This window comes from Trematomus bernacchii, unplaced genomic scaffold (assembly GCF_902827165.1).
Source record: "Trematomus bernacchii unplaced genomic scaffold, fTreBer1.1, whole genome shotgun sequence".
NCBI classification, from domain to species: Eukaryota; Metazoa; Chordata; class Actinopteri; order Perciformes; family Nototheniidae; genus Trematomus; species Trematomus bernacchii.
Genome location: NW_022987751.1, coordinates 1 through 68,829, shown reverse-complemented (window position 1 = coordinate 68,829; position 68,829 = coordinate 1). Strand labels below are relative to the sequence as shown.

Sequence of the window (68,829 nt, the reverse complement as noted above, 5' to 3'; positions counted from 1 at the left end):
ATGGGGTTCATCACATACCACCACATCATGGGGTTCATCACATACCACCACACCATGGGGTGGGGTTCATCACGTACCACCACACCATGGGGTTCATCACGTACCACCACACCATGGGGTTCATCACATACCACCACACCATGGGGTTCATCACATACCACCACACCATGGGGTTCATCACGTACCACCACACCATGGGGTTCATCACATACCACCACACCATGGGGTTCATCACATACCACCACACCATGGGGTTCATCACCCAAAGAAGGGCACGGTGCGTGTAGTGTTCGATTGTTCTGCATCTTATCCAGGATAATGAAAGAGATTAAATATATCAATTATATACACTGATGATGATGATGATGATGATGATGATGATGATAAGAGAGAGAGAGACAGGAACTGGTTTCAGATTTTATTTACTTCAGAATAATTATCATAAAAAACTACAAACTGAATCTCTTCTGGTTTTCATCATAAAGTCTGTTTTCATATAAAAAAAGAAAGGAGTCCACACAGAGATGCTAAGCTAGGCTCGTCTCCTCAGCGGTGCTTCTTTGGCTGCAGCTCGTCTCCTCGTCTCCTCAGCGGTGCTTCTTTGGCTGCAGCTCCTCTCCTCGTCTCCTCAGCAGTGCTTCTTCGGCTGCAGCTCGTCTCCTCGTCTCCTCAGCGGTGCTTCTTCGGCTGCAGCTCGTCTCCTCGTCTCCTCAGCGGTGCTTCTTCGGCTGCAGCTCGTCTCCTCGTCTCCTCAGCAGTGCTTCTTCAGCTGCAGCTCGTCTCCTCGTTTCCTCAGCGGTGCTTCTTCAGCTGCAGCTCGTCTCCTCAGCGGTGCTTCTTCGGCTGCAGCTCGTCTCCTCGGCTCCTCGTCTCCTCAGCGGTGCTTCTTTGGCTGCAGCTCGTCTCCTCAGCGGTGCTTCTTCGGCTGCAGCTCGTCTCCCTCGTCTCCTCAGCGGTGCTTCTTCGGCTGCAGCTCGTCTCTCGGTCTCCTCAGCAGTGCTTCTTCAGCTGCAGCTCGTCTCCTCGTGTTCCTCAGCGGTGCTTCTTCAGCTGCCAGCGCGTCTCCTCAGCGGTGCTTCTTCGGCTGCAGCTCGTCTCCTCGGCTCCTCATCTCCTCAGCGGTGCTTCTTCGGCTGCAGCTCGTCTCCTCGTCTCCTCAGCGGTGCTTCTTCGGCTGCAGCTCGTCTCCTCGGCTCCTCGTCTCCTCAGCGGTGCTTCTTCGGCTGCAGCTCGTCTCCTCAGCGGTGCTTCTTCGGCTGCAGCTCGTCTCCTCGTCTCCTCAGCGGTGCTTCTTCGGCTGCAGCTCGTCTCCTCGTCTCCTCAGCGGTGCTTCTTCGGCTGCAGCTCGTCTCCTCGTCTCCTCAGCGGTGCTTCTTCGGCTGCAGCTCGTCTCCTCGTCTCCTCAGCGGTGCTTCTTCGGCTGCAGCTCGTCTCCTCGTCTACTCAGCGGTGCTTCTTCGGCTGCAGCTCGTCTCCTCGTCTACTCAGCGGTGCTTCTTCGGCTGCAGCTCGTCTCCTCGTCTCCTCAGCGGTGCTTCTTCGGCTGCAGCTCGTCTCCTCGTCTCCTCAGCGGTGCTTCTTCGGCTGCAGCTCGTCTCCGCAGCGGTGCTTCTTCAGCTGTCTGGAGTCGGAGAAGCCGTGGTTGCAGCGCTGGCAGGAGTACAGCTTGACGCCGGTGTGGATCTGCATGTGAGACTTCAGCTGGTTGGACTGCCTGAACTTGCGGCTGCAGACGGAGCAGGCGTAGGGCTTCTCTCCGCTGTGGACCAGCAGGTGGCGGTGGTAGTTCTGCGGCGTCCTGAACTCCTTCCCGCAGGTCTGGCAGCGGTGCGGCTTCTCTCCGGTGTGCAGCAGCTCGTGCTGCTTCAGCTGCGACTGCAACAGGAAGCCTTTGCTGCAGACGGCGCAGACGTGCGGCCGCTCCCCGCTGTGCGTCCTCAGGTGGTACAGGTACAGGTGTCTCAGGTGGAAGGTCTTCCCGCAGGAGTCGCAGCTGAACTCCTTGTTCTCGGCGTGGCTCTTCTCGTGCGTCCTGAGCGTGGCGGAGCTGCTGAAGCTCTTCAGACAGACTTTACAGCCGAACGGTTTCTCTACGGTTTCTCTCCGCCTCCCCGCCGCGCCACCCCCCCGACGCTCCTTCTCCCCGTGGACCAGCTGCTGGTGCTTCTGCAGCTGGCAGTTATAGAAGAAGGTCTTTCCACACAGGTCACACATGAAGGGCTTCTCCACACCGTGGACCAGCATGTGGCTCTTCAGGGCCCACGTTCCAGAAAAACCTTCTCCACACTTCTCACACCTGAGACAGGAGACAGACAGGTAGAGATGGACAGGTAGTCAGGAGACAGACAGGTAGACAGGAGACAGACAGGTAGAGATGGACAGGTAGACAGGAGACAGACAGGTAGAGATGGACAGGTAGTCAGGAGACAGACAAGTAGTCAGGAGACAGACAGGTAGAGATGGACAGGTAGACAGGAGACAGACAGGTAGAGATGGACAGGTAGTCAGGAGACAGACAAGTAGTCAGGAGACAGACAGGTAGACAGGAGACAGACAGGTAGAGATGGACAGGTACTCAGGAGACAGACAGGTAGAGACAGACAGGTAGAGATGGACAGGTAGTCAGGAGACAGACAGGTAGAGATGGACAGGTAGTCAGGAGACAGACAGGTAGACAGGAGACAGACAGGTAGAGATGGACAGGTAGTCAGGAGACAGACAAGTAGTCAGGAGACAGACAGGTAGAGATGGACAGGTAGTCAGGAGACAGACAAGTAGTCAGGAGACAGACAGGTAGAGATGGACAGGTAGTCAGGAGACAGACAGGTAGAGATGGACAGGTAGACAGGAGACAGACAGGTAGAGATGGACAGGTAGTCAGGAGACAGACAGGTAGAGACAGACAGGTAGAGACGGACAGGTAGTCAGGAGACAGACAGGTAGTCAGGAGACAGACAGGTAGAGATGGACAGGTGGACAGGAGACAGACAAGTAGTCAGGAGACAGACAGGTAGTCAGGAGACAGACAGGTAGTCAGGAGACAGACAAGTAGTCAGGAGACAGACAGGTAGTCAGGAGACAGACAGGTAGTCAGGAGACAGACAAGTAGTCAGGAGACAGACAGGTAGAGATGGACAGGTAGTCAGGAGACAGACAGGTAGTCAGGAGACAGACAGGTAGTCGGGAGACAGGTAGTCGGGAGACAGACAGGAAGTCAGGAGACAGACAGGAAGTAGTATACCTGAAGGGTTTCTCCCCGTTGTGCAGCCGCACGTGTCTCTGGAAGTTGTACTTGAGTCCGAAGCTGAGTCCGCAGGTGGGACAGGTGAAGGGTTTCTCCCCGGAGTGAACCAGGCGGTGCTGCAGCAGGCCCATCCTGCTCTTGAAGGCTTTGTCGCACTGGAGGCACTTGTGCGGCCGCTCGTCTGAATGCGACCTCTTGTGGACGCGCAGGTTGCTGGCGGTGGAGAAGCTCTTCCCGCAGGCAGCGCAGGGGTAGGGTCGCGCGCCGCTGTGCACCGTCTGATGCTCGCGCAGACTCTTCTTCCTGGTGAAGCCTTTTCCACAGACGTCGCACATGAAGGGCTTGACGGCGGCGTGCGACACCTGGTGGTATCGCAGCGCTGCGGCTGAGGTGAAGCTGCGGGGGCAGACGCTGCAGTGCAGCTGCTGCTCTCGGTGCTGCGCAGCCTGGTGAGAGCGCAGCTGCCTCTGCAGCCGGAAGGTCCTGCTGCAGGCGTCGCAGCGCAGCAGCTTCTCCGGGTCGCTCTCCTGCGCCGCCTGCAGCTTGTGGCTCTGCTCGTGTTTCTGCAGACTGCGGGCTTTATAGAAGCCTTTATCGCAGGAGCTACAAGGGAACGGCTTCAGGTGGCAGGAAACATGTTTCTTCAGCTGATGCTGCTGGTGGAAGCCTTTGTTACACAACTCACAGAAAAACCTCTTCTCCTTGTACAGCTCCCGCCTCCTCCTCCTGTCCGTCTCCTTCTGCTGCTCCGGGCTCAGCGCTGCAACGAAACACGTTAAAGTCAGCCGCAACACAACGCGTTAAAGTCAGCCGCAACACGTTAAAGTCAGCCGCAACACAACGCTTTAAAGTCAGCCGCAACACGTTAAAGTCAGCCGCAACACGTTAAAGTCAGCCGCAACACGTTAATGTCAGCCGCAACACGTTGAAGTCAGCCGCAACACAACACGTTAAAGTCAGCCGCAACACGTTAAAGTCAGCCGCAACACAACACGTTAAAGTCAGCCGCAACACAACACGTTAAAGTCAGCCGCAACACAACACGTTAAAGTCAGCCGCAACACAACACGTTAAAGTCAGCCGCAACACGTTAAAGTCAGCCGCAACACGTTAAAGTCAGCTGCAACACAACGCGTTAAAGTCAGCCGCAACACGTTAATGTCAGCCACAACACAACGCTTTAAAGTCAGCCGCAACACGTTAAAGTCAGCCACAACACGTTAAAGTCAGCCGCAACACGTTAAAGTCAGCTGCAACACAACACGTTAAAGTCAGCTGCAACACAACACGTTAAAGTCAGCTGCAACACAACACGTTAAAGTCAGCTGCAACACAACACGTTAAAGTCAGCTGCAACACAACATGTTAAAGTCAGCCGCAACACGTTAAAGTCAGCCGCAACACGTTAAAGTCAGCTGCAACACAACACGTTAAAGTCAGCCGCAACACAACACGTTAAAGTCAGCCGCAACACGTTAAAGTCAGCCGCAACACAACACGTTAAAGTCAGCCGCAACACAACACGTTAAAGTCAGCCGCAACACAACACGTTAAAGTCAGCTGCAACACAACACGTTAAAGTCAGCTGCAACACAACACGTTAAAGTCAGCCGCAACACGTTAAAGTCAGCCGCAACACGTTAAAGTCAGCTGCAACACAACACGTTAAAGTCAGCTGCAACACGTTAAAGTCAGCTGCAACACAACACGTTAAAGTCAGCCGCAACACGTTAAAGTCAGCCGCAACACGTTAAAGTCAGCTGCAACACAACACGTTAAAGTCAGCTGCAACACAACACGTTAAAGTCAGCTGCAACACAACACGTTAAAGTCAGCTGCAACACGTTAAAGTCAGCTGCAACACAACACGTTAAAGTCAGCTGCAACACAACACGTTAAAGTCAGCTGCAACACAACATGTTAAAGTCAGCCGCAACACAACACGTTAAAGTCAGCTGCAACACGTTAAAGTCAGCTGCAACACAACACGTTAAAGTCAGCTGCAACACAACACGTTAAAGTCAGCTGCAACACGTTAAAGTCAGCTGCAACACAACACGTTAAAGTCAGCTGCAACACAACACGTTAAAGTCAGCCACAACACGTTAAAGTCAGCCGCAACACGTTAAAGTCAGCTGCAACACAACATGTTAAAGTCAGCTGCAACACAACATGTTAAAGTCAGCTGCAACACAACATGTTAAAGTCAGCTGCAACACAACATGTTAAAGTCAGCTGCAACACAACACGTTAAAGTCAGCTGCAACACAACACGTTAAAGTCAGCCGCAACACAACACGTTAAAGTCAGCCGCAACACAACACGTTAAAGTCAGCTGCAACACAACATGTTAAAGTCAGCCGCAACACAACACGTTAAAGTCAGCTGCAACACAACATGTTAAAGTCAGCCGCAACACAACATGTTAAAGTCAGCTGCAAACACAACACGTTAAAGTCAGCTGCAACACGTTAAAGTCAGCTGCAACACAACACGTTAAAGTCAGCTGCAACACAACACGTTAAAGTCAGCTGCAACACGTTAAAGTCAGCTGCAACACAACACGTTAAAGTCAGCTGCAACACAACACGTTAAAGTCAGCTGCAACATGTTAAAGTCAGCTGCAACACGTTAAAGTCAGCTGCAACACAACACGTTAAAGTCAGCTGCAACACAACACGTTAAAGTCAGCTGCAACACGTTAAAGTCAGCTGCAACACGTTAAAGTCAGCTGCAACACAACACGTTAAAGTCAGCCGCAACACGTTAAAGTCAGCTGCAACACAACACGTTAAAGTCAGCTGCAACACAACATGTTAAAGTCAGCTGCAACACAACACGTTAAAGTCAGCTGCAACACAACATGTTAAAGTCAGCCGCAACACAACACGTTAAAGTCAGCTGCAACACAACATGTTAAAGTCAGCCGCAACACAACATGTTAAAGTCAGCTGCAACACAACACGTTAAAGTCAGCTGCAACACGTTAAAGTCAGCTGCAACACAACACGTTAAAGTCAGCTGCAACACAACACGTTAAAGTCAGCCACAACACGTTAAAGTCAGCTGCAACATGTTAAAGTCAGCTGCAACACGTTAAAGTCAGCTGCAACACGTTAAAGTCAGCTGCAACACAACACGTTAAAGTCAGCTGCAACACGTTAAAGTCAGCTGCAACACGTTAAAGTCAGCTGCAACACAACACGTTAAAGTCAGCCGCAACACGTTAAAGTCAGCTGCAACACAACACGTTAAAGTCAGCTGCAACACAACATGTTAAAGTCAGCCGCAACACAACATGTTAAAGTCAGCTGCAACACAACATGTTAAAGTCAGCTGCAACACGTTAAAGTCAGCCGCAACACAACATGTTAAAGTCAGCCGCAACACAACATGTTAAAGTCAGCCGCAACACAACACGTTAAAGTCAGCTGCAACACAACACGTTAAAGTCAGCTGCAACACAACACGTTAAAGTCAGCTGCAACACGTTAAAGTCAGCCGCAACACAACATGTTAAAGTCAGCTGCAACACAACACGTTAAAGTCAGCTGCAACACAACACGTTAAAGTCAGCTGCAACACAACACGTTAAAGTCAGCTGCAACACAACACGTTAAAGTCAGCTGCAACACGTTAAAGTCAGCTGCAACACAACACGTTAAAGTCAGCTGCAACACAACACGTTAAAGTCAGCTGCAACACAACACGTTAAAGTCAGCTGCAACACAACACGTTAAAGTCAGCTGCAACACGTTAAAGTCAGCCGCAACACATTAAAGTCAGCCGCAACACGTTAAAGTCAGCTGCAACGCAACACGTTAAAGTCGGCCGCAACGCATTAAAGTCGGTGTTGATAGGATTAAAACTGTAGGAAGAGTTTGATAAAGTGCGGCACAGTCAAATGGTCACAAAGTAAAAGGTGACTTCCTGTTGGGTTCACGCTACAATATATAAGGACATTCAAAATGTAGGAGCTGCGTCCAGGCGGTGTATTTTATATAAGTATTATATTTAATAAACCATATTATAAGGTGTCTCCTGGTTCTTATTTGATCTAATTATGTAATAATTATAATATTGAATAACTCTGAAGTCTCACCTGGTTGACTGTCAGCCTCCACTGCTGTTTCCTGGAAAACAAACAGCAGTGATTTATTTATTTAGTCTTGTGTATTTTAAAATATGATGCATTATTAATCCTCAGCATCAGTGAAAACAGACATTAAAGAAATGATAATGAGTTAAAAAATGTATTTATGTTGTTGACCTGGTTTTCGCATTAAAAGCCTCAGGAAGGGGAGGGCCACCCACTGGAGGCTTTTATTGTGAAAGTTCTTATAAACAGTTCTTTCTAAATGTGGACAGTGTCAGACTTACAACAACATCCTGGTCCTCAGGTGTCAGGTGTGTCACTGGTTCAACTGAGGGATCACTGATTGGCTGACCATCAGACATAGGAAGTGATGTCATGCCTGCAGGTGATTCTTCAGGATGTGTGGAGAACATTTCTAACACCACCTCCATCTGCAGGTCCGTCTGCAGGTCTGTCTGCAGGTCCGTCTGCAGGTCTGACTGCAGGTCAGTCTGCAGGTTTGACTGCGTCTGCAGGTCTGACTGCAGGTCAGTCTGCAGGTTTGACTGCGTCTGCAGGCCCGTCTGCAGGTCCGTCTGCAGGTCTGAATGCGTCTGCAGGCCCGTCTGCAGGCCCGTCTGCAGGTCCGTCTGCAGGTCTGAATGCGTCTGCAGGTCTGACTGCGTCTGCAGGCCCGTCTGCAGGTCTGTCTGCGTCTGCAGACCGGTCTGCAGGTCTGTCTGCATCTGCAGGTCCGTCTGCAGGTCTGTCTGTGTCTGCAGACCGGTCTGCAGACCGGTCTGCGTCTGCAGGTCCGTCTGCAAGTCTGTCTGCATCTGTAGGTCCTGGGGGGCGGGGCTTTGGCCTGTGATTGGTTGAGGCAGCGGCTGGCTGACGATGACCAGAGGAACCTGAGAACTGCTGTTAGCTCGCTGTTTGGAGGAGGAGAGGATCGCCATGGCGAGCGCTGTAGGGTTCACTGCTGATTGGTTGATGTCCAGTGAGAGGGCGGGTCCATCTGTAAGAACAGCGAGACAGAAAACATGTTGCAACGGGTCCTTTACTGACGTCAATCATTTATATTAATATAAATTACATTTTCTCATAGACTTCTATACAATCTGAGGTAATAAATCAAGAGGAACCTTTTCTCATAGATTTCTATATAATATGTGTGTCTCCTCACCTGATGGTTGGATCTTATAAACAGTCTTCTCGCCCTCTGACTCCAGATGGAGCACTTTGTCCTTCAGAGATCTGTTTTCTGTCTCCAGGCGGACGTAGAGCTCTCTGAAGACTCGGCTGATTTTACGCAGCGCCTCTCTGGTCATCATCCGGAGGACGGCAGTCAGCTGATCCTGCAGGAAACACAGGGTGCACAGGGGGTATGAGTACTTTAACTTGTAGTATGTTTAGACTGTGGTACGAGTACTTTCACTTGCAGTATCTAGACTGTGGTATTAGTACTTTAACTTTCAGTATCTAGACTGTGGTATTAGTACTTTAACTTGCAGTATCTAGACTGTGGTATTAGTACTTTAACTTGCAGTATCTAGACTGTGGTATTAGTACTTTCACTTGCAGTATCTAGACTGTGGTATTAGTACTTTAACTTGCAGTATCTAGACTGTGGTATTAGTACTTTAACTTGCAGTATCTAGACTGTGGTATTAGTACTTTAACTTGCAGTATGTCTAACCATACTATTTACTGTGGTAATAGTATGGTTAGACTGTAGTAATAGTATGTTTAGACTGTGGTAATAGTATGTTTAGACTGTAGTATTAGTATTTTTGGACTGTAGTATGTTTAAACTGTGGTAATAGTATGTTCAGACTGTAGTATTAGTATGTTTAGACTGTAGTATTAGTATGTTTAGACTGTGGTAATAGTATGTTTCGACTATAGTAATAGTATGTTTCGACTGTAGTATTAGTATGTTTCGACTGTAGTAATAGTATGTTTAGACTGTAGTAATAGTATGTTTCGACTGTAGTATGTTTCGACTGTGGTAATAGTATGTTTCGACTGTAGTAATAGTATGTTTCGACTGTAGTATGTTTCGACTGTGGTAATAGTATGTTTAGACTGTGATATTAGTATGTTTAGACTGTAGTATTAGTATGTTTAGACTGTATTAGTATGTTTAGACTGTAGTATTAGTATGTTTAGACTGCATCTTAATCACGTTGCTGTCGTCTCGCGTGATTACAAGCCTAAAGCAAAGCCGGAAGTGACGGAGGGATTTCTCTCTCTATCCTCTCAGATAAACCCGTATTTCCACGTATAAACACATTTATATGAATATATAATAAGATGTAAGAGTACAGGATATAGTTGAGTGTGCCCTCACCCTGTCAGGAGCTCGCGACCCCCCGGGATGGAGCTCACACACCGCGGACTGAAGTCCCGCCTGTAGGATCACATCCGCCTGAACAACAAACACCTCCATCTCGGTCCGGTTCCGGTCCCGTTAGGGTTAGGGTTAGGTACGGTCCGGCTGGTTCTGTCCGGTCCGGCTCGGCTGGTTCTGAACTTCTGTCTCTTCGGGACAAAGAGTCCAAAAGCTCGGATGGTGATCGGCTCTTCGTGTGCAAAATGGCGCTCTGGTTACATCCGGTCTGCACACCCTTTCAGAGTAAAAGCAGAACCCCTTTATTAATCCAAGCGCGGGACAAAAGGGCTCGACAGGAAAACAATGAGAGTAAACAATGAGAATAAACAATGAGAGTAAACAATAGAGGCTTCTCAATACTCTAATTTCCCCTCCTCGACTCCTATCCTTGAGGAGATGCGAGTGTATGGAGCTAATTTCCTGCCATAACTCCACAAATAAACTAAACAGGTTTTACAAATGCCTCATGATTCACTAACAAACACAATGTGGTTTGCAAACACAAAACACCATCTACAAACTAATGCATTTAGTTTTGCAAAGAAAAAACGTATCTATCAAATAAACACATAACATTTCTCTAATAAATCATGTTTCAGAGACAAATTCAGCTTAGGCTTTACAAGTACACAACTTTGTATTACAACTACAACACTTTTTCTTCTCACGGCGGAATATTACTGCCAAAAGTCACGTGACTCACTCACGTGACTCACTCACGTGACTTTTGGCAGTAATATTCCGCCGTGGTTGGCTCATAGACTGTATATATAAATGGACGTAGGGTCCGTGACGTCACCCATAGGATTCTGCAGAGTTGCCGAGAAGCCCTTAGTAGGCGGAGTCGGCCACTAACGGCTCGACAGTGACGTTTGAGTCTAACTCCCGCCTGCTCCAGCCTGCTCCAAATAAGGGCAAAGAGGCGGAGCCGAGGCGGGACCTTCTGCCTCCAGCTGGGAAGTAACAGAGCTAGCTCAAGCTAAGAAGCTAAGCTAACATGCTTCCCCATCAGCACACTGCCGTCACATTTTACGTTTCTAATGCCGCGTTTCCACTACACAGCCTCGCTCGGCCCCGCTCGGCCTCCTTTGGCCGTGCCCGGCCTCGTTAGGACCAGCTCACTTTGTGGCGCGTTTCCATTACAGTTTAGGAACCGGGTCAGTATCTATAGTAACACAGTGTAGGCGGAGCGACGCTGCTTAAAACTGCCGTGACGTCATCTTCAATGCGACACAACAATGGAGATGTGAAAGCGATCGTTTGCTTGTTTTTTGCTGTGTGGTTTATTATCACAAGAAATAGACAAGAGTTGTTTCGAAAGAGGCGACGTATAGCAAGACGAGGTATAGAAGAAGCTGACGCGAGAGTTCGGGCAGTCCTCCTACGCCGCAGAGACTACAGGACGACTCGAATCACTACTAACTACAATGCTACTTGGTAAGCTAACGTTCGCTAACTAGCAATGTGTTTAGGCTCACTCTCCCTATACGACCAAAGTATTTCAAGTATTTAATTAATTGTAGCTACCACTTTTACGTATTAAAATATGTATGCTTTTGTTTGTGTATTTCAGAAGTTACCGACCGAGCTACCGAGTGGTGGAATGTGATTGTTCCATCTTTCACACACTCAGTGGGTGGAGAACTTCAGGATGCCTGAGGAAAACCTACGTGTAATACCTAAATATTCATTGTATTGTATTGAACATAAATACATCTTTTCTTTTTCACATACATGTGTTTGTCAAATTATTTAAACCAAAAAAATGTTATCAGAATTGACTATTTAGTAAATATTTGAATTTCAAGCACCAGTACTGCCCCCATAATAATAATCTAATAAATTAAGCAAATATCAAAGCAAACTATAAACATAAATACAAAAGTGTAAAACACAACAGAACTATATTCATAAATGCAAGTGTAAAAAATTGTTAACATGGATGGAGGCTAAAGTATCCACAGCATAAAATAATATGATTATGATGGTTTGTCTGAAAGACACAGCCTCAAGGTTCAAGGTTTTTTATTTTGTCATACGAACATAGCTAGTGTAGTTATGACAATGAACATCTTAGGTCACAGGCTCCTCCAACAGTTGTAGGAGTAGAATACCTCTGCTACGCGCCGTTCGTTGGATGAGGCTGGATCTCTATTAAATTAAGAAAGGAATTGAAAACACCGGAATCAAAGTTATAACAAATTATCTGAGTTTACTTCTAGTAGGAAACCAAACACATATACAAGTTATACAGAGTACTCCGGGTACCCCGGGCTTTTAGATTTGTGATGCGATTCGGATAAATGCATCGGGATCAAACCAACTCATCAAACCAAAAAGAAATTGGACTTCAGGTCTGTGATGCGATTCGGACACAGATATCGGGATCAAACCAACTCATCAAACCAAAAAGAAATTGGACTTCAGGTCTGTGATGCGATTCGGACACAGATATCGGGATCAAACCAACTCACCAAACCCAAAAGCAATTTTACACACACAAACGTCAGTATTTCTATCTGTCTTTGGGGCGGAGATTTGTCGATTCTTCCTTCCCACTTTTCTCCCAAGCGAATCAGAGAAGCCCTGGGGAGGAGCTGTTTAAACTGACCACCTCCTCCAAGTGTCCTGATTGGCTGGATTCGCTTCTGGCCGAGGTCAATCAGAGTTTCGAACAGAGTGAGACCCCAAACCACACTAGGTCAAAAGTCAATGTTATCTCCGTCCCGATCTCCCCTCCCTACCTTTTCCAGGGGATCTTTTCTTATTTTACGATGTCTTTAACGACTTAGAAACAGCATCTGGCTCTTAGTGGTGATAAGGATCAATGTTGGTGTGTGAAACACAGAATCTCTAAGTCAGTGAGTTTGAAAGTGAGAATAACATTCCTATTCTATATATAATTACCCAAACCGTTGTGATTACATAAAACAGTTCAAACAATACATGTTTACTTCAATACAGTGTAGAATCATATCTTCTTACTTCAATCCCTCTTTTGATCTCACCTCACGAGATCAACATATAGCATTTGAAACATTACCACTGTCAATTTTCTTCTTACTGTGTCTGTCCCAACATTTATATAAACCCATCAGAAGTTGGGATATAGAGCACTTTAAACCTTTAGGAACAGTCCACAACAACAACTTATTATGACAGTGGAGGGAGAATAAAATATGTCTAAAAAGCAAAGTCCTTGTCAGCTGAGTCATCTTTACTCTTCCCTCAATGGTGGAACTGATGAGTCTAACACACAGTGAGCAGATACAAGGCACACAACAACAACAACCACATGTCACTAAAATGGCAATAGAAGTAGCCACAGAAATCAGAAAAGACATTATCATACTTTTCCCTCTTTTGGTAACACATAGTTCTGTAGAATAAAAAATACAAATCCCTTACATTATGGGATATAAAAATAAAGTTGAAAGTTCCTCAAAAAAAATGGATTGTTCAGACAAAGTTCCACACCGGCTATATCAACCTGTTTCAGCGGGAAATGGAGTTCCCTGTGCCGTCTTGGTTTGCCATGTCTTCGTCCCCCCAGCCCGCTGACGGCGGCTTCTGGGGTGCTTGCTAGAGAGATGTGGCCTGATTGTCCTCCCCCGGCCCGCTGATGGCGGCTTCCGGGTCGACTGTTGGAGAGATGTCCTCCCGATCCTCCTCCTCCGGACTGCTGATGGCGCCTCCTGGGTCGACTGCTGGAGAGATGTCCTGATCCTCCTCCTCCGGCCCGCTGATGGCGCCTCCTGGGTCGACTGCCTTGACGAGAGCCAGATCTGTTCTGATGTCGTCCAGGGTCCTCGCGACGAGGGCCAACTCTGTCCTGATGTCGTCCAGGGTCCTCGCAGGTGTTTTTCCCGACCGCACACTGGCTCCAGTGGTACCAGTTGTCTCCCTTTCCATCTAGGCGAACGGCATGGGAGGTCCCCTCCAACCAGACGTAATCTGCTGTGTTGGCCTTGTGTTTCTCGGGTCCCCCTTTTAACGTCAGCAGCCTGTGTGGAGAAGTCTCATACCAAGCCCTTAAGTTGCTTTTGTATATGGTTTTGAAATCATCTCAAAAAATCAAAATCAAAAATCAAAATCAAAAATCAAAATAAAAATAAAAATAAAAAATAGAACAAAAATAAAAATAAAACAAAAAAGGAACAAACTAACAAAACAAAAAATAACCAAAGCTAGATTATTTTAAATGTATCAATTTCTCTTAAAAGCAACAAATAAAACAAAACAAAAAATACCATAACTAGTATTTTAAATTGATAAATTTCTCCTAAAAACGTAATAATCTCACATACATATTGTCTGATGTATATCCTATCCTTTTCCCCCTTTTACTGAAATAGAACGCCGTTAACGGTGTTCCTATTTTCAGAAATATCGAGCCTTATACATCAGTTATTTAATATCAGCTATATATTTATTATTACTATTACTTATATATCAGGCATGAAATGTCAGCCTTCTTCCATGATTGACCTCGTCTATATTATCTGACTTATATTGATACGTGTCTGTTTGTATTTATTTAATATACTGGGCAATTTATTGATAACTTTTTGAATCTCCCTCTTTTCTTAACAACTTGAGGTATGGCTATTTTGAAATCTGACTTGGTTAAGAGATGATTTGTGTATTGGTGAAAGGAACACTCTTCCCCTCAATGGTGTGGGGGTGGATATTCAGGGAGAGTTCCTTACAATCTCCAGATCTTCCTCTCAGTGTAGAGGCCATAAAACCTTTTAATGGGCTCTGTGGTCTGTTCAGATTTAGATTTTCTTCCTCTCCAGAGGTCACGCCTGTCTTTGACCCTGTATGCTGCTTTGAGTCAGCAGCACCTCAGGACCGAGAAAGGGAGATCTCTTCTCAAAAGTGTAAGTTCCCTTTTGAGCAACATAGCAACACATTTAACACTCCCTGACTTGTTTGTAAAGCGTTCTTTAAGGCCTGAATCGAGTCTTCCGTTATGTAACGGAAAATCCCATTTCCAAAAAGGGTCAGTTTAATAGCCCTTATCATATTATCGCTCTGTGCTTGCATGCTAGGACCTATTGTCTTTGCCAGAGCTGCTGCTATTCTTTCTACATGTATTAGCTCCATATTAGCAGGGTTCACTAACATGGTTGGTTGATCCAGTTTAAGATTTTTCAATATCTTCCATTACTATTTCCAACATTCCTTATCCCTGAATATCAGGTCTAACAATGTGTTTTCCTTTAGGAGTATTAGATGGGATACTCATAAGTGGCATTTGTGAGCCCTTATCTCCATAGGGTGGAGGTAGGGTCTCAGACATTATACCACCTTCTCGTTGCTCTCTGTCTCTCAAGTATTACACAGATTTGACTTTAAAAAATCACACAGAGCTTCTCATACCTTATCATATCACATTCAGGCACATTTTTATTGTGCGATGTTTATTTCAACAGATAGCGTGACTTCCAGAAGTAGGCTTCTACAATCTCCTCACGGTGATTGCGACTTCAGGTCAAGAGTTAAAAACTCAGTCAACAAAATCTCTTTATCGTCACGTTTAATGAGCCTGATTATCCCCACAACAGTTTTGTGATGAGATACGGTCGTTCCAAATAATTAGTTGGAGGTCGCGTCTCTCTCCTCCTCTATCACCCACCATATAACAATTACAGACATTTTATACATTTAAAGCACCACGAAAGGTAACCGCATTAATCAATCTTATCATGATCTGCGGGGAATGCAACCCTTTTTTACACCTTTTGTAGTCTTTAATAGAAGCGCTGCAAGGTAACCGCATTAATCAATCTTATCATGATCTGCGGGGAATTTAACCCTCTTTTTCTAGCCTTGCAGCCTTCGTATTTAGTGAGTGAAGGGCTGGGATCTACCCGCCACACTCAAACACTATTTTTGCTCTAGATCCAGGACTGAATACCCTTCTCTAAGCACTAATAATCTAATTTAACTAGAATATGTATTGTATTTCCCACCGTGACTAAAAACACTGAGAACGCTGCTGACAACTCTAAATTTTTTAGTATAATCAATCACAGATTTTTGATAATCAAAACAGGTGTCTGCTCACCTTTTGTATATGGCGCCTTGGTGTAGTTGTCAACAGTATCTCTGTGTCCTCCCCCTGGACTGGATTCTGTCCCCTGGCTATCGGTGTTCCTTTCTAGAGATCAGCTCACAAACGTCGGGAGTCACCACTTGTAGGAGTAGAATACCTCTGCTACGCGCCGTTCGTTGGATGAGGCTGGATCTCTATTAAATTAAGAAAGGAATTGAAAACACCGGAATCAAAGTTATAACAAATTATCTGAGTTTACTTCTAGTAGGAAACCAAACACATATACAAGTTATACAGAGTACTCCGGGTACCCCGGGCTTTTAGATTTGTGATGCGATTCGGATAAATGCATCGGGATCAAACCAACTCATCAAACCAAAAAGAAATTGGACTTCAGGTCTGTGATGCGATTCGGACACAGATATCGGGATCAAACCAACTCACCAAACCCAAAAGCAATTTTACACACACAAACGTCAGTATTTCTATCTGTCTTTGGGGCGGAGATTTGTCGATTCTTCCTTCCCACTTTTCTCCCAAGCGAATCAGAGAAGCCCTGGGGAGGAGCTGTTTAAACTGACCACCTCCTCCAAGTGTCCTGATTGGCTGGATTCGCTTCTGGCCGAGGTCAATCAGAGTTTCGAACAGAGTGAGACCCCAAACCACACTAGGTCAAAAGTCAATGTTATCTCCGTCCCGATCTCCCCTCCCTACCTTTTCCAGGGGATCTTTTCTTATTTTACGATGTCTTTAACGACTTAGAAACAGCATCTGGCTCTTAGTGGTGATAAGGATCAATGTTGGTGTGTGAAACACAGAATCTCTAAGTCAGTGAGTTTGAAAGTGAGAATAACATTCCTATTCTATATATAATTACCCAAACCGTTGTGATTACATAAAACAGTTCAAACAATACATGTTTACTTCAATACAGTGTAGAATCATATCTTCTTACTTCACAGTGCAACACAATAACCCAGATCAACAGAAATATAGTGCAAGTAAATATTAAGCGCTGTGCACCGCTCTCTTTGTATAGGTGTTTTCTTTTGTTCTCTTCTCTTTGAAATATATAAGCAATGTGTTTGAGTCTAGCACAACGAGGGTATTACAATTGAGTAATTTTTCTACATGTATTTATCATGTATTCTTAATACCATTATGTAATGTTATGTTTTAGAGGAGGACCTCAAGCTAGCAAACTCAATTTCAAACAGTATGCAGAGTTGTCCTGCTAAAGAGTTAAAATGTATTATTTAACCAAGTATTTATTCTCTTATTTGCTTTAATTGCAACAGATGATAAAGGTTTCACTGTGATAAATATTCTCTTAAATCCATAAACCCCTGTACAGTGCTTTGTGGACGATGGTGTTTATGATATTTCTGACTGCAGAGGGACGCCTAGATGATGCCATCTTTCTGTGCGATCGCTGGTGGGTGCAATTATTTATCAACAAGCAATAAGATAAGACATGGCATTGATTCTGCTGGGCCAGATCCTCTCCTCCTCGGTTTGTGCTGTTGATGCAGAGGACGTTGTTCGGAACTGTTCCTCCTCGCTAGTCCCAATGTAATCATCTAGAACAGAAACATGACTTGTAAATTCCACAAACTACTGCAGCACAATACTATAAATAGCAACAACAACTATAGAAAAGACAAACTGAACGTAAACAATGGCACATATGGTGTTAGCAAACAATAGCTCTCGCTAATGCTATCTGCCTAGCTAGCCTTCGGGGCTCCATCGGGGTTGTCGAACATAAATGTAAGGATAAAATAGACTGATTTGTTAGAAGTGAGCTTTAAAACAGATAGGGACACAAAGCAGGGACACAAAGCAGGGACACAAAGCTTTCAAGCAGAGCGTTAGCAAAAACGTACCATGCAGACTCCAGTAACGCCGTTGGAGAGTCCAGTGTCTGTGTAGAGACCTCCTGAAAGACTTTGATATTGCGAGTTGTCCCGTCGAGCACCCGCTGGACCTTATCATCTGCAATATAATGGACGTCGTCACTTCCTCGACCGACCATTGTGTGCTTTTCTTTGCCATTGTTGTAGCTCCTCCGTTAACAAAAATGCTGTTTGTAAAAATGGATTATCTCGCGCGCAGATTGTGACGATTCTCTCCGACCAATCAGCAGCCGAGAGCGTTGACGTCACAAACACAGCCCGGTTGTGTTTGGCCCTGGCCCCACGATTTTATGAGGCCAGAAAAACTGAGAATTAGGACCAGCCGGCCGGTACTAGGCCAAGTGGAAACGCAACCACAAACGGGCCGCTGACGTCACAGCCCTCTTAAACCGGGCTGCGCGCTGTAGTGGAAACGCGCCATTAGGTAAGCGGACATGAAACTATTCAGCAAAACTATAAATAATAATCTAAGTTATTGAGTTTTTAGCATAATACTTCAGAATCTTAAAATCCCTTAACGTTTGTATGCAATGTGCTAAATGCAACACTGGAATCAAGCAAATATTAATATGTTTGCATGACATTAGTTATTTATATTTTGCTATCACTTAATTATACGTTTAATACATTTAAGTTAAGCTAAGGTGCATGTGATGGTTGCTAGTTAGTGCTCTTACCTGTGAGGCCTCCTCCAAACCGCATTATAACCAGACTGTATCATTAAAACTATAAGTACCAGTTCTAGATCCTTGACTTTAGACAAACAATTCAAAAGACAAAATGTATTTAAAGACCAATCTTTATTTGAAGGTGCCTCTTAACCTGAGATATTAGTTATACAGTAATAGTATTGACAATCTAAAAAAACTGAGCAACTCAACGGTTCACTTTTATATTTCTTATTGTCTAAAGCATTTATTATTTTCATTTTCCCCTCTCATATTCAGTGTGGACGGATTGAGACAGCGTGGTGTCCAGAGAGCTGCAGAGACTTCAGAGAGAAACCTCCGTGTGATGGACGGATTGAGACAGCGTGGTGTCCAGAGAGCTGCAGAGACTTCAGGGAGAAACCTCCGTGTGATGGACGTCCTGTCTGTTGGTTTGGAGAGGACTGAGGGTCTTTCCTCTGTGAGGAGGACCAGGCCTGATGGAGGAGCCCATGCATAGCTGATACCACCTGATCAGGCCTAGACTGTCACTTTATTTGACTAAATGTGTTTACTTATACATTTAATAGGTTTACACCTTCTGTCCATATGTGCTTTTTTATTTAAAACATGTTTGATTAACTTTTGGTTCAGATTTCAATAAATTGAATTTGTATTTGCACTCCTTTTGTCCATTATTCTTACTGAAAATGTTAGATTACACATTCACATCTGACTGAAGATTGGCCCCATTTATTTGCGTTGCAAACTCTGCGGTACAAGGTACATGTTGTGAAGCTCATAAAGTGAGGCAAATAGAAATAATCAGCTGATGGAGTGTAGATGTGGAAATAGGTGCATTCGATCAGCTGACTGTGTTTTCACAATAAAAGTAGTTTCTTAGTGAATGTCCTGTACTGGTCTTAACATCTCATAACATCAGCTTTTAATTTTCCTCTTGGATGTTCTTCTTGACCCTCAGAGAAGGAGAACATGTTGAGTCGTGTCTTTCAGGCATGTCCTTTCCTAACAAAGATTACAGGAAACATAAAACATATTATTGCAGAACAAGTGTGTTATTTATGAAAGAGGTGTGCTTGTGTTTAGGGGCTGTAGATATAATTATTTTGTAATTGTAATGTTTTATTTTATTTCAACAGTGAGCTACAAAGACAATCAGATTATGAATGAACAGTATGACATTCATCAACATTGAAATGTATTTTATTATCAAAATAATATTTAACTGTTATCAAAACGTAGTGCAACTGTAGAAGCTTGCTATGTTGTCTCACTGAAAGAATCACTTTTACCACGTTTTTTACAGACAATATTGAGAGATAAATAGCAGTTCTCACTATGCGTTAAATATCTTTGCCTTCAATACATTAAATTAGAAAGCTGACAGTCATATTGCTTGTTAACATCTAAATGTAACCCTTTGCATGGAAAAAACCCTCAACTTCACTGATGTGTAGGTGATCTAGTATTTAGTATTGTTTAATGGAATGTATATCAGTGTATTAAAGTCAATACTTCATTTATTTAAACCAATATCTTTCTTGATTCTTTGTACAGTATGAAAAAAGAGTATTTGTACCTGTGCTGAAGTTCACTGCTGTGAGGAGTCCAGTTCTGTCTCTCACTCTCTGGTCCAGCCTGTCTGCATCACCTGGACACGTTAAACAAACAGATATATATGTAAAGAACCATGTGTACAAACAATATAACTTATTCTCTTCTGTTGAACATGTTGGATTGTGTATTGCCCGAGTCAGGGTCCTTTTTATTTTACTGTAACTTTGGAAGTTGTGTTACCAATGCTGTTGTGTTACTGTTTATTTGATACCAATTTGGTAATGCAATTAATAAAAACAACAACGTTTGGGTTCGTTCTTCAGATGACTGTGACGTTAACGTGTAAGCTCAATAATGAACTCCAGCTCAACCAACCATATTGTAATATCTAAGTAATCATCTTGAAATATGACATTAATAATTGTAATATACACACATCTTATTGTGAGGTTGATTTCACATACACTACTTCGACGTTAGCTTGTCTACATACTTCAGCATAGCCAATTTAAATTAACTTTAGCGATGCATACAGTTCCTACCTACATAATAAAATATCTCTCTAAGTTACAAGGATGACCTTATTTTATCAACCTCAAACAGAAGCCTTTTGTTCTACAGTACTATCTCACTTAACGCTTAACACTTGTCTATTTCATTTTAACCTTTATATATACAGTCTATGGTTTTAAGTTAACTTGGAGGATACGATTAGCATCGTTAGCACCGATGTAGCTACCACTCGCTTACACGCTAACACATTCATTACGTAGCTGATTAAAATCATAAACACATAAATAAAGTACTCGAATTTCACTTACCGCAAAACGGCATTCATGCACCGTCTGTTTTAACCGCAGAGCGAGTCACAATAGTCCGATATATAAGCATGAAGAACAAACAAACACGGCCGGGATCAAGTTGTGTTCCCTGGATGAACTGAGCAGGCAGAGTCCCTGTAGCTTCACGGACGGAGCAGCTAGCAGAGAGACAAAAAGCTAACAGCAGCAGTCACCTGACAGAGCTGTCACTCAATGTGACCACGCCCTAATTTATGCAAAAACTTTAAGACCTAATATAAATAAAAGGGTCGTGTTAGAAAACAATTCACTCACAGATCCATAATCATGAAGGTGGAATCTAACTATATTCATAATAATATTTATTGGATCCATAGGTAGAAACATGTTTTTTTAGGCTGTGAAATTGGGCATTTTAACATGGGGCTCTATGGAAATTGCTCCTTTCTGCAGTCAGCGCCTATCGGCCAATATATGAACTGCAGTTTGTGGCACTTCCGCATTGGCGTCCCGGCTCTTCCCCAGAGTTTGCCGCTTGGGTTGGCTCATACCGCTCACTCACTCATGCTCCACGGCAGCAGGGGGCGCTACTGAGTCCATTGGGAAGGCGGGAGGTTGAGCAGAGCATGGAACAGCCCTTGCCAGTCTGATGGCAGGTGTTTCTAGCGATCCAGCGATCTGCGTCAGTGTTATAGGCCCTTTCTCATGTCTTCAAATGTTCCTCCTCGACTCCCCTCCTCGACTCCTATCCTCGAGACTTAGTCCCGCCCACAGGAGATGCGAGCGGAGGAGCCGAGGAGGGGAGCCGAGGAGAGAGGAGGGGAAGCAGCAGGCGGTTAGAGAAATGAGAACTCCTCTCCTCTGAGCGGTCATTTTAAAGAGACGTCCATTAATGATGACAGGAGGCACAGCAGCCCTCTGTCTGATGGACAGATGTGTTCATGATGACTTCTATATTTACTTTCATTCATTCACAGTGCGGTATAATGAGACAATAACAGGCTACAGATGCGGACATACACACAGACACACAGACACACAGACACACACACACACACACACACACACACAGACACACACACACACACACACACACACACACACACACACACACACACACACACACACACACACATATATGTATATGTATATATTTATTTAGAATCAAACAGAGCACTCTCATAATAACGTAACACTATCAGAGACTGGATATATCCCCCCCCCCTCTCCCCTCTCTGGTCGCTACAATGAGGGAAATAAATGACGGGCCAAAAGTTTTATTTACAAGTATTACAAGTAAGCAGAGGACACCAAACCAACTGAGACCTGTCTGTCCGCTGCATCTACGCACACACTGCACCACACGCACCTACACCACACACTGTACCACACACACCTACACCACACACACGCACCTACACACTGTACCCCACACACCTACACCACACACACACACCTACACACTGTACCCCACACACCTACACCACACACTGTACCCCACACACCTACACCACACACACACCAGCTCCTAAAGCATAATCAGGCTACAGCCGTTGTGTATTTTATTTTGTGAAGCACTAAATGGTTTTAGAAAAATATCGACTTTGTTTGTAGATATCTACTAAACTAAAGCAAAGAGAGTAGGCCTGTTATACTGAGTGATATATATGATACACACTGCTCTGCTTTCTGCACGGACCTCACAGCTGTTCTCACTGTAAACATCGCGTCGCGATGAAAGCAGTTAATAAAATAATATCCAGGGGATGCATGCAGAGCTGTGATTGGCTGAGATAAGTCCGGCCGTGCGTCTCGACTCTTTGAAACATCTCTGTTCCCGGAAATGCATCCACGAAGGAGCCGTGGAGGACCGTGGAGGACCCATCAGTGTCTCCTCGGTTAGAGCTCCTCCAGAGAGCCTCCTCGACGCTCGATGCTCGGTCCTCGATGTGCATTTCGAGAAATGAGATGTCCTTCAACATGGCGCGCTAAAATTCATTTCCGGGTCACTACCGGAGGACCGAGGAGTCGAGGAGTCGAGGAGTCGAGGAGTCGAGGAGTCGAGGAGTCGAGGAGTCGAGGATGGGACATTTGATGACATGAGAAAGGGCCATAGTGATAATATTATAAACAAGGTGAATTTAGCGATCACAACGAAAACAGCCAAGACACATATTGAGCCCAGAAAATGAATCTTCTTAGGGCTGTAAATATAACAGGGTTGCCGACTTTGGGTACCTGGCTGGAGTGAGATTTTGATATCATGGGTTTAATTACCAGCGACGTGGAGGCAGAGCCTCACCTGTCATACTCCAATGTAACGGAAAAACAACTAATGAAAAACTAAATAGTAATAATAATAAAATGTCTCCACTGATCTTGTGTAAGTGTGATTTCTGTATGATTCTAATCGCTTTTTATAGTCAAAATCAGCAAATTTTGCCGAGCTCCGCTACGGGAGCGATGAGAAGTGAGGCAGGCACGTGCTCTGCCTCTCGTAAGCCCACAGTAACTTGCTGGAGCGCGGGCACTAATTTAGCGCGGGCACTTATTTTGTGAGCGCGCTCAAGCCAGTTACTGTGGGGTAGGTGAGGCACAGATGAGCTCTGCCTCACCTCAGAATGCGTCACCCCACAGAAACTGGCTGGAAAGCGGGCCCTAAGCGCATGCCTGTTACCATCTCACTGTAGGTCACCAATGTAATGTTTGTAGATCCCTTTATTACATTTATCCTCGCCATCCATAGTCTCTAAATAACTTATTTCACGTATATATGATATTTAGGCTCGCTGGTCTCAACGGCAATGAAAAAGCACCAGGGGAGGCAGCCATAACCTCTGCCGCACTGAAGGGGGCGCACGTGAGCCCACAGGTTCTTGTTGCTACTGTAATTCTACGCAGAGACGGTAGACGCAAACAACAAACTAGACTTTTGAAACTACAGGAAGATAAGGAGGACTTTTACAAAACAGTAATAGAGATTGTTGTCCAGAAGGAGAGCATGGACTTCATCTTCAAGTCAAGGTAAGACCACATTTGTAATGAAAATGGGATCTGACTAAGAAAGAACAATCCAATATTTATCCTTTTGTTGAACGGTCTGTTTAAAATGAATCGAAGCATCAGACTAAAAAAGCTTTTGAAAATAACAGAATATTTCGATTAAGGTCAAAATATAATATTTGTAAATCTGACTCAGTGCCTCACCAGCCATGAACCTCACCGCACGTCACTGTTAATTACACATATGCGCACTAAATGACTGCTATCGTGTCAGCAGCGGGACCTTAGCATATATATAGGATATATACAAATACACAATAATGGACACAGACTATAAAGGGCACACAGTTTCATTCACTAATGAAAGTCAAACATGTTTGTTTCCACTGTTTTATTGTGTGCCTGTCGCGATAAGCAATTCATTGACTTATCGTACGATAAATGAAAATGAACTCGATAACTTTTCTGACCTCGATACATTTCCATTGACATGAGGATGTGACTAGCAGTTTGAAAGGATGTACTTGAATTATTATTATATGTTATCATTATGTCAGTGGTCTAAAATGGTCATACAACGGTGCCGACAATATTATCGTTTATCGCAATAATCTCCGGGAAAATGTATCCAACAAAATGAATTATCGTGAGAGGCCTATACATGAAACACACACACACAAACAAATCTACAGACTTACTCCAAACTGCCAAATATATTAATGAACACACTCTCACTCTCATATACTCTTTGCCTCTATTTTGGCCTAGTAGAACAATAAGCAGCAGACTTTTACTTTTTATCATTTCTACTGGATCTCAGATCTGCGCATGCGCCATGCGGGTCGGCAGTTGCGGCTCCAGAGTATTTGTGTTGGGTAATCTATGGTAGGGCTAACCCATACAGTGGTGGGGCTCAAGTCAGTATTTGCAATGTAATTACATACACGCTCCCCCCGACAGTGAAACGCCACGCGTGAGGTTTAGATCATTTCCCTGTCTCAATCCAAATTGAACTGTATGAAATAAAAAGGCACATTTGTCTTGTAGTAAATAAAAAGGGCGACCTGGAGCCAATCCTGCAATTTCCCCACAGGTGAAAGAGTTGACATGCTGAAGACCCAACCCCTGCAGGGGGGTCTGGGGGGATTCTCCCCCAATAAAATACACATTCTGGTACTCTCTTGAGAAGAAAAATAAATAAATCTATTACTACACGACACATTTAAAAAAATGAATGCCATTTTAGTTTTGTGTGACTTTGTTCTGAAAGCTGAAGCTGCTGCTCCTCACAGAGAGAAGAGGGAAGAGGCTGAATGACTTTACATTGTGGATAAGGGTGGATAGCAGGCGCGCCGGATTCATTTTAAAAGTGGGGGGGCCAAAAAAGTGCGTGTGTATGGCCCAATCCCAAACCACGCCCTACACCCTACACCCTACACCCTACACACTCCCCCTCCGTGACGGAGTGAACTCCGTGGAGTGACACATGAGGCTCCCTCCTGTCAGATGGAGGGAGTAGATACAGCGGCAAGCTTTGGGACAAACTCCCCTCTCTCCGGCAGAAACAGGAAGTGCCGTAACTGTATCAAAGGTTTCAAATCAGCATCTCTTTGACACAACATGTAAATTAATAACTCAAATAAAACTCCAAACATCTCTAATTATGTTACTGTTTTGTAAAGCTCTTTTAGTTTTAAACCTGATGTTTATAAGTTTCTTCGTTTTTGCAGCAGTCTGTAAATATACACAACTTTATAATAAAATGCACACATTGACCTTTTTCTAGACTAAACACAGGTACGATCCTCAGTTAAAACAATATGAGGTTATCATGAGGTTGTTAACATCGCAGTTTATCAGTGGATGTTTGCTGGAAGCACAATAACTGCATGTTTTGCATTGCTTTTAAATGTCAGTTAATATAGTGGTGAGAGACTCCCGATACATTAGATTTATAAGTTCATTAATTGTCTCATGATGCATATTTCCCGGTGAGCATGAAGCTCTTCAGAGTGGGGTTTTTCTCAGCTACGAGTTCTTTTGGAAATTGCTCTCCTTATCCGGCCTGATTATGCCCCCTGATTGCTCTGTCGGGTTAGAAACTGCAGACAGCGCAGTTGCTCCTTCATTCCATCTCTTCTTTTTCCTGCTCAATACGCTGTTGTTTGACAAGCTGTATGTTGACTGGTGTTTGACTGAAGAAAGCGCACTTTAATACACTCTCTGTGGAAATGAGACTTTTCGTGGCTGTCCAGGAGGCTTGTCACTTTTTCCAGTTACTATAACTCCGGTATTAACAATCATCTCCACATTTTGAGAAAGTTACAAGCCGTTTGACAGCAAACCTGCATATTTCACAGAAGGCCCGTTTAGTGGTTTTGCAAAGAATTAACCACTCTCTGTTTTTGTACCATTCTGCGTTGAAGTACCTTTCTCTTTGCCCAGACGATCTAGCGGTCAGTTAGCTGCAGCTTTACCCGTCTCAATGTCCCGACAACAAACCTCCATGCAGTCAGAACCAGCCTGTTTCGGTTCAACGACGGCGGTGGCGGCGGTTTTGACAGTCTCTGCCGCAGAGCTGCTGCTTTTGGGTTCATCTGGCTTCGCTGGTTCTGTGATTGATGAAGGTCCAGGCTCCGGAGACGTGGATGTCAGGGATGTGACCTTCCAGTTGTTAATTTAAGTTTAGATTGACTGTATTTAGTTTTCTTCTGCGCTGGTTCTTCTGACTTGTTTGCAAGTGTATCTATTCTTTCTATCTAGGTTAACGGCTGACACACACAGAACAACGTAACAAATAAAGTAAACAACGTAACGAATAAACAAATCTAAGCTTTTTTATTGGTTGTAATTGACATGGATACATTTGAATGGTGTGACAATGTCCTGTTTGATTGGGTTAAAATGTACATATTCTTCCTGTTATGTCTGCCTGCTTTATTTTACCTAATGCAAACCTGCTCCATCGAAATCAGTCGCATTGACGCGAAGACACATTTTGAGTTGTACACTGTTGGAAAGAGGAGATTCATAACTTTCTAATGATATCAGGATTGTTGTTGTTCTCCAAATATTAAGCAAAATATGTCACATTATATAATGACTGTTACAGAGTCATCATTTTGAGAGAAAGGCCTTTAAAGTTTCCTCTTCTCTGGATCCATCTGATTGATTATTAGCGGAGCAAATGATCAAAATAGTACGAAGGGAAGATAGGGGAAGCCCGCGAGTGAGAGTGTGTATACGTGTGTTTGTGTATTTTTGCGTTTGTGTGTGTTGTGTTTGTTTCCCGGGGAAAACACTCAGGAGAAACACCTGCTGTTCTGCCTGCAGTGACGTTACGTTACTCCGTTGCTTGTAATTATGTCTACGAGCTTCAAAGTTGTATTTATCATCTGAATTTGCAGAAACAAGTTTAATATTCTGAAAGCCAAGACTTTGTTTATTTGAAATCAGATAAAAACAAACTGTAACGGACCCTGCCGTGTTATATATGATTACTATACGCCTTACATTCATCATGTCAGCAGAGGGAGGGGAAGCGGCGTGTGGAACAGCAGAGTGGCGAGTGAGAGCTTTACAAGCTTCAAACATGCCTGTAGCTAATGAGATATAACAATCAAACATAACAAAATATACACAGCTATATCAGATCGCGTTTTAGAAGCGACTTTAGAGTAGAGGGGAATTATTGAAACGGGATTTGTACAGTGTTCCACGGCATCCGCCGCTGCGAAAATGTGGGGCAGGGCTGAAAAGTGGGGGGGCCAATGGCCCCCTGGCCCCCCCACTTCCGGTGTAGGTACCATATGTGTTCGGCCTACCAGATGTGTTCGGGGTCCGTTACGCTTACCAATGACGTCACGCATTGGCTGTACGGTAACTCAAGAGGACATTTTACACGGTCAAATTCCGAATGTATTGAAACTCCAGACTCAACGTAAGAGCTTGAGCCTCTTCGGGGGATGCTAACATTTAAACATACACTTCATTCTTTACTTTGTCCGTTATTATATGTAGAAGATATTACTTTTTTCTCCGTCATGTTGTTTCCATAGCAACAACTTAGATTTGTGTTCTACACACCAAAATACGTTATTTGAACACCCCTCTCGATCGATTTACAAGAAAAATTAGTATGGCCCGCCCTAATACACCAACGCAGTTTTTAAAGATATACATTTTTCAACACAGAATCATTTACCAAATTACACTATATCCAATCATTTTACGAGTCAGAAAATGCTATCTGTTCATTGCAGTTATTGTTTATTGAATTAGATTACCATGAGCTCAACATAATTATGTAGAGTACAAGTCCACAGCCAAGAAAATGTTATTTGCATATCATTTTATTTATGAATATGGAATTATGGAATTCTAACACTGGAATTTGTTATTATTTACTATAAATTTATTATATTATTCGGGTACAGCCCTACTGTACCAAAATATCCGAATATTCGTTCGTTGGAGTACTATTCGGGTTTCAATTTCGTTATTCAGATATTCGTTTTGTTTGTTTTTTCCCCATTTTTTTTTCAAATTGAATTTATTGAAATCTCTAATATCAACGTAAGAGCTTGTGCCTCTTCGGGGGGTGCTAACACTTAACCATAAACGTTATCGTTTACTTTCTCCGTCTTTATATGTAGATATTACTTTTCTCCGTTAATCTCTGTCACGTTGTTTCCAAAGCAACAACAACTTCCTGTCAACTGCGCTAACTCTCCTTCAAAATAAAAGCATGTCCATAAATAGGACATGCCAAATTACACTTAAGACATATACAACTGCAACGAATGTAACAAACACAATGCGATATCCTTTTCAATTTCAAAGAACACAAATTGGGTTACATTAACAAATAACTATAAAACAACAATACTGTAGAACAGCGACGTGTAGTCAGTGGAGGCAGGGGAGGCAGAGCCTCACCTGTCATACTCCAATGTAACGGAAAAACAACTAAAGAAAAACGAAATAGTAATAATAATAAAATGTCTCCACTGATCTGTGTTGTAAGTGTGATTTATGTTTGATTCCAATCGCTTTTTATAGTCAAAATCGAGCGGAGACCCAGGGCAGCTATGGTGCACGAAAATGCTAATGTTTCCGCCTGTATGGAGGCTTTCGGGGTGGCTGAAGAGTGGGCTGCGGAGCCCGCAAGCACCCAGAGTAAAGCACAGAGGTTTAACCAGCAGTGGTCGCCTAACAGAGCTAAACCTGTACAAATGAACTCTAGAGAAGTCATCTGCCACAACTGCTCTGGTGTGGGGAACATACAAAGGAACTGTCCCTCTTCCCGAAAACGCAAACAGCATGCACCTAATAACACTCCAGCTCCTGACTCAGGTACGGTGGTCACATGCAATAAAGGCTCTGATGATGACATGAGTATCCGGATACTGATACAGGGACATGAACTGTGTGCTCTGCTCGACTCTGGCGCTCGGAGGAATGTACTCCCCCTCCGCCACTTCAACGCCATTCCTGTTGAATCGAGGCCTCAAATCCAGCCATCCATCGTACAAGTATTACAAGGCATCGGTCCCGAGGGCATCGCTGTCCGAGGGGAAGTCAACCTGCCAGTTCAAGCCGGAAGCAAGGTAACCAATGTGAACTTTATTATAGCAGACACAGCTGAAAATACAGAGGTTATCCTGGGGCACCCTTTTCTGCTGCAGTCACATGCTCACTTGGACTATGGTCGCAGGGAAATCACCCTCTTCGGTGAGAGAGTGCCTCGCTCAAAACCCAGCAGACAGCCTGAAGTGCACCTCGTCAGGGTATCCCGCACAACAGTATTGGAGTCGGGGTGTGAGTATGTGGTGCCTGGTACTGCCCGCCTCCGCTCTGCTGTTAACAAAGATATGATGCTGACCCCCACTAAAGGCTTTGTTGAGAGACAGCACGTCCTGGCAGCCCACATTGTTGTACAGACCCGGCATTCCTCCAACATTCCCATGCGGATTTACAATCCTGGTCCTGCATCTGTTACTCTGAAGAGAGGGGTGGTGGTCGGAGTTCTTCAGCCAGCGGAGGTGTTGGGAGAAGTGGATCTCCATCCGACCAAGTCCCCAGTAACATCAGACCCCAATGACTTTCCTGTTATATCTGTGCCCAGTCATCTACAGCAGCGGTTTTCAAAGTGTGAGGCGCGCCTCCCCTGGGGGGCGCCAGAGAGCTTCAGGGGAGGCGCAGCGTGAGAAAAAAATAAAGAGAAACAATGAAATCTAGCTCGTTAACTTCAGCTAACTTTATGCGAGCGGCAACATGGATCGATTTTTAGTGAAGTTACCTAAAGTGAGAGAGGAGACAGCGTCTGGCCACCCCAGTTGGCAGCTTTGTTTTGAAATAAAAGTTGTGGCTCATCGGACATTTATCAGAGAAAATCCCTGATGTCCGAGGGCAAGTGAATGCAGCACAAGACGCGAGCCTTGTAACCCTGGCGCGAGCGAGGAAATGTGATTGGCGGCGATTTCATTTGAACGGGCGGCAGAAAACGAGAAGCATTCGGACCCAAGTACACGGAAGGAATAAGGTATTTGCGGTCTACAATGACAGAGAAGAGACTGTCAAGTTTGGCTGTGCTCAGCATTGAATCAAAACGCACTAAAGCTTTGGATGTTAATACGTTTGTGAGGCGTTTTGCTGAACAAGATGGTAATCGCCGCATTCAGCTGTAATAGGCATGCCAACTTGATGCTCTGCTCACGGATGACTCGAGCATTAAAAACTGTTAAGATGATGACCTTACGTGTGTACATATATTTTTTTCTTTGTGGGGGTCTGCCCTGAGAAAGTCAAATAAGATGGTGTGTAAAACTACACTGCCCAGACAAAAATAAGTAACCACTTTGATTTAACTAGGCCAGTAGGTAAGGGCATTCCACTGGATAATAATACCCCTGCATTATAGCAACAACAATAATAATAATAATAATAGCAATAATAATTGGGAGGGGGGGGCGCGGCTGTTCTTATATTCTCTGAGGGGAGGCTCACCTTCGCACACTTTGAAAACCCCTGATCTACAGGACATGTATGCAGAGAGCTGTGCTCACCTGTCTGAGGAGGACAGAGCCGGGCTAGCTCACGTGCTACGGAGGTTCGGTGATGTCTTCTCCACCGGGCCCACTGACCTTGGCCGCACCAGCTTAGTGCAGCACGACATACAGACTACTCCTGGGCAGCCTGTGAAGCAGCCGCCACGCAGAATGGCCTGAGACAAACAGATTGCTGCAGATCTGCAGGTACAGCAGAGCCTGGAGTCTGGTGTAGCTCGTCCCAGCAACAGCAGCTGGGCTGCACCTATTGTCATGGTGAGGAAGAAAGACCAAAGCCCGCGATTATGTGTGGATTACAGACCCCTTAACGAAAGGACTATTAAAGATGCCTATCCCCTGCCACGTATTCAGGACACTCTGGACACACTCTCCAATGCCAGGTACTTCAGTACACTAGACTTGACTTCAGGCTACTGGCAGGTGGAATTGACACCAAGGGCCCGCAAAGCCGCAGCTTTCTGCACTCGCAAGGGGCTATTTGAATGGAACGTCATGCCCTTTGGACTGTGCAATGCACCGGCCACGTTTCAGAGGCTAATGGACAGAGTATTAGTGGGATTGCAGTGGGAGACCTGCTTGGTGTATCTCGATGACATCATCGTCCTGGGGCGGGACGGTTCCGAAATGCTAAGCCGGCTCAGTGAAGTGTTCGCCAGGCTACGAGGAGCTAACCTGAAGCTGAAAAAGTGCTGCCTTTTCCGGGAGAAGGTGGGTTACCTTGGCCACATTGTCTCAGCCCAGGGTGTGTCTACTGATCCAGAGAAGGTGAAGAAAGTGGCAGAGTGGCCTACGTCTCGTAACATCTCTGAGGTACGTCAGTTTGTGGGCCTGGCATCATATTACAGACGCTTTGTGGAAAACTTTGCTACGATAGCTAAACCTCTTCACGAGCTGACCAAAAAGTATGCACGATTTAATTGGACAGAGGAATGCCAGGAGGCATTCACAGAGCTGAAAGGACGACTGTCAACAGCTCCTGTCCTAGGCTACCCCCTTGACAGACTCGACACCGATGCTAGTGACTGGGGAATCGGAGCAGTCCTCTCCCAAATCCAGGGGGGTGAGGAGAGGGTGCTAGCCTATGGAAGCAGGAGGTTGTCAAAACTATTGCACCACCAGACGTGAACTTCTGGCAGGCGTGGAGTTTGCCTGTCACTTCAGACAATACCTGCTTGGCAGACCATTCACTCTCCGGACTGATCACAGCAGCCTGCGCTGGTTAACCAGGTTAAAAGAACCAGAGGGACAGCTGGCCCGCTGGCTAGAGAAGCTGGCAGAGTATGATTTTCAGGTGGTTCATCGACCGGGGAGACACCACCAAAATGCAGACGCACTTTCCAGGAGGCCCTGCAGGGAGTCGTGCCCCTGCACAGTGCCAGAGCATGACAGCGAGCGACACCAGCATAAGGGGGTCCAGTGTGACCTGACAGACAGTACAGCTGAAGTTGCCATATATACTCCCACAGAGCAACCTCTAGTGGGGGTAGCTGAGCCAGAGTTTCCTCCAGTGGGGGTAGAGGATGCCTGCAGTGACAACAATAACAACTATGACCTGCTAAATCCAAGCATCAACTGAGTGAGTGATATTCCCAACACCAGTTTATTCTCTGGGTGGACTCAAGAACAGCTGAGAATGGCTCAGGAATCTGACCCTGACATTGCACCAGTAAAAAAGTGGATGGATGAAGGGAGAGGCCGGCTGCCATATGCAGACATAGCCCACTTGAGCCCCGCTACCAAATCATACTGGGCACAGTGGAATAGACTTAACCAGAAAGATGGAGTGCTAATGAGGAAATATTATAGCACTGAAGGAACAACGTTTTACCCCCAGATTGTGCTGCCTCATATGTACCGCAGTTCAGTGATGGAGCAGATGCATGATGGTCCTGTGGGAGGCCATTTTGGAGTAGAAAGAACTCTCACACGCCTGCAAACCAGATATTTCTGGTATAACATGAAGGACGATGTCACACTCTGGTGCCGCACCTGCCCCAGCTATGGGCACGGTGCGAGTCGGTGCCCCCATGGAGAGGATTGCAGTTGATGTGATGGGCCCTTTAAATGAAACAGAGAGACACAATAGCTACATACTAGTAGTGCAAGACTACTTCAGTAAGTGGGTAGAAGCCTATCCAATCCCAGACCAGCAAGCATCCACGGTGGCAGAAAAGATGGCCTCTGAGTGGGTGTGTAGGTACGGAGCTCCCCAGTGCTTGCACAGTGACCAGGGCACACATTTCGAGTCAGCTGTTTTCCAGGGGATGTGCGAGCTGCTGGGGATTGACAAGACTCGAACTACCCCATTTCACCCACAGTCTGATGGACAGGTAGAGCGCTTTAATGCCACTCTGCAGAAAATCCTGGCTACTACTGCAGACAGATGTCACTGGGATCTCATGATGCCTTATGCACTCATGGCTTACAGAGCAACTCCACACAGCTCCACCGGATTGACACCAAATATGATGCTTTTTGGAAAAGAAGTCACTGAGCCAGTCGACCTGGTCGCTGGTTTGCCACCTGACAATGACAATATCGACACTAACACCCCCCCTCAATATGTCATGAAACTGAGAGAACGTCTGGAGCTGTCTCACCAGCTGGCACGAGAAGCTCTTGGGAAATCTGTTGAGCGAGCTAAAAAACAGTACGACAAAAACATTTGTCAAACCCAACACAAAGTGGGAGATGCAGTCTGGCACCTGATTAAAGGCACCAAAAGGGTTAAAAACAAGGTACGAAAGTTTCTGCCATCCTACGAGGGCCCTTACTTCATTGTAGGCATGTTGGATGACCTGATCTATAGACTCAAAAAGAGCCCCAGAGCCAAAGTCAAAGTTGTCCACCATGACAAGCTCAAGCCTTATTATTCCAGGACCCCATTAGACAACAGCTGGGTGTTCAAAGACACAGAAGCCTGGGCGCCTGTCGAGGTGCCGCCCCCTCAGCCAGACCTCAACTCATCTGACACAGTCATCGGGCCTCTCCACCTGTGGGACCCCCCATCAGACGCAGAGGACCCAGCTGTGGAGGCCCTCGAGGACCCAGCTGTGGAGGCCCTCGAGGACCCAGCTGTGGAGGCCCTCGAGGACCCAGGTTCTTCACTGCCAGTTACGCCGAGCAGCAGCTGGCTTCATGACAGACTTCCTCGGACTCAGCGCCCTTCCAGGGCCCCGGCCAGTGGTCCCCTACGGATTTCCACCCCTCTACAGAGACCCCAGCGAGTCCGCAGAGTTCCTGACATGTTAGGTGACTGGGTCAGTCACTAGGGTTTGTTAAAGTTGAACCTGAGTCAGGGTGTCAGCAGGTTTGTTCCTAACTCAGTAAAGGAAAACAAAGTTCCAGAGTAATTCTATGCTCTTAAGCTAAAGTTATTTAATTATATTGTTATACATCCACAGTTTGTGGCTCTATTTCATTTAGTTGCCTGTGGTAATGAGTAATGTGGATAGTGTTTTACTGCTTTGACACTTGATGCAGGATGTAACTGGTTAGAGAAACCAAACAGATGGTACAATTGTAATGCCTAAGAGCCACATCATATATAGAGTGAAATCACACAGTGTTGAATTTAACTGGGTTGATTAACTACATCACAGTATGTTATGTACATGTCAGCATGTGTGTTTATACACCTTTGAAACGTTACAAAAAAAGGATCTATGCAGTATGCTTCGTGGACATTTGTATGGACATTGCCTCATGATTCAAGGAAGACGCCTTCAAGGACTGTGGGAAATGGGGATTATTGTGGGGAATGTGTTGCCATTAATGTTTCATGCTTTCCTTTTATAATGTTTACATGCTGGAGTGATGTTAATGGTTGTTTTATCATCATCCAGAGTGGGGGTAGTGTTCCAGGCTTGGCCTGTCACTTTAAGAGTAGCAGCCGCAAGGGGTTGTGGGTTTTTGGAAGTCTGGTGTGTGTAAAATGTGATGGCCAAGGCGAAGTGCGGAGGTATGAAGAGAGAGACGAAAGTATAGAGAAAGTGATCAGAAAAGGAATAGTGTGTAGTTTGTATGTATTCAATTCAGTGTCAATGTAATTGAAGAACCTGAATAAACGGAGGTTCTTCCCACGGCACCCGAACGCATCGTCTTCATCCTTTTTCCCCTCGAAATATCTGGACAGCTAGTTACCGGCTGACAACGAGCCAAGTGAGAAACCACCGGTGTGTATCCGAAACTACGGTTTCGGTGCCGAGATACCGTCAGTATAAAAGGTAACATAATGCATGTTTTCTGCTATCTTTGATGAGTGATAAAAATAAAATGTTACCATTAGTTCTTAATGAAATTGATACGGTTTGACTTTGTATTAGTTTGCCTACTACTAACAATACATTGAAGTACTTTTACTGTGTATTTATTGAGAAATACTCTGTCAAAGTCCCCTGCTGAGAACAAAATCAAGCCACTTCTGCTAAGTTTGATGAGGGAAAAAAATATGTTTTGCCATTAGTTCTTCGTGAGATTGACACTGTTGGACTCAGTACTAGTACCACAAGTACTATGAAGTACTTGTGGTACTTTTACTGTGTACTTTGTGAGTAATCCTCTGTCAGAGTCCCCTCCTGAGTACAATAATGCATGTTTCTCTGCTATTTTGAATCAGCGTTAAAACACCTTTCTCATGAGATCCAATATTATTGGACAGAGTACTTTAAGAGGATGGTAGACATGATATCAGCAATACTTCCAGTCAGTACTCCGGCAGCAGCATTTTCACACCTTGGAAAGTCTTTAGAGTCTGGCCTGGACAGCTGGTCTATCCTTCAGCAAAGTGACGCTCCCTTGTGACTCTGGTTGGCCTCTTATGAAGCTGCTGTCTTTTAATATATGATTATTTCTCTGCTCCTAGTTCATTCCTCTCAGATTCTTCCATCAGTCCCAGTCATTGCATGTCAGTCAATAGAGCTTCGAAAAATGTGTCCAATTCAACAAAATGTTTTTGTGAAGGCCAGAGCTAAATTATAGATTGTTTGATTGTGTAATTACAAGGTGAGAGAAAAATAAATCCACATCCTCCTATTTAACTTATTTTATTTACTTTTCCATGTTGTACATATACTTACTTGTATTACATGTTGAACCACAAATCCTTTCATCTGCTGTATTAATAAAGTTGCCACGTGTTTTCAAATTCAAGTTAAGGCACTATCTGTGCAGAACATTACAAATATTCTTCATTTGCAGTATTTTAAAAGTGTTCAGAAAGACTGCATCAATTATATGCTATATATATAAATATATATATAATATCAATATTGTTATTAACTTAAACCAAAGTCAATTTAAATAGCGGGCAAAAATGGGATAATTGCCATGGATGTGGTGTTTGATATAGTTTACGTTCAATTTTAACTATTTTAGGCAGAAAAACGTATATTGACTAAAACTTTTTTAATAATTTACTATAATTTAGAAAGGTTTTTATGAGAAATCATTTCAAAAGTAAACTTCTTTTTCATTTTATATTTCAATTTGAAATGTTTGCACACAACATTATTAATTTATACATTTGTATACATTTTTTAAATTATGAATCCATTTATTTTATTGTATTTCCTTGAGGCTGGGGAAGATATCCAGCATGTGGTTCAACATGTAATACAAGTAGTAGTAGTAGTTTGTTTGTGGAGTTTAGCTTCACTGTGTTGTCTTTAGCTACCGGCTAACAGTTAGCTTCACTGTGTTGTCTTTAGCTACCGGCTAACAGTTAGCTTCACTGTGTTGTCTTTAGCTACAGGCTAACAGTTAGCTTCACTGTGTTGTCTTTAGCTACAGGCTAACAGTTAGCTTCACTGTGTTGTCTTTAGCTACAGGCTAACAGTTAGCTTCACTGTGTTGTCTTTAGCTACAGGCTAACAGTTAGCTTCACTGTGTTGTCTTTAGCTACAGGCTAACAGTTAGCTTCACTGTGTTGTCTTTAGCTACTGGCTAACAGTTAGCTTCACTTTGTTGTCTTTAGCTACAGGCTAACAGTTAGCTTCACTGTGTTGTCTTTAGCTACAGGCTAACAGTTAGCTTCACTGTGTTGTCTTTAGCTACAGGCTAACAGTTAGCTTCACTTTGTTGTCTTTAGCTACAGGCTAACAGTTAGCTTCACGGTGTTGTCTTTAGCTACAGGCTAGCTTCACTGTGTTGTCTTTAGCTACAGGCTAACAGTTAGCTTCACTGTGTTGTCTTTAGCTACAGGCTAACAGTTAGCTTCACTGTGTTGTCTTTAGCTACAGGCTAACAGTTAGCTTCACTGTGTTGTCTTTAGCAACCGGCTAACAGTTAGCTTCACTGTGTTGTCTTTAGCTACAGGCTAACAGTTAGCTTCACTGTGTTGTCTTTAGCAACCGGCTAACAGTTAGCTTCACTGTGTTGTCTTTAGCTACAGGCTAACAGTTAGCTTCACTTTGTTGTCTTTAGCTACAGGCTAACAGTTAGCTTCACGGTGTTGTCTTTAGCTACAGGCTAGCTTCACTGTGTTGTCTTTAGCTACAGGCTAACAGTTAGCTTCACTGTGTTGTCTTTAGCTACAGGCTAACAGTTAGCTTCACTGTGTTGTCTTTAGCTACAGGCTAACAGTTAGCTTCACTGTGTTGTCTTTAGCAACCGGCTAACAGTTAGCTTCACTGTGTTGTCTTTAGCTACAGGCTAACAGTTAGCTTCACTGTGTTGTCTTTAGCAACCGGCTAACAGTTAGCTTCACTGTGTTGTCTTTAGCTACAGGCTAACAGTTAGCTTCACTGTGTTGTCTTTAGCTACAGGCTAACAGTTAGCTTCACTGTGTTGTCTTTAGCCACAGGCTAACAGTTAGCTTCACTGTGTTGTCTTTAGCTACAGGCTAACAGTTAGCTTCACTGTGTTGTCTTTAGCTACAGGCTAACAGTTAGCTTCACTGTGTTGTCTTTAGCTACAGGCTAACAGTTAGCTTCACTGTGTTGTCTTTAGCTACAGGCTAACAGTTAGCTTCACTTTGTTGTCTTTAGCTACAGGCTAACAGTTAGCTTCACTGTGTTGTCTTTAGCTACAGGCTAACAGTTAGCTTCACTTTGTTGTCTTTAGCTACAGGCTAACAGTTAGCTTCACTGTGTTGTCTTTAGCAACCGGCTAACAGTTAGCTTCACTGTGTTGTCTTTAGCTACAGGCTAACAGTTAGCTTCACTGTGTTGTCTTTAGCTACAGGCTAACAGTTAGCTTCACTGTGTTGTCTTTAGCTACAGGCTAACAGTTAGCTTCACTGTGTTGTCTTTAGCTACAGGCTAACAGTTAGCTTCACTGTGTTGTCTTTAGCTACAGGCTAACAGTTAGCTTCACTGTGTTGTCTTTAGCTACAGGCTAACAGTTAGCTTCACTGTGTTGTCTTTAGCTACAGGCTAACAGTTAGCTTCACTGTGTTGTCTTTAGCTACAGGCTAACAGTTAGCTTCACTGTGTTGTCTTTAGCTACAGGCTAACAGTTAGCTTCAGGTATGAAATCAGAACACATTTCAAACAGTAAATTGAAGTTATTTTGAAAAAAAGGAACTCGGTCAGAGTTTAACTCTGAAATGTTTTAGTGCATATTTAAACATTTAATCTCCCGATGGCTTAAAACTGATTTACAGGTTTCATCATCGTATCCCAGAATGCTTTGCTTCAGTCTTACCATTGATTTGACATGCTAATGAATCAGCTCGTTCACATCCATCACAAAGATTAGTAAACATTTTCTTTCAGAAAACAGATATTCCTTCACCGGCCCGAAAACACACACTGTCACATGAACTTCAGTAAACCTTCAGATGACCTTCAGATGACCTTCAGTGAACCTTCAGGTGACCTTTAGTAACTCAGATGACCTTCAGTACCTTCAGGTGACCTTCAGTAAAACTTCAAGTGACCTTCAGTACCTTCTGTAAATATGGAGTTAATCTGGAGTTAAAATTAAGTTAATCTGAAGTAGATCTGGAGAACATTTGGAGTTAATGTCGAGTTAATCTGAAATGAATCTGAAATGAATCTGAAGTTAGTGTGTGTTTTGGGACAGTCGGTGAGACCAGAACAACAACATGCCAAAATGTTCTCAACTTTCAATTTAAAATATTTTTTCATTATAATAAAATGTATTTAATATAAAATCTCACCACTTTTCTTCCACGCACAGACGGGCGTCACAGATTTTTAAAATACAAAAACATGATTGACTCTTATCCACACACAGATACTCATATTGTTTTACACGATGTGCTACACGACGGTCAGACTTTAAAACCGTCTGAATCTTTTCAGTGTCAAATAGAAAAATAACGAGTAGAAAGGAAACCTCTGCTACACCTTCACATCCTGCGCTCTGATTGGACGGACAGGACAACACCTGCACCAGTCTGTGTGTGTGTGTGTTTGTGCTTCAGATGGCGGTGTCCCAGAACACGGTGGGGGTGTGTGTGTTGGGGGGGGCGGAGTATGGCGGAGGCTTCCTCCTCCAGCTGGGCAGGATGGGAAGGCTGTCCTGTTTCAGAAGATTCTTCTCCGGGCGCTGACGGCCTTTAATCTCCCGACACAGAACTCGCTTCCTCTCGATCATCTCCATCATGGTGGCGTCTCCGCACAACCAGGGCATCTGGACACACACACACACACACACACACACACACACACACACACACACACACACACACACACACACACACACACACACACGTTGTTTGAGTGGTGTGTGTTTGAGGCTGACAACATCAACACACACAAGGACACGGTCATCTACTACATTGGAAAATGCATCGATGACATTAATTAATTCCCCAATCAAAAGCCCTGGATAAACGAGAGGAGTCCTGAGAGGGGTCTGCCTGAGAGGGGTCTGCCTGAGAGGGGTCTGCCTGAGAGGGGTCTGCCTGAGAGGGGTCTGCCTGAGAGGGTCTGCCTGAGAGGGGTGTGTCCTGAGAGGGGTCTGCCTGAGAGGGGTCTGCCTGAGAGGGGTCTGCCTGCAGGCCTCCACTCTCAGGACACCTCCACTGTCAGTACAGGAAGTGACGATTCTGACGAGCACGTTTTCCCGCCCCCTCGAAGGACTCGTCTGATGGAAGTTTTTGCAAATCAGTAAGGTAAGGTGCGTGACCTGTTTGCACTATCCAAAACAATGAATGCAGTCTATTGTTTCGCAGACAAAACAACATTTATCGATATAATATATATATACTTGCAGAGCATATCATTTGCTTATCATAAGCCACCGATGGCGATATGCACTGATGGCGCTATGCACTGATGCGTCTCAATATCATCAGCGGTAAAAAAAAACGTTGATGCAGATGGAAGGCAATTGAATGCACTCATTTACCGAGACATGGGGACAAGCCGGTATGTCTTATTTGCTACGAGGCAGTGGCATTGCGTGAGAAACCTTAAGTAACCTTGCGCGTGTGTGTGTGTGTGTGTGTGTGTGTGTGTGTGTGTGTGTGTGTGTGTGCCCACTAGAGGTGGGGACTCGAGTCACATGACTTGACTCGAGTCAGACTCGAGTCGCATATTTTTTGACTTGAGACTTGCTTGACTAACATTGATAAAAGACTTGACTTGACTTTGACTTGGTATTCATGACTACCTGGAGGCTTGCCACACGTTGCCATCCACATCAGCTTCTGAACATTGCCCTGGTCCATCCTCTTCCTCACCGCAACCCAACACATCAGCTCTCTCTCCTGCTTCCATCAAGTGTCCCCCACTCCCGGCTTGATTGCAAAAGTGGCGAGCCCTTCCTTGGTGTGCACATCATGCACCATACACGCAAACCACGAACAAGAGGCATTCAAAGTTACATTGTAGTGTGATTACAAAGCCTGTACTTTTTAAAGTAAAATGTTGTATCAGTACTTCTACTTTTACCAAATGATTTACTACTTAAGTAAAGAGTGTGTCCTTTTGCCACCTCTGATGGTGTGTGTTGTGCATGAAAGAGGACCATATTGATCATTTGGATAGCTTCCTGTTTAGATCTTCATACAGCTGTGTTTTTCATTCTAGAAACCTTTCACAGTCAATAAATCCTGGACCGTGGAAAGAGACGACTGCTTTGGAAATAGAAGTAATAGTATACAATTTGTATCATTTATATTCAACAGAAATGTCAAACCATAACAAAACAACTAAATGCTTTCTGACATGCTCGGGTTTCCCCAGGCAGCTATGGGAATGACTGTGGCACCTTCATGTTGATGCTAGGCTACATTATTGGTCTGATTTCATTCTCTGTTGTTTTTAAGATAATAACATTAAATAATATATGTTCTTTCATAGTATGCCCTTTACACCGTACTAGATGCACCCTATGATTTCACTATTGTAAGTTGATCTGGCTTTAAAGTAAACTCAAAATCCCATTATGACATTTAACCTGACATACAGTGATCATATATTTCTTTCCTTTTTTAGATTGACAGGCCAGCTTTGCATGGTGTGTCATGCTAATGGGGAATGTCGACCTCGGAAGGTGAGACCACTAAAATGTTGACGTTAGATTAACTTTGAAATGGTTAAAAAACACAATGTTATACCGACAGTACCTTTATTTCTTTGTTTAACCCTTTTTATTTGAGTCGTGGCAAAATGTTTGCCCACTGGACGGAGACATCTGAGCCCTCCTGCGAGGTGAGGTGCCTCCAGTGTTCAGAGTGAGGAAGAGGAGGGTGGATGACATCACTGAGCTCAGATTTGTATTGCAATCTATTTCACTTAAGTTGTGTTTGTATCTACTCTCACACTAAAGTTTCAATTTCATTATTTCTTTCACCACTCTGTCTTTAAAAAGATATGTATTTTGTCAATATTTACTGCATTTATTCTTCCTGGTGGAATCAGTGTTTAGGACGATCTTGGAGGACAGTCCTTAAACTAAAGAATATGTTGAAAATAGCATGCTTTACTAAAAGTATGGTGGTTCATGGCAATAGTCCCTTGTATTTTGAACATTCAACGTTTTTTTTATTTTTTTAGAAAGAGGAGCAACTTCAGCCTCGTCCAGCTGATCAGAAAGATGTGGAGAAAACAATGGAAGCGCTAGGCTTGTTTACTAGTTCTATCATATCCAAGGAGGACGCCCTTTCCTTGGGTTAGTCTGCCAAAAAGCTACTTAATATGTATCAGTGGGTATGATATATGTTCTCTCTCTTTTCCGTAGCCCACATCTAAGATGGTGCAGGACTGCAAGAAGGCAGCGGAGTGGGTGGTGGCACACAGGGTGCATTTGCCCGATGCAGGGAGCATGGGGGAAGCACAACTCACAGAGGCTGTCAAGCTTTGGGAGGAAAAACCTGAGGAATGTGACGAGGACGAGATGGAGGCAATCTTAGAGCCATTCAAGTTTAGGTTTGAACAGATGGAAGACATGTGGACCTTCTTAAACAAGATCAGAGACAAAAGAGGGTATCTGGCATTCTGCAAATGCATTTCTGTAGTTTGAATAAAGGGCAACAGGAAGTTGGAACACTTTGTCCACCTTGATGATACCATGAACACCACAGAGGAACAAAGGGCAACAGGAAGTTGGAACACTTTGTCCACCTTGATGATACCATGAGCACCACAGAGGAATAAAGGGCAACAGGAAGTTGGAACACTTTGTCCACCTTGATGATACCATGAACACCACAGAGGAACAAAGGGCAACAGGAAGTTGGAACACTTTGTCCACCTTGATGATACCATGAACACCACAGAGGAACAAAGGGCAACAGGAAGTTGGAACACTTTGTCCACCTTGATGATACCATGAACACCACAGAGGAACAAAGGGCAACAGGAAGTTGGAACACTTTGTCCACCTTGATGATACCATGAACACCACAGAGGAACAAAGGGCAACAGGAAGTTGGAACACTTTGTCCCCCTTGATGATACCATGAACACCACAGAGGAACAAAGGGCAACAGGAAGTTGGAACACTTTGTCCACCTTGATGATACCATGAACACCACAGAGGAACAAAGGGCAACAGGAAGTTGGAACACTTTGTCCACCTTGATGATACCATGAACTCCACAGAGGAGCTTTACTTTAAGAGAAGCCTTGTATTGTCTCCCGCATCACACCACAAGGGGATCTAGCAGAACAAAGAACTACCAAACATGAAAAGAGTTGACATTTTAATACACAATGGAATCTAAAATGGATATCATTTCTAGCAAATAGTTGAATATGCATAATCTTAATCCAATAGTGCAGTAAAGTGAGAAATGAAGTATGTAGTGAAACAGTCTATTGTAATAGCAAACAGTAGATTAGACTATAGAGCTGGAAGTAACATCATTATACATAACATTTTCCACCTTATGACGTAAATGAGAGGCTAATCATTTTAAGAAAATAAATATGGTTCTAACTTTCACTGCCCTCTGTGGTTTCATGCTGACATAGTTACAATATGTATCATACAAGTAGACAAATCATCTTGTTCTATCAAATACCCACAGCTGTCGGTTAATCATATCATCTCAGCTAATCGCATTCAAATGACTGGAGTATAGTCGTCTTTATTTTTATGTTATTATTCAAAGATAAATAAGGAAGGGTGTGTGAGATGGCAGAGAGGTTTCAGCTCCGATTATTACATCAAAGAGGCTAAATGTTTTCTATTATTTTATTTCACTATAGCTATATGGACGGTGAAAAGGTCTAATTTTGACCGAATTAATCAATAGCGGGTGTAACTAAAATACAAGATGTCGTCTTGTATTTTACAAGATATAAATATATATACGATTTTATTTCGTATTTGCGTGCATTTCCTGTTTCAAGAAGTGGCGCTGTACTGATAGTAACTACAATACAAGGTGTCCCTATATATCTATATATATATATATATGCATATGTATATAATAAGTGTCAGTACGATACGATTTTATTTTGTATTTGCGTGCATTTCCTGTTTGGAAAGTGGCGCTGTACTGATAGTGGCGATTTTATTTTGGAATTCTTAGCGTGCACTTCCTATCCTGAGAGTGGAGGTGTCCTCAGAGTGGAGGTGTCCTCAGAGTGGAGGTGTCCTCAGAGTGGAGGTGTCCTCAGAGTGGAGGTGTCCTCCGAGTGGAGGTGTCCTGACACTGCTGCCTGCAGGCAGGCTCCCATGGGATAAACGGGGAGGTGCGTGGCAAGCTAAAAGCGTGCACTATCGCACACAGAGGTGGAGATTTGAGATTAGATGGTGGTATTCCTTATGTAATGTAATATATTTCTTTCAGTCAGAAATGTAAAGTATATCTGTGAGTTTAGAGGAATCATATATTTTATTGTGATAAAGTGAGCAAACATTGACACACAGGTAGAGAGTGATGAGCATTTGAAATGTTAGTATATCCAGCTGAAGCAGATCCTCTCTGTAAACCAGGGGTGGGGAACCTCCGGCCCCCGGGCCGTATACGGCCCGCGAGACCATTTGATACGGCCCTCGAGGTAATTTATAAACACACGCACATTTTCTTTTAAGAAATCTAGACCGCAAAATAATTAAAAAAGCGAGTGCCTGTTTTTCCTGGCCAAGGTCAGGGTCCTTGAACACAACACGAGCCTAACGTGTCATCACGTGGTATATGTCTCGTCTGAAAGGGGTGTAGTGCTGACGGAGAGCCTTGGAACGCCGCTCCTAAAATGTCAGTACCCATAAGGAGCATGCTGCAGTTTCTGCGTGGCTGTGTCTTTAGCTGAAAGCCCAGTGACGATCTGTTCATCTGTCATACTGATCATACAGTCAATCACTTTGCTGTTATTAGCATCTGGTTAGCTAGCTATGCTAACGAATATGAGAAGCTTTTTCTCCAACCAGTGAGGTAAAGGCACATCTTTATATGATCATTATAGTTGTAAAAAAATAAGAGAATAAAGTAAACAGGTATAAAATACCATATGACAGTAAAAAGGGGAGTGATTTGTAAAATATCCATAAAGAAAAAGAAAATCTGTTTCATATGGTGTTGAGAGATGTATCCAGGGGCGGACTGGGACTAAAAATCAGCCCGGGAAACTCGACCGGCCGACCGGCCCAACTCGGTACCGCTAGTCAATTGTCAACGGGGGGTGCTAGTGAATTGTCCGACCGGCCCACTTCGGTACCGACCCACTGGGAAAACTCCCGGTATTCCCAATGGCCAGTCCGCCCCTGGATGTATCCATAGATCTCTTCATGTTGCTCTCAAAGTGCACCAGATTGATGCTTTTAACTTCAATATTTAAAACAAAAAATCTTCCCGGGGGAGCATGCCGCTGGACCCCCCTAGAGGAGGTTAGGTCCCCCCGCCCACTTAAATCATGTTCACATGGATAGGAAACTACATACATTTGCACACATCTTGTGTCCATATCTTTCTGTTTTGGTGGTCATGCCACACCGTGCACATGCATGCATGCCACACCGTGCACATGCATGCATGCCACACCGTGCACGTGCATGCATGCCACACCGTGATTAAGAGGTTGCTTTTTCTTTGCACAGCATGAAAGAAAGGTGAAATTAATGGGCTGTGATTTTAGTATTTTTAAGCAGAGGTCAATCATTTGTACGGCCCTCGGAGGATGTTGAAAAAATTGAAATGGCCCTTGAGAGGAAAAAGGTTCCCCACCCCTGCTGTAAACAGTAATCAGCTTCAGAGTTAGTTTAATGTTAGTGTTTAATAATAAACCTGTGTTAGTGTCATTATTCACATTATTTATAGAGTTTATCAACACTTTAAAATGTACTTCAGCGTTACAGTTCAGGACACAAAACATGATTTACTGAAACACCAAATATTCACACAAAACAGAAAATACTAAAATAACTTTAAACTAATCAGAGAAACACTTTCAATAAGCTCAACGACTATGTTTATACTGTATGTTTATATGTTTAAATGTTTACATGTTTACTTGTTTTCGTGTTTATACGTTTACATGTTTACATGTTACAGTTCTTATATCAGTCAGCTAATGGGTCGGAGATTTCATCTAAAATGTTTTTTACTTTCTGTTCAGCAAAGGACAGACAGGTTAATAGACAGGTGTTTGACAGGTAAACAGACAAGTAGACAGACAGGTATTTGACAGACAGATAAAATAGACAGGCGTTTGACAGACAGACAGGTGTTTGACAAGTAAATAGAGAGGTGTTTGACAGACAGACAGACAGACAGACAGACAGGTGTTTGACAAGTAAATAGAGAGTTGTTTGACAGACAGACAGACAGGTGTTTGACAAGTAAATAGAGAGGTGTTTGACAGACAGACAGACAGACAGACAGGTGTTTGACAAGTAAATAGAGAGGTGTTTGACAGACAGACAGACAGGTGTTTGACAAGTAAATAGAGAGGTGTTTGACAGACAGACAGACAGGTGTTTGACAAGTAAATAGAGAGTTGTTTGACAGACAGACAGACAGACAGACAGACAGACAGACAGACAGGTGTTTGACAAGTAAATAGAGAGGTGTTTGACAGACAGACAGGTGTTTGACAAGTAAATAGAGAGGTGTTGGACAGACAGACAGGTGTTTGACAGACAGACAGACAGACAGACAGGTGTTTGACAAGTAAATAGAGAGGTGTTGGACAGACAGACAGACAGACAGACAGGTGTTTGACAGACAGACAGACAGGTGTTGGACAGACATACAGACAGGTGTTTGACAGACTGACAGACAGGTGTTTGACAGACAGGTGTTCACAGTACCTGTCTGAGGGCCGGGTGGGGGGGGTCCTGCACGGGACGTTGAGATGAAGGAACTCCTGAAGTCGACGCCGAGCGGCCGAGTTTACAAACTGACTTTGATTCTGTGGATTTTATTACATCAGTTAAAACTAACAGAAATATATATATATGAGGTAAATCTGAAGAGGTTCTGATGAGGTCAATCTGATGAGGTAAATCTGAAGAGGTTCTGATGAGGTCAATCTGATGAGGTAAATCTGATGAGGTTCTGATGAGGTAAATCTGATGAGGTAAATCTGCTGAGGTAAATCTAATGAGGTAAATCTGCTGAGGTAAATCTGATGAGGTAAATCTGATGAGGTAAATCTGATGAGATAAATCTGATGAGGTAAATCTAATGAGGTAAATCTGATGAGGTAAATCTGATGAGGTAAATCTAATGAGGTAAATCTAATGAGGTAAATCTAATGAGGTAAATCTAATGAGGTAAATCTGCTGAGGTAAATCTAATGAGGTAATCTAATGAGGTAAATCTAATGAGGTAAATCTGATGAGGTAAATCTAATGAGGTAAATCTAATGAGGTAAATCTGCTGAGGTAAATCTAATGAGGTAAATCTAATGAGGTAAATCTGCTGAGGTAAATCTGATGAGGTAAATCTAATGAGGTAAATCTAATGAGGTAAATCTAATGAGGTAAATCTGCTGAGGTAATAATGAGGTAAATCTAATGAGGTAAATAATGAGGTAAATCTATGAGGTAAATCTAATGAGGTAAATCTGCTGAGGTAAATCTATGAGGTAATCTGAATGAGGTAAATCTAATGAGGTAAATCTAAGTGAGGTAAATCTAAGCTGAGGTAAATCTAATGAGGTAAATCTAATGAGGGTAATCTGCTGAGGTAAATCGAATGAGGGAATGCTTGAATCGAGGTAAATCTGCTGAGGTAAATCTAATGAGGTAATCTAATGAGGTAAATCTAATGAGGTAAATCTGCTGAGGTAAATCTAATGAGGTAAATCTAATGAGGTAAATCTAATGAGGTAAATCTAATGAGGTAAATCTGATGAGGTAAATCTGATGAGGTACATCTGCTGAGGTAAATCTGATGAGGTAAATCTAATGAGGTAAATCTAATGAGGTTCTGATGAGGTAAATCTAATGAGGTAAATCTAATGAGGTAAATCTGATGAGGTTAATCTAATGAGGTAAATCTAATGAGGTAAATCTAATGAGGTAAATCTGATGAGGTAAATCTAATGAGGTAAATCTGCTGAGGTAAATCGAATGAGGTAAATCTGATGAGGTAAATCTAATGAGGTAAATCTGCTGAGGTAAATCGAATGAGGTAAATCTGCTGAGGTAAATCTAATGAGGTTCTGATGAGGTAAATCTGATGAGGTAAATTGAATGAGGTAAATCTAATGAGGTAAATCTAATGAGGTAAATCTGATGAGGTAAATCTGCTGAGGTAAATCTAATGAGGTAAATCTAATGAGGTAAATCTGATGAGGTAAATCTAATGAGGTAAATCTGCTGAGGTAAATCTAATGAGGTAAATCTAATGAGGTAAATCTAATGAGGTAAATCTGATGAGGTAAATCTAATGAGGTAAATCTGCTGAGGTAAATCGAATGAGGTAAATCTGCTGAGGTAAATCTGCTGAGGTAAATCTAATGAGGTTCTGATGAGGTAAATCTGATGAGGTAAATCTAATGAGGTAAATCTGATGAGGTAAATCTGATGAGGTAAATCTAATGAGGTAAATCTAATGAGGTAAATCTGATGAGGTTAATCTAATGAGGTAAATCTGATGAGGTAAATCTAATGAGGTAAATCTAATGAGGTAAATCTAATGAGGTAAATCTGATGAGGTAAATCTGCTGAGGTAAATCTAATGAGGTAAATCTGCTGAGGTAAATCTAATGAGGTAAATCTAATGAGGTAAATCTGCTGAGGCAAATCTAATGAGGTAAATCTAATGAGGTAAATCTGCTGAGGTAAATCTAATGAGGTAAATCTAATGAGGTAAATCTAATGAGGTAAATCTGCTGAGGTAAATCTAATGAGGTAAATCTGCTGAGGTAAATCTAATGAGGTAAATCTAATGAGGTTAATCTAATGAGGTAAATCTAATGAGGTAAATCTGATGAGGTAAATCTGATGAGTTAAATCTAATGAGGTAAATCTGATGAGGTAAATCTAATGAGGTACATCTGATGAGGTTAATCTAATGAGGTAAATCTAATGAGGTACATTCTAATGAGGTAGCTAATTAGTTCTGATGAGGTTATACTGCTAATGAGGTTCTGATGAGGTTAATCTAATGAGGTACATCTGATGAGGTAAATCTAATGAGGTACATCTGCTGAGGTTAATCTAATGAGGTTCTGATGAGGTTAATCTAATGAGGTTCTGATGAGGTTAATCTGATGAGGTTAATCTAATGAGGTTAATCTAATGAGGTAAATCTAATGAGGTTCTGATGAGGTTAATCTAATGAGGTTCTGATGAGGTTAATCTAATGAGGTTCTGATGAGGTAAATCTGATGAGGTAAATCTAATGAGGTTCTGATGAGGTAAATCTAATGAGGTTCTGATGAGGTAAATCTGATGAGGTTCTGATGAGGTAAATCTGATGTGGTAAAAACTGAGGAGGTAAATCTGACAAAGATGAAGTCCTATAGTCCTCAGACTCACCTCCTGAACCTCCGGACAGCATCATGGTCGGACTGACAGACGACCTCCCCATCCGGCCTGAAACCGGACTGCTCTGTCCATCTCTGTCTCTGGTTCCGTGCCTCGGCAGAGACCGGGAGTCTCCTGAGACACAACAACACCAGACATGAGAACAAGACATAAACCCTCATTTATTCATCCAAGACAACACAGAACACAGAGACTTCTCTCCTGAAGAACCAGCTTCCAGTTTAATCTGATGAAGCTTATAGTGAGGGCTGGCTCAGACTGACCTGGGACCAGCTCCTAGTTCTGCTGCTATATACTGAATACTCTCCTCTTATAGTGTGGGCTGGCTCAGACTGACCTGGGACCAGCTCCTAGTTCTGCTGCTATATACTGAAGACTCTCCTCTTACAGTGAGGGCTGGTTCAGACTGACCTGGGACCAGCTGGTAGTTCTGCTGCTATAGACTGAAGACTCTCCTCTTACAGTGAGGGCTGGTTCATACTGAGCTGGGACCAGCTGCTAGTTCTACTGCTATAGACTGAAGACTCTCCTCTTATAGTGAGGGCTGGTCCAGGCTGACCTGGGACCAGCTGCTAGTTCTGCTGCTATAGACTGAAGACTCTCCTATAAAGCTTATAGTGAGGTCTGGTTTTAGACTGCTGTGGTGCTGAGGCAGGACTCACGGTTAACCTTCACTTTCTGTCTTCAGACCCGTTCTTGTTCTAAAAAACCCACATATTGAACAGAAATAAAAATTGGAAACCGATGTGATGCAGTACTCATTTTGTACCTTCACTTCCACGGCTCTTCCTGCCTCCCTTCTTGGTCACATGTCTTCCTGAGGTGAACAGATGGTTGAGTTCGTCCAATGGGCTGGTGGGAGTCTGTGACCTCATCGACACGTTCTGCATTGATCCGTGAGTGGAGGAGGAGTTACTGAGTCTGGCTCCGCCCTCCCCTCCTCCGCGGTGGGAGGATGAGGAAGAGGAAGAGGAAGAGCGAGGAATACTTCCTCCCGCAATAAGAGCGTCGTACGGCGGCGGCCTCTTCAGGCTCAGAGGAGTCAGAGAGCGCCCCATGCTGACCGGGGACGGACATGCTGATTGGCTGCGCGGGTAACCATGACCACTGTGGGTGGAGCCAGAAGACTTGTAGGGGTTTGAGTGGAGAGGCGGAGCTGAGGAGCGTCCGGAGGAGGTGATGGTGTAGGTGGAGGACAGGTCCCGGTCCCGGTTTCGGTCCCGGTCCCGGTCTCTGTCCCGGTCCCGGTCCCGGTCTTTTTCCCGGTCTCTGTCTTTGTCCTTGCGATGGTGGGCGGAGATCTGTGGATGTTCAGCACCGCCTGACTTGCTGAAGGAAACGTTATCCATGACGGGCAGCCGGCCGGCATCCAAAGGGGTGAGGGGCGACTCGTCTGAGTTTGGCGAGCACTGAGCAGGGGCGGGGGGGAAGACCAACAGCGGTGGGCGATGCGTCAGGAGGTTGGGGAATGGGGGAGGGATGTCGCAACCCCGGGTCTCCCAGACTTCAGAGTCCATGATGGCACTGTGAGCGTCCTGCAGGAAGTCCTCCAGCATCGGGTACTTCATCTCCTCATAGACCGCCTCGCTCTGCTCGTCGTCCTCCCGACCGCTCAGCTCACGAAGGATGTTTCCCACCATCTCGATGTAGACTGGCTCCTCGCCGTCTCTCGATGCCGGACTCGAAGCCTTCCTGTTGCCGAGGTTGCCCATGTAAGAGTCGTCGAAGGAGGTGCTGAGCTGAGTGTTCGGGTTCCTCTTGGGTTTGGGAGGAGGCATTTTCTTGTAGTCCTCGTTGTAGAGATGGCATCGAGCTGCAGACAGACAGATTTTAAACCAGGAGCACAGACACTGAGCAGAATCTGATCTGATCTAAGGAGCCTGGTGTTACTGATGGTCTGACTGACGGTGAAACAAAAACAGGTCCTAACCTCGGCTTTATGAGGCTACGCCTCCCAACAATCGCTGAATTTCCTTGCTCTCACCGAGACGTGGATCACACCATACAACAACCAACCCTCCACCCCACCTTCAACACCTCCACCCCTGCAGCTCTGAACTCAGGCTATTGCTTCACCCAAACACCCAGACCAACTGGGAGGCACTTCTTATCTTCCTTAAATTGAGTTTTCACCTATTCCCACAGTTTACTCCATGTTACCGATACAATAACTTACCCTATTCAATTAATCATGGTTGTTCTCTACCACCAGGTCCTGTTGGGGAATTCCTGGAGGAATTAGATGCCCTCCTTTCCTGACGCACATTATTACAATCAAGAATTCAATCTTCTTTCTCCAACCTCAAAAAACTCTTCTCAATATTCTCAGCCCTTCTTGAAACCCCCACTCCCCCAAGTCCTTCCTCACTTGCACAGGGCCACTTTGTTAACTACTTAGAGAAGAAGATAGATGACATTCGCTCATTATTTCCCAGCTCTCCCACGGACACAACCTGTTCATCTACCTCACCCCTTCTCACACCCTTACTTATTTCCCTAAAATATCTCACTTGATACCTCTGCACGCCCAACTACCTGCAGAGGAACTGCCCACTGAGGAACTTCCCACTGAGGAACTGCCCACTGCTAAAACTGCCTCCCTCTCCTCTGTTGTCATCCTTCTGGACCTCTCTGCTGCGTTTCACACAGTGAACCACCAGATCCTTCTACAAACTCTCCAAGAACTAATAATTGGACAGCCTTCTGGGGAAAACCTGGTCTGATTAAGAGAGACGGCATTCATCCTACTTTGGAAGGTGCACATCTCATTTCGGCAAACATTTCAGGGCTTTGTGGACTTAATCCATGAGAAACTGGAGTTGACACCAGGAGGAGGAGTCACAGTCTTACCCCTAATTTCCACCGGGTCCGTCTGCGTCGCGCTACGGCCGCATTTACGGCCGCATTTACGGCCGCGTTACGGCCGCGCCGCGGCGTTCGCAAAGATCGCGGCCACTCTAGTCAATGGGTGCTATTCCACCACACGCGGCGCGTTACGGCTCAGAAGCGTCCCAGAAGCGTCTCGGCGCAGGGCTCCTCTAAAATTAGGATGAATCCTATTTTGACGCAACGCAGTAAGGTAATGTCGGGCAGGAAGGAAGTGGAACGTTCAGAGCATATATAGCAGGCATCCTCAAAGTCCAGACTCCGGTCCGGATCCGGACCGAACCACAACTGTCTCTGGACTCTGAGCAAATTATACTTTTCATATGTATTATCTGTATTATCTGTGTTATCTGCGAGACATCGCCACAACGCAACGAGTCAAAATTCTCCGCTATGTCCGCTGCATACAGCGCTCTGCATGTCTGACTGTTCCACTGTCTGTGTGTGTCTGTCAACGCTTTGGTCCAATCACATTCAGCATCCCGTCAGCGTTTCCCCCCCCCACCAACAGTCTGCGAATCAGAGGCACAGTAGGGCGGGTCTTCGCGGAATGCGGGTGGGAAAAATGCGTGTGTCGTCACTTTCAATCTGTCTGAGTCAGAGCGAGAGTTTAAAAAAAAAAAAGTCAGAGCGAGAGTTAACAGCTCATCTAGTTGCATCTGTACTGTAGCTAGTACACTACAGATGGAGCATCTTATTTCATACTCCAGCTTACTGCTTCCTGCCTACTACCTGCCAGTTACCTGCCTAAGACCTGCCAAAGACCAGTATCTGGGAATGTTAAGCCCTCCCACTATTTTCCAAGAGGGCGTTGCCAGATTTTGCCCGGAGAGAGTTAGACGCTCGTGAATTGTCAACGGGGGGGAAGGAACACACGTTCACTAAGCCGAAAAAACTATATCCGGTCACAGTGATCTGCTATTTTAAAGTAAATTCAACACATATCGACCCTAAATATAGCATATATTAAGAACGAGAAAGTGTTAACATCGTTTTTTGTAAACATATGACAAATGTGCGAGGGTGATGACATCAGAGCATCGTCCTATGGGCTTAGCCCCGGACAGGTACAACAGGTATTCACTCAGAGGGGGGTAGGTACTAAATGGCACCCATTTACATGTAGGCAAACAGTCAAAAATCAACATACAGTAGGGGGGTGGGGGATGGTGAACGGTATGTGGGTATGTGGGACACTGAAAAGTCTATGTTAAAAAGCCTCAGTCACCTTAATAGAGTGGCGAAGTCACGCCCACTTACTTCCGGGTAATGGGACCTTATTTCGGAAAAATTATGCATTGAAGTCAATGGGGAGAGAAAACTTATCTTTCGATCCCGTTTGAATTGTGCCATGTATTACACATATGATGTTTGTCAATCTTAAAAAATAATTTCCATGTCAAAAAAGTCACAGTTTGTCGTAAAACTGTTGAAATATAAGACTATGAAAAATACGCAACTAGAAAGACTACAAATCCCAGAGTCGCGTAAGTGATGTCACAATTGTTTACCTCCACTAAGAGATACCTAAGATCCATATAGATATAATCTATCTATATGGCGCTGGCTAAGATAAGATCACTTTAACAAGATGCCTGTGTGCTTAGTACCAGGTTGTTATCATACCAGCAATGGGTCTTGCTCGTTCTTTTGCTTCCCGTCTGATGAAACGACCAGGAGTGGCTTGATCAAGTTAGCTAACTAGCTAGTAGCTAGCACGTTAGTTAGCATTACAGCCTTGTCATTTTTATTAGCCTTAACATGAAGTAACATTAAGTAACACAAAATGTTAAACAGTAAGAGTAGTAGTCATATTTCGTGAACCCTTTGAATAGTACTGTCACCGGTGTGATCATTCTATAATACACCATTTAATTCCGGGGGAGAAATGCTAACGCTAACGTTAGCATCGGCGATCTTCTCTACTTCATGCTATCTGCACAAATGGTTGACATTAAACATTAAAACGACCAGGCAGTTCAGAGAGAATCAAAGGAAGGCAGGCAGGCAGCTTTGCATGACATTCTTCAGGACGTGTTTCATTGTGGTGATAGTGAGGGTAGTCAATCGTTTGTTGACAAGACAGTAGTGACGGCCATCTTGGTGACGTGTGTTGTTCTGTGAGACCAGAGATGTAGTTCATTGAGCGTTTCACACAAACAAATGTGTTACTTCAGTTTTACGACACATTTTTTTTTTTTTTGACTTGCAAAATTATCTTTTAAATTGACAAACATCATATGTGTAATTCGTGGCACAATTCAAACGGGATCCAAAGATAATCTTTCTCTCTCCATTGACTTCAATGCATAATTTTTCCGAAATAAGGTCCCATGGGGCTCAACCGGAAGGGGAGGGACTTCGCCACTCTATTCATGTAATTCTTCTGTTTATTCAACGTGGTGGGGGCCGAGGGAACCGGGCAGAGTTTTTCGCCGGTCAACGTGTGTGAAAGTTTAAATCTTCCTTATTGAGCTTTAAAACAAATGAATAACGACTATATATAATAATAAAATAAACACCTGCTGTTGTTATGCCTGCTGCAACGTTAAATTACTCCGTTCTCCACTTAAGTAATTATGCCGTTACAAGCTTCATAGTTGTATTTATCATCTAAATTTGCCGAAACAAGTTTAATATTCTGAAAACCAAGACTTTGTTTATTTGAAATCAGATGAAAACAAACTGTAACGGACCCTGCCGTGTTATCTATGATTACTATGCCTTACTGTACATTCATAATTTCAGCCGGAGGGAGGTGGGCGGCGCTGCGGAGGATTTCTAAACGAACTATTACAGCTGTTATAAAGCATTGAATAAAAAGTAATGAAAGAGATAAGGAGAAAAGGTTTAAGGAAGTAAGCAAGGAATACAGAATGTCGAAATCCTCTGTTTCACGCGATGTCGAACATTGAAGACAGAGGACGGCGGTCCCCCAATCTACACAGCGGGAGAACGAAGATCATAAAGCAGATCGGAGGAGACATCACGATCTTCCCACATTAGTGCAATTCACCTATACTTAACCCCAAATAAAAGAACCCAATAAAAACAGTTGTTAAATAATAGTGAAGTCACGTTGTAATAACAATAACTCATCTCTCGGTTTGAGTGTTCTTTTTCTGCTTTGCCTAAAGCCACTGTGTCAAGTGTCTAGTGACTATTTCTCTTAGCGGATGCATGTCAATTTAAATCAATACATACAACTATTTTTTAAATCAATAAAAACATTTTCTAAATCCATAAAAGCATTTCAATTAAGATTGGGAGTCATGTCGTTACTTTGTTGAGAATGTGGCCATGTAATAAACGGGATAATTTGCAGCGACTTGGTCATTGTGGGGAAAAATAACACCCATCCTGATCGTTTCAATGAAGTTGAATACAGAATATTCATATTTGTCAGTGATTTCATGTCAATTCGGCGAACATAAACATAAATGATCGTGGTGAAGATGATGATTAAATTAGGATTAAAGATCGGGAGAGCCGGCTGCATGCAACATAGGGGGGTGGGGGCTTGTGAACGGTATGGTCAATGTTTGTAAACACTGTGACATTTTGACTTTATTTGATCATTTCAGTTAAAAACTAACGTTCATATTTCTCTTTTTGAGAAGAGAAATATGAATATGTTAGTGGCTGACCCAGCCCCATGGTCTGTCACAGTAGTGCGGGAAAGAGAAGTGCACTGTTTTGCCTGGCTGGACCTGTAATTTACAGGAAAGGAGTGCACGCAACTAAAGAGACGCGCTACCATGGAAACCAAACAATGGTGTTGCTGTATTGAAGTCCGAGTGGAAACAGTCATATTTGGAGCGTTATGTTTGAATGAAACAGCCAGGTCGTGACTCACAAAAAAAAAGTGTTACTTCACTAACTGTAAACTTGTCACTCAGAGGAACCTACAGTTAACTTAACTGTTGGAAAAGAAAGATCGGGGGGGGGGAGAGAGCTGTGGCTGATGGGCCATTAGGTGTGTAAACACACAGCTGAGAGCTGCCGTTTCATTCTGACTGTTTAAAAAACGGTAACAACGGACTATTTTTCATAGCGGATGCATGTCAATTTAAATCAATACATACAACTCTTTTTTAAATCAATAAAAACATTTTCTAAATCCATAAAAGCATTTTAATTAATATTGGGAGTCATGTCGTTACTTTGTTGAGAATGTGGCCATGTAATAAGCGGGATAATTTGCAGCGACTTGGTCATTATGGGGAAAAATAACACCCAGGGATCAAGATCCCTCCGCTACGCGTCCGGATCTTGATCTGCCTGACAAGGCTCCATTAAAATATAAATATTTTTAGTGAATTACTGAGTTTAGGCACGTTAATAACATTTTAATGAAGTTGAATACAGTATATTCATATTTGTCAGTGATTTCATGTCAATTCGGCGAACATAAACATAAATGATCGTGGTGAAGATGATGATTAAATTAGGATTAAAAATCGAGAGCCGGCTGCATTTCCTCTCGTTCGTTTTTTCGACTAAACAACATTATTTTGTTAAATAACAACATGGTGATGTTTTGTAAATGATTACATGTCTTATTTAGCACAGACTATGATCCTATCCGTGACATATGGATCTTAACAAAGATCCGCTATACATTAGTACCAGACATACTGTACATCCAGCTTACTGTATCGAAGTTGATTTCACATGAGAGCTCCAGTGTGGAACCCCACTGCACCCCCTGGTGGATCAATGATCCATTGCAGCTGGCTTCACAATAATTAAATGTATTTATCACGGGGGCGGTATCAAGTCAGACTGGGGGCCGGCTCTTCATCACGAACCGATCACGGGCCGATCACGGACCAATCACGGACCAATCACGACCCTCGCGTTTCAAACTGTCTGAAATAAGATGCTCCATCTGTAGTTTCACCTACCGGGGTGGCATGGGGTGGCAACTGCCACCCTAAAAATAGGCCTTGCCACCCCAGCTGCCACCCCAGTTGGCAGCTTTGTTTTGAAAGAAAAGTTGTGGCTCATCTGACATTTATGAGAGAAAGTCTCTAATGTCCGAGTGCAAGTGAATGCAGCACAAGATGCACGTCTTGTAACCCCTCCTCCGGCCCTGGCGCGAGCGTGGAAATATGATTGACCCAAGTACTGAAGGAATGAGGTGCGGTCTACAATGACAGAGAAGAGCCTGTCAGTGTGGCTGTACTCAGCATTGAATCAAAACGCACTAAAGCTGTTGATCTTAATCAGTGTGAGGCGTTTTGCTGAACAAGATGGTGATCGCTGCATTCAGCTGTAATAGACATGTCAACTTGATGCTCTGCTCACGGATGAGCATACAACACTGTTAAGATGATGACCTTACGTGTGTAAATATATGTTTTTCTTTGTGGGGGTCTGCCCCCAAAAAACAGTTTTAAGTCCTGAGAAAGTCAAATAAGACGGTGTGTAAAACTACACTGCCCAGCCAACAGAAAGGAACCACTTTGATTGAACTAGGCCAGTAGGTAAGGACTCTCCACTGGATAATAACTGCAGTATAAAAGAAGACTGAAGTGATGGAGACCATGTTTGAAGGCAAACAAAAAGAGGAAATAACAGGTCAAATCAAGCAAATCCCCCTCTCAGATTCCACAGCAACCAGAAGAACATAAATACTGGCTGGTGATTGGATGAATCAGCTTTGTGATGGAATAGAAAATGCACAGTGCATTTCCTTAGCTGTGGATGAGTCCACTGACACCACTGACAATGCTCAGTTGCTGGTGTTTGTGAGTTTTTATGATGAGGCAAAGGGGGAGTTTGTTGAAGATGTGTTGGGCCTGACAAACCTCAGTGGACACACAAGGGGGCAAGACATTTATAAAGCAATAATGGGAATGCTGAATGAAAGAGGGTGCAGCTGCCTTTATTCATAACTGTGCAGCTCTTAAATCAAATCAAATCAAATCAAGGTTTATTTATAGAGCACATTTAAAAGCGATTTTTGGTCGGGCCAAAGTGCTGTACATGTAATAACTACAATGACGTAAAAACACATTTCTATAAGCACAATAAAAGACAATAAATTACAACAGATATTTAAAAAGAAAACACAGGGAAAAGTCAGGAGTCGTGCTCCGCTCTGACTAGAAGGCCAGAGAGAAGAAGTGTGTCTTAAGAGTAGATTTAAAATCCCCTAGGGTCTGGGCCGACCTCACATGGAGGGGCAAAGTGTTCCAGAGCCTAGGGCCAGCTGCTGAGAAGGCTCGGTGCCCTCGGGTTTTGAGCCTGGTCTTGGGCACTACCAGCAGCAGCTGGTCAGCAGACCTTAAAGCTCTGGCTGGGGTGTAGCGCTGGAGGAGTTCAGCTATATAGGCCGGAGTCTTACACTGCGACTCTGAGGGATCAAGCACAGACACAATAACAATGAAAACTGCTGCATACAGAGACTTTTTGTTTTTGCAACCTCGTGTTAAGAATCTTGTTGCAATTGTTTAAAAGTTTGAATGACCGTAATAAACGGACCTTTGTCTTATTGAAACATTTTTGGACCTTTAAGATTTGTATTTGAGTACCCCTGATATATAGCATATATATATATATATATATATATATATATATACACACACACACAAACTAATTTTGCAGACCCTATCCCTCCATAGTCTTTCAAGTAGGAGGAGAAATGCCAGCATTCTCCTCCGGTTTACAGGCACTGTGTAAATTATATATATAGAATAATTATGATGATGAATGCATTTTTTTACCACTAAAATACAGCAACACATCTTTGATTCATGTCGTTTATAACTGGAATATTACAGTTATTATGAACTTTGTCTGTACAACGTAGCCTGTCCAGGAAATATGCTCAAATCAACAAAAACGGCGAGCAAGACGCTCCGCTTCTGAAACGCTTCTGGAACGCGCCCGGTGGGTTATGACGCTAGAGGAGGTCGGACCAAAACTGCGGCGCAGCCGTAACGCGGCGCAGACGGACCCGGTGGAAACTAGGGGTTACACGCTTCTCTGCGCTCTCTCCTGGGCAGTCATCCATAGGAATCCCGAACCCAATAAAATACCCAATATTAACGTGTGTCTGCCCAAGGACAATTTAAAGTAAAACCTAATAGAGGTGTCATACATAATAATCTAATCAAAGTAAATGTAACAACTACTACAGTGCACAGGGACGCGGGAAGGGGGGGGGGGGTGCTGAGGGGGCTGCAGCACCCCCATCTGTTGGCGGATTTGTAACTGCAACGCCAATAAGTTCACTAAACAAATCTATACAAACGTTTTATTTTGAGTTACTATTTTTGAGTCAGCATTTTAGTGTAAGCAGTCTATAAAAAGCTTCACTATATCAGAGAAAGTGATAATGCGGTGTGCTTCTTCTGTTGCTCTGCTATAGAAAAGAAGCTTGTCAGTGCAGACAAGATCAGGGATGGGAGTTTTGTGAAAGGAGGATTTAAGAACTGGCGAAAGGCAGGGGAAACATTTAGGGAGCATGAGAAGTCCCATCAATACACAGGCCGTCAACAAACTGGCAGCATTAAAACGAACACCGATGAATGCACTGCTCTCACAAGCTGTTGCTAAAGACCAAATGACTGCATTTAATATGACGTTATTATACAGGACCAAAGCCCCGAATGTTTTTTCTGTAGCCCCGTACAATTCTCCCTCAATAATATAATACATTAACCGTGCTTTACCTGAACCTCATCATGAGAGGACGGCAGAATTGTAATTTCCCGTGTTCAGTGAATGCAACAGAGGCAAGACACCAGACCAACCAGAGAGTTGAATGGAAATAAACATCTGTCTTATTGGCTGACAGGTACCTATCCTGTGAGCTGTGACAATGTTTAAAATAAACTGTCAGTCGGACTCAGAGTTTTTGAAGATGGACATAAGAACATTTGTTCTTAAAAAAGATGACAATTCTCAAGTGGTGGTTCACACAACAACCCCAGAGCCACCACCTGAGCCAGGTAAACAAGGTATGTAAATGTCAGTAAACTTCCAAGTTATGCAAACATGTAAGCAAAGCATAAATTACAGCTACGTTGACATTACTTTGAATCGCGGGGGTAAGCTAAACCGTTAGCAAGTAGCTATAGCTAGCCAGATATATTAAATAAACACTTTGTCATACAATCTAAATGTAATGTTTTTTAGTGTTACCTGGTGATTTAAAAGAAAGCTCTCTGGGAAATGTTGACTTACTGTTCGACATGAAGCTAGAAGCTACCTTACAGTACACAGTTGATCCTGAGTCCTGTCAGTTAAAGTGTTTCATAGTTAGCTTAGCTAAGCATCAACCTAGCACTGAAATATATGGATGTTATGTGACAGTATTTCTGAGGAAAAGTCAGCTGAAATGGTGGCATAGTTGCCACTGCTTTACGTGTCGACAGCATGTTTGAACGTATTTGCAGCAGTACATGTGGCTGTTTGGCCACTGACGTTGCCATAACAACACCTGCATTTAAATGGGCAACCTCTTTTTGTGACAAATGTTTGCATGAAATTATAATTCTTCTGAATGATATTCCTATTGACAGCTAGTTTCTATGTGAACATTATGAGATGGACAGCCAGAGAGAATAAATGAAAAACAGTTATGAAATACTATATGACAAAACAAGAAAACAGTTTAAAAGGGGAGTGATTTGTCAAATACAAGAAAAATATAATCTGTTTCCAGTTCTGTTTCGTATGGGTGTTGAGAGATGTATCCATAGATCTCTTAATTTTGCTCTCAAAGTGCACCAGATTGATGCTTTTAACTTCAATATTTAAAAAAAGATCTTCCCCTCCCACCGCACCCGCACGCCGCACCCCCAACTCTGACTGACTTCCCGCGCCCCTGACAGTGCAACAAAACAGGAAGATTAAATGTGGTCTCTTAAATATAAGATCCCTAGCATCTAAAGCAATATTGGTAAATGATTTAATATCAGATTATAATATTGATATATGCTGTCTCACTGAAACTTGGTTGAGACATGAAGAATATGTCAGCATAAATGAGGCCACTCCACCCAGCCATATCAATACTCATATTCCTTGAGGCACAGGCCATGGAGGTGGAGTTGCAGCCATCTTTGACTCAAGTTTACTTATCAATTAAATTCAACCCGGTATCACGGCAAGACGTTTTTAATTTATTTTTTAATCGTCACACTCGATTTCGCCGATTTTCTTGTTGCCCTGGCTGGTCGACACCTCTTTTAGCAGAAACAAAGGCTACATTAATCTATTAAATCGATGTTAATCCATGTGGAATTAACGGACGTGACGTTGTGCGATTGCGTTGCCAGGCAACGCAATTTACAAACTCTTCAACTACAACCCTAATTATATTTTAAAACATTTTAGAAGGCCTCACGAAATACTTTAATGTAAATTAAAATGTAAATGTGAAGGGATGTGTGTAATGTGGTGATTGACATTATTCACCCACGGATCTATGGGTTGGGGGTATTGTTCCGCACGGACATTTTAGTTAACCGGACTCCTGTTGATGTGAAACCCGAAAACATTTTTTCAAAATAAAATAATACTTTATTCCGAGTTTGCTTGCTTTTCTCTTTGGAGGTCATCACATAACGGCATTGTAATACACGGTTCGGCTGCATTAAATATGACATATCTGCTGTAGTTCTGTATTTATAGAGCCCTGATGAGAAGACTTCTGGACAAACAGGAAGCACTGCCGCCAAAACTGAAAACGTGACGTGGATCATAAATATATCAGCAATTAAACAACATCTTACATTTCTTTTCACAAAATACGTCTCCTTGCAGTATCAATACTAATTCGGCTGACTTTTATATTTGATCCAATTGGTAGATAGGTTATATTTACACCATAACGGTGCACAGCTGATATAAAAGGACTTGTCATTTTTAAAGATATTACTGATTTGCCTGGCAACGCAATCGCACAACGTCACGACCAGCGAGGGCAACAAGAAAATCGGCGAAATCGAGTGTGACGATAAATAAAAATAAATAAATTAAAAATATCTAATTTTGACAATAAAAACGACCAATAGGCGCGGTAGACCATTTGCTTGGCACTTCCGGGTATTTCTCCACTGGTTGGGCCCTGTTAACAATACCGTGTAACTGTCACGTTTGAAGGGACGAAACCGTGACATATTCACGTCTCCCAGCATGGTAGATCGTCACATGTTCACGTCTTGCCGTGATACCGGGTTGATTAAATTATACCTCCTTTGAAAGCCTTGTTTTTAGTCTTACGCATCCGACCTGGAAAACTTTGCAGCCTATCTTATTTGTTACAGTGTACCGTGCACCAGGTCCTTATTCAGAATTCTTATCAGAATTCTCTGAGTTTTTATCAACTTTGGTACTTTCAACAGATAAAGTAATTATCGTAGGTGACTTTCATATTCATGTTGACGATGATAAAAATAGCCTTACTGTTGCATTTAACTCTGTATTAGATTCTATTGGTTTCCGTCAGAGTGTAAATAAACCAACCCACTGTTATAATCACACTCTCGACCTTGTTCTGACTTATGGTATTGAAAATGAGCAACTATTATTCGAACCGCATAATCCTGCTTTATCCGACAATTTTTTTGTAACTTTTGAAGTACTGTTACTAGACTACAAACCATTAGTCAAAAGCTCCTGCAGCAGAAACCTGTCTGTTAGTGCTATAGCCATTTAAGGAAGAGATTCCACCAATACTTAACTCGATAGCATGTCTGCATGTAAGGGAGGAAACTTATACAAAATGTACACCACCCCAAATTGATCATGTTGTTGATAGTGCTACAGATGCGCTGCGAACAAATGTAGACTCTGTTGCTCCTTTGAAAAAGAAGAAAATAAAACAACATAGACTAGCTCCATGGCATAATGCCGAAACCTGCAAAATAAAGCAAAAGTCGAGACAACTTGAAAGGATATGGCGTTCCACTAAACTTGAAGAATCGCGTTTAATTTGGCATATTACTCTCAATGAATATAAGAAAGCACTGCGTAAAGCGAGAGCAGCTTACTACTCTTCATTAATAGATGAGAATAAGAATAATGCTAGATTTCTTTTCAGCACTGTAGCCAGGCTGACAGAGAGCCACAGCTCGATTGAGCTTTCTATTCCCATAGCACTCAGTAGTAAGGATTTGATGTGCTTTTTTAATGATAAAATTGTTACTCTTAGAAACAAAATGAATGACCTCTTGCCTTTGACCAGTATAGTGTTATCAACAGCTCCCGGAAACGTAAGTTCTAATATTACACTAGATAGTAAACTAGAATGCTTTTCAGCCATAAACGTTGAACAATTAAATTCAATGATTCTCTCTTCTAAACCATCAACGTGTATCTTAGACCCGATTCCCACTAAGCTGTTAAAGGACGTTTTTCCATTAGTTAGCACTTCTTTATTAAATATTATGAATATGTCTTTATTATCAGGCTATGTTCCACAATCATTCAAAGTAGCAGTGATAAAACCGCTTCTTAAAAAGCACAACCTCGATCCAGAGGTTTTAGCCAATTATAGACCTATTTCTAATCTTCCGTTCCTCTCAAAGATTCTTGAGAAAGCAGTCTCAAAACAGTTGTGTGATTACTTAAAAAACAATGATTTATTTGAAGATGTTCAGTCTGGCTTTAGAACACATCATAGCACAGAGACAGCTCTGGTTGAAGTCACAAATGACCTTCTAATAGCCTCAGACAAAGGACTTGTCTCTATTCTAGTCTTGCTCGATCTCAGTGCTGCATTTGATCCTATCGACCATGACATCTTATTGCAAAGACTAGAGCACTTAGTTGGCATACAGGGAACTGCTTTAGGCTGGTTTAGGTCCTATCTATCTGAACGCTCTCAGTTTGTATGTGTCAACGATGAATCTTCCATGCAGACCAAAGTTAGCCATGGAGTGCCACAGGGCTCAGTGCTTGGACCTATTTTATTCACATTATATATGCTTCCCTTAGGCAATATTATAAAGAATCACTCTGTACATTTTCATTGTTATGCGGATGATACTCAACTATATTTAGTAATCAAGCCTGATGAAACCAATCATCTAAATACAATTCAAGACTGCCTCAAGGACTTAAAAACGTGGATGACCTTAAACTTTTTGATGTTAAACACGGCCAAAACTGAAGTTATTGTACTCGGCCCAAAGACTCTACGAAAATAACTATCTAAAGATATACTAACTATGGATGGCATTAATTTGGCCTCCAGTGAGATTGCAAGGAATCTTGGTGTTATATTTGATCAGGATTTATCCTTTAACGCCCACATAAATCAATTTCAAGGACCGCCTACTTCCATCTACGTAACATTGCAAAAACTTATTGCACTTATTGTGAGTCACTTTGGATAAAAGCGTCAGCTAATGCTATGTAATGTAATGGGTCTCTGATTCTACATAGAAATGATGGGTGCATAAATCACGATATTTGTTTAAGTATCAGAGTAACCCTTTTCCAGAACCCTCTAAAAGTGCCAGATCTATGTATGTCTCTGTTCTGATTCACCAGGATCAGAAGAGAGACATAGAACCTCCTTCCTGTCCATCAGTGGTTACGTCTCACCCTCGGCCGGCTCAGGAGTCTCTCGGCTCTCCGGATCTTCAGTCCTGGCTCCTGCCCCCCCGTTCACCGCCTCGGAGCTGCCGCTCAGTTTGGTGTTTGGGTCTCTCCTGGGTTTTGGGGGGGGTTGTTTCCTGTTGGGATTGGAGTCCTCGTCCCCCCCGCCCACCGAGTGCAGGGACTGGGATCGGACAGTGAAGCCCTGGCTGGGGGGGGGGAGGCGCTCCTGTTTAGCCGGCATCGTCATGAAACCCATCCTGAAGTGTTTCCCAGAGTACGCCCCTTCTGTTGCCATGGCGACATCTTCACCAATCCTGGATGGACCAATGCAGTGACATGTTACAAAAAACCTGTCATCAATAACCAGGCAGAACAAACGTCAAAGTCCTGATCTGACTCGTGACTTCTCCATGACTTCAACACCAGTGACTCGTGACTTCAACACCAGTGACTCGTGACTTCTCTGTGACTTCAACACCAGTGACTCGTGACTTCTCCATGACTTTAACACCAGTGACTCGTGACTTCTCTGTGACTTCAACACCAGTGACTCGTGAGTTCTCTATGACTTCAACACCAGTGACTCGTGACTTCTCCATGACTTTAACACCAGTGACTCGTGACTTCTCTGTGACTTTAACACCAGTGACTCGTGACTTCTCTGTGACTTCAACACCAGTGACTCGTGACTTCTCTGTGACTTCAACACCAGTGACTCGTGACTTCTCTGTGACTTCAACACCAGTGACTCGTGACTTCTCCATGACTTCAACACCAGTGACTCGTGACTTCTCTATGACTTCAACACCAGTGACTCGTGACTTCTCTGTGACTTCAACACCAGTGACTCGTGACTTCAACACCAGTGACTCGTGACTTCTCTATGACTTCAACACCAGTGACTCGTGACTTCTCTATGACTTCAACACCAGTGACTCGTGACTTCAACACCAGTGACTCGTGAGTTCTCTATGACTTCAACACCAGTGACTCGTGACTTCTGTATGACTTCAACACCAGTGACTCGTGACTTCTCTATGACTTCAACACCAGTGACTCGTGACTTCAACACCAGTGACTCGTGACTTCTCTGTGACTTCATCACCAGTGACTCGTGACTTCTGTATGACTTCAACACCAGTGACTCGTGACTTCTCTGTGACTTCAACACCAGTGACTCGTGAGTTCTCTATGACTTCAACACCAGTGACTGGTGACTTCTCTGTGACTTCATCACCAGTGACTTGTGACTTCTGTATGACTTCAACACCAGTGACTCGTGACTTGTATATGACTTCTACACCAATGACTCGTGACTTCTCTAAGACTTTAACACCAATGACTCGTGACTTCTCTATGACTTCTACACCAGTGACTCGTGACTTCTCTATGACTTCAACACCAGTGACTCGTGACTTCTCTATGACTTCTACACCAATGACTCGTGACTTCTCTAAGACTTTAACACCAATGACTCGTGACTTCTCTATGACTTCAACACCAGTGACTCGTGACTTCTCTATGACTTCAACACCAGTGACTCGTGACTTCTCTATGACTTCAACACCAATGACTCGTGACTTCTCTATGACTTCAACACCAGTGACTCGTGACTTCTCTATGACTTCAACACCAGTGACTCGTGACTTGTATATGACTTCAACACCAATGACTCGTGACTTCTCTAAGACTTTAACACCAATGACTCTTGAGTTCTCTATGACTTCAACACCAGTGACTTGTGAGTTCTCTATGACTTCAACACTGGTGACTTGTGACTTCTCTATGACTTTAACACCAGTGACTCGTGAATTCAACACCAGTTACTCGTGACTTGTATATGACGTCAACACCAAGGACTTGTGACTTTTCTATGACTTCAACACCAGTGACTCGTGACTTCTCTATGATTTCAACACTGATGACTCGGACTCCTCTCACCTCTTGATGGCCTCCTCCTGGCGTCTCTTCTTCTGGTGTTTCTCCTGCAGGTAGGTCCAGGTGTTCTGGGTCCGGATGCGGTCGCTCTCTCTGGCGATGTCCGAGGCGTTCTGGATCACCAGACCATCGTAGGTCCGGAGCCCGCTGTCCTCCACGAGCTGGAAGAACCTCCTGAAGGAGGACGCCTCCTGAGACGCCATGACACCTATCATATTCATACATATCATGGAATATTATTACATATAATATGAATACATGTAATGTATATGAATACATATAATATAATATTAATACTAGGGGTGTAACGGTTCACAGAATTCACGGTTCGGTATGTACCTCGGTTTGGGGGTCACGGTTCGGTACGGGTTTGGTACAACAAGAAAAAGCAAAAAAAAGTCCCAAATGCATAATTCCAGGTTTGTTATTATTTATTTTTGAACAGTAGTGCAAGCTGGCAAATAGCTTTTAGCCGTAATACCGCCCCCTGGATTATATATAGTGTCGTGGATACTGCCCTGAGTGACAGACTTTTTTCCCTTCATAAAAAAAGGCGTATTTGTCGTGCGACAGCATTTGCCGAACCGTGATGGTACCGGACGAATACGGATACCGTTACACCCCTAATTAATACATATAATATAATGTTAATACATATAATATAAAATAATACATGTAAAATAAAATATTCCATGTAATAATAAATAAATATTAATAAAGGACTCCTCCTGAGACGCCATGACACCACACAGTCCTAAAATAATATATTAATAAGATTAGATTAACAACAGATTAGGATGACCCCCCCTCTTTTCTCTAAGAGATCTCGCGATCAGTAGCTAGGATCTAGCGAGCGATAAAATCTCGAAATCCTCGTTAGAGGTACTACGATCACACTCTCTCGCATCACCACTTTCTCGCTCCTCTATCACTACTTCTCACTCTCACTCTCTCTCTCTCTCCCGTCTCTCTCTCACTCTCTCTCTCTCTCTCTCTCTCTCTCTCTCTCTCTCTTTCCCGTTCCCCTCCCCCTCTCTCTCTTCCTTCTAAAAATGGCACGGGGAGTCAGCTGGTGGTTACCTAGCAACAGCAGCATCCCTCAGAGGAACATGATGTAATGCTTCCTGTTAACGGGTGAGGAAACAGGGAGGAGGAATGGGGGAGGGTTCCCATGATACGAACATCAACCCTCAACGTTTAGAACCTTTAGAACCTCTTGTGGTTCTGCTGTTGTTGTGGTCAGGTGTGATGTCGTAGTCCTGTTCCTATTTTGTAATGTAAATGGTAATTGGATAATTGATAACGACCATTAGGACTGTAGTTCAGGGTTAGGGTTAGACTTCAGGTGTCATGGTCAACTCCTTCAAAATAAGAGCTTCACATTAAATACATTCAGGTGTCATGGTCAACTCCTTCAAAATAAGAGCTTCACATTAAATACATTCAGGTGTCATGGTCAACTCCTTCAAAATAAGAGCTTTACATTAAATACATTAAGGTGTCATGGTCCACTCCTTCAAAATAAGAGCTTCACATTAAATACATTCAGGTGTCATGGTCCACTCCTTCAAAATAAGAGCTTCACATGAAATACATTCAGGTGTCATGGTCCACTCCTTCAAAATAAGAGCTTCACATGAAATACATCTGTAACTCAGGGCTGATCCAAGATGGCTGCCGCGTTGAAATTAGATACTGAAATAGAAACAGCTGTGTTTCACTCAGAGACAAACAGGAAGCAGGAGGAGAAGAGAGAGGGAAGGAGAGAGGAAAGAGGAGAGGAAAGAGGAGAGAAGAGGGGACGATGGTTAGGAGAGGAGAGAGCAGGAAGCTTACCGGAGAATCAGCAAGGACTCAAACTCCATCCATGTCTCCTACAGTGTCTCCTTCAGTGTCTCCTTCAGTGTCTGCTTCTCTTCCTCCCCTCAGCCTCTCCTCTCCCTGACAGAAACAAAGATGGAGGTCCTCTCTGTGATTTGCAGCGACAGGAATCTGAATCCAACGCCTCCTTCCTTCCTGCCGTCGCTCCCGTTACTCCCTGCTCCTATCGTCATATACCCTCACAGCTGTAAGAATCAAGGCACACACACTCAAACACACACACTTACTCACACACACCCTTTAGCTGCACACACACATCCCCCACGACAGTTGCCACAAGAAACGAGAAGCTGAAACCACGGCAACCTGACAGCATCCTCTGACTCCTCCCCCTGCTGCAGGGGGGGATAACCAATCAGACCAGAGGACAGACAGGAAGCTCAGAGGACAGACAGGAAGTCCTGAACTAGA

The 68,829-nt window shown here is 43.5% G+C and overlaps 3 protein-coding genes across 4 annotated transcripts; 1 reads left to right on the top strand and 2 right to left on the bottom strand.

The window, feature by feature from the left end:
- Nucleotides 1–1,354: 1,354 nt before the first annotated feature.
- Nucleotides 1,355–9,935, bottom strand: LOC117496512 (zinc finger protein 345-like). 2 transcript variants are annotated; one of them, XM_034148191.1, is made up of 6 exons: nt 9,673–9,935; nt 8,506–8,677; nt 7,625–8,337; nt 7,347–7,377; nt 3,242–4,004; nt 1,355–2,296 (listed from the first exon to the last, which is right to left on the bottom strand). In XM_034148191.1, exons 1-6 carry the CDS (start codon nt 9,769–9,771, stop codon nt 1,567–1,569), a joined length of 2,508 nt encoding a protein of 835 aa, XP_034004082.1. In that variant the 5' UTR covers nt 9,772–9,935; the 3' UTR covers nt 1,355–1,566. The 2 variants fall into 2 exon arrangements, with proteins under 2 accessions (XP_034004082.1, XP_034004083.1); XM_034148192.1 differs by having other exon boundaries at nt 8,539–8,677.
- Nucleotides 9,936–28,809: 18,874 nt separating this feature from the next.
- On the top strand, nt 28,810–30,948 carry LOC117496511. The gene is made up of 2 exons (XM_034148190.1): nt 28,810–29,850; nt 30,754–30,948. The coding sequence occupies exons 1-2, from the start codon at nt 28,810–28,812 to the stop codon at nt 30,946–30,948; spliced, it is 1,236 nt and encodes a 411-aa protein (XP_034004081.1).
- Nucleotides 30,949–38,338: 7,390 nt separating this feature from the next.
- Nucleotides 38,339–68,675, bottom strand: nyap2a (neuronal tyrosine-phosphorylated phosphoinositide-3-kinase adaptor 2a). Its single transcript, XM_034148189.1, has 7 exons — nt 68,374–68,675; nt 66,541–66,745; nt 64,603–64,913; nt 49,919–50,962; nt 49,141–49,263; nt 46,462–46,562; nt 38,339–39,387 (listed from the first exon to the last, which is right to left on the bottom strand). Exons 2-7 carry the CDS (start codon nt 66,738–66,740, stop codon nt 39,175–39,177), a joined length of 1,992 nt encoding a protein of 663 aa, XP_034004080.1. The 5' UTR covers nt 66,741–66,745; nt 68,374–68,675; the 3' UTR covers nt 38,339–39,174.
- Nucleotides 68,676–68,829: the final 154 nt, after the last annotated feature.

Bases quoted from the DNA above. Each gene is read 5' to 3' on its own strand.
- LOC117496512 (XM_034148191.1), bottom strand. From the start codon at position 9,771: ATGGAGGTGTTTGTTGTTCAGGCGGATGTGATCCTACAGGCGGGACTT. The intron at 8,338-8,505 runs GTGAGGAGACAC...CTGTTCTTACAG, and splicing joins TTATAAGATCCAACCATCAG to ATGGACCCGCCCTCTCACTG. The intron at 7,378-7,624 runs GTAAGTCTGACA...TTTGTTTTCCAG, and splicing joins CTGAGGACCAGGATGTTGTT to GAAACAGCAGTGGAGGCTGA.
- LOC117496511 (XM_034148190.1), top strand. From the start codon at position 28,810: ATGGTGCACGAAAATGCTAATGTTTCCGCCTGTATGGAGGCTTTCGGG. The intron at 29,851-30,753 runs CTACAGCAGCGG...AAAACCCCTGAT, and splicing joins TTATATCTGTGCCCAGTCAT to CTACAGGACATGTATGCAGA.
- nyap2a (XM_034148189.1), bottom strand. From the start codon at position 66,740: ATGGCGTCTCAGGAGGCGTCCTCCTTCAGGAGGTTCTTCCAGCTCGTG. The intron at 50,963-64,602 runs GTGAGACGTAAC...GTCTGTCTGCAG, and splicing joins GACTCCTGAGCCGGCCGAGG to CTCGATGCCATCTCTACAAC. The intron at 49,264-49,918 runs GTACAAAATGAG...GTTGTGTCTCAG, and splicing joins GAAGAGCCGTGGAAGTGAAG to GAGACTCCCGGTCTCTGCCG.